Source organism: Semicossyphus pulcher, unplaced genomic scaffold (genome assembly GCF_022749685.1).
Source record: "Semicossyphus pulcher isolate SPU_LCO1_2020_fin unplaced genomic scaffold, fSemPul1.0.p SCAF_20, whole genome shotgun sequence".
In the NCBI taxonomy this organism is placed as follows: Eukaryota; Metazoa; Chordata; class Actinopteri; order Labriformes; family Labridae; genus Semicossyphus; species Semicossyphus pulcher.
The window spans coordinates 3,481,694-3,542,641 of NW_027211694.1; the positions used below are offsets into that span (position 1 = coordinate 3,481,694).

The window sequence follows — 60,948 nt, forward strand, 5'->3', positions numbered from 1 at the left end:
TCCCTTTTAATTCCCACCAAGAACACAGTAAAAAAAGGGAAAAAGGGGGGTGTGTGTGTGGAGAACAGCGGCGAAAGGGAGGGTTGGGGGGCGTACTGAGGGATTTTCCAAAGTGGCACAGTAAAATAACACACTGGAGTGTATATCGGCTTCCGCTCTCCCTCATTTAAATAAGCGCCAACACTGATTTTCTAACAAAAATATGGTACTAGTATAATAACAATGAAATAAGACCCTGTGAAAACTCGCAGCCTGCAGCAAGTATTTAAAATATCATTTAAAAAGGGCTGATCTGTAATTCAGAGCGGATATGGTATCAGACGGCGTGCTTGTCATTCCCGGCTATAATCTCCACTACGCTGAGAAACACACTGTCTGCTGGCAGCGCTGGAGAGAGCGAGGAAGAATAGGGAGGAAGAGGTGGGAGACGGGGAGGAGGGGGGGGGCAGCGGGATTTGACTACTTATTTTTTCTTCTTCCTCTAGGTGCCGTTCGTTTGTCGGATATCGGCGGACGAATCTCCAAAACTATTTTAAGACAATTCAGAGATCGGGGAGGCGCAAAAATGGGAGACAGGAAGTGGAGAAGTTTGAAAATAGAATTATTGATAAAGAGATAAAGCAAAAGAGAGCTGATGATTCAATCAATGAAAATTAATCAACTACTATTCTGATATTCAATTATTCGGTTGTTGTTAAAAACCTTTAAATCTCTCAAGAAATTCCTTTAAAAACCTACAAAATCATTTATGGCTGTCAGGATTGAAAGTACACGTCACACAAGAGGTCCATTGATTACCTGCTCTATAGGGCTGTTAATAATATCACATGATCTTCCTCATCTGGGATTAAGATTTGTACGTTTAAACTTCCATTTTTTGAGCAGTGTTTGGAAACAAGGATGGAAAGATGGATGGAGCTGCCAGTTTTATAACATGACCTTCCTCCTGTAAGATCAGGAGGAGTTTAATAAACAGTTAGGATCAAAGGTTCATTCTTCCATCCATCTGTCCATTATCTATACTGCTTATCCTGTTCAGGGGGGCTGGAGCCTATCCCAGCTGTCATTGGGCGAGAGGCGGGGTTACACCTGGGCCACACCAGTCAGACAGACAACCTTTCACGCTCACACTCACACTCGCAATTCAGAGCCACCAATGAACCTAACAAGCATGTCTTTAGACTGTGGGAGGAAGCTGTAGTACCTGAAGGGAACCCACGCACGCACGAGGAGAACATGCAGACTCCACACAGAAAGGCCCACAATGTCCAAACTGGGAACCTTTAAGCTGTGAGGCGACAGCGCTAACCACTGCACCACCGTACACCCCTAAGGTTCATTCTGGACATTGTGAAGAGGGTTACGAGCAGCTGTACTGGAGCCTTTGACTGTCTCGTGTATACACTGTGTAGTTATTGAAGTAGACAGGAGGGAGGGAGGATAAAGAAGATTCTGCTTATCATGTAATCATTGGAGAATTAAATTCTCGACCTCAGAAACAGCAGTGGAGAAAAAACACCTCCCCCAAGTTCTATTTAGTCGCTGTTGGAGCTTTTGGTCAAATCACACAGTCTTCCTCTGCAGGTGAAGTTTGCACAGTTGTTTATTTTTGAGTACGATCCAGACCTGCTCTGTATTTAAAGTGTCGTGATATAACTGCACTGAACTTATTATGTCCTGGCGCTAAATTAATGAAGATTAATTGATATGAATGTCATTTTTTAAGGACTTCTCTTTCATGTGGGCTCAAAGTAAAGATAAAAGAGGCAAAAAAAACTTCTCTTTAGAAGCTGTTCTGGAGCTTTCCATTGAATCACACAATCTAATAAATTAGTTATTTTTAAAAAGGTCGTTTACAGCTTGGATTATTTTATGGATTAAACAATTGATCAATAATCAGAAAAAGCCACAAAAACATTGATCAGTGCGACTGTGGGCTCTGGGACTCAGGTCTTGTACTGTTGGTCGAATAAGTCAAACATTTTTCTGCATGTAAGGCAAATTTTAGATATTTTCAAGATTAAATTATCAATCAAATACTTGAATTATGAATGACTAAGCCTGTCCTGGACACACACACTCATGAATACACATGCTGGCACACACACACACATACACATAAACACACATTGGGTTTTGGTTAGACGTGTGGTCTGGACAGGAAAGGGCCGGGGCCGCCACACTCAGCAGGACACGGACCTCATGCACACACACACACTGCCAGGCCATCTTTACACACCTATCCTGTTGCAGTGGGGGGTCGGAACTGGCCAGACACACACACACACACGCACACACACTTGATCACAGACATCCTCATATGTTTCACGGAAACTGGCAGTGACATGCTGTCCGGCAGCTCCGGCTCGCGGCGCTGAGGTTGGGCTGAGCCATCTATCATAGAGCTGAAACACAGAAACCAGAGACATGAGTGACAGGACACACACGCGCACACACACACACACACACACACACACAGGAGCAGAAGAAGACACATGTAAGTATTGGGACAAACAAAACTGAAACAAAGCAGACGACGTCTACATTTCCGAAAGACACTAGGTTTCAGAAGAAGACAGTAACGGTCATACAACCTAAATAATTATGACAATTTCTGCTGTAAAATTTTCAGGATCCAGCTTCCCAAATGGGAATATTTCACTCTTCTTCTCGTCTTCATGATCATGATTGATCACTGGATGTGATCTTGGACAGCGTTTGACTTTGGGATAAGATATTTGAAGATGTCACCTCGGACTCTTCATCACGATCTGCTGATAATTCTGGACTGAAAGGTTAATCAGTGTAAAATGCAGCAAAAAAAACAGACGACCAAAATATGCGAAGGTGCAGCCCAAAAATAAACGCAGAACAAGTCTTGTTTCTCCAACACAAGAAAAGATGCACCTTATGTCTGCAACTTGTTGGTGATAAAGATGAGAAGGAGCGGGTTAGCATTAGCATTAGCAAGCAAAAAAGGGTTCATGTGACCTACAGAGGCAGTTGAATGTGTCAGTATAAAGAAGCAAAGTCACATGATGAAAAAATACAGCACTTTATGGGCTTTGTAATGTTAACAAGAAGGTTCAGAGACATTGTAAAGAGAGCAGCTTTAAACATTCTCCATAGAAGAAGAAAAAACAAGACTGAGCATGTGCAGGAACTTACGAAGGCAGAACGACCCCTGGATTCTGACGTAGGTGATTAAAACCTGACGTTGTTGAGTTGAGAGCAGCTCTCGTGAGATTGATACCAACTCCACTCGTGTTTGCAGTATCGTTTTCGTTGCTGACTGATGCACTGCTTGCTTGTACAATCATTTTAGATGCTTAATAGACATATAAGATGTGACTTGAAGATTTCCTGCTGAAATCTGGTCTTCAAACACTTGTTCACAGTTTTAAACATCTTGTCAACTGAAAATTTGCTCACTGTGGTGGCCGTCAGCTTAATCCATTTCACCTCGTTTGTCGGTTTCATACGATAAGCATGCAGAGCGGCCACTACAAGGTCACTTGTAGAAGCAGTTTTTGTGTGTTTATTCTAGTTAATAACATCTTTTCACAGGCTAACACTGCAACTTTTTACACGACAAACTTCTTTGTCACTTCTTTATAGGCTGTGCTTTTTTAGTAGACTAGCTAGTTAAGTGCTAGCTAAATCATGCTAAACCTGTAGGAGCTGTTTGTATTGGATGTTGGAACTAGCTGCCTTAGCCTACTTTCCATTGCTCTGACTGGCCGTAGCAGGAAGAGGCATTTAGGTCTGCAGCTCGGATTTGAGCATTGGGTGATCCCGGGTTATATTTGACCCATAAATATCAACAACTTAATGGCCTTAGAAAAACCTGCACTTTTCTGTCTGGTTAGCATCCCACTTCCACGTTAGCTCACCTCCCAATCAAGCCTTCAGTCTGAGTAAGTGTCCCACTTCATTTGTAAAACACCTCTGTGAATGATGCAGACCGACTCTTCCCGTCTGAATCTCCTCTTCCCTCTCTGCAGGCCTCAACATCTGAGAGCCCAACAGATTGATGGGAGGATGTCCCTCATTTGGACCCGGAGAAAAGTGGCCACTTTAAGAGCTGCTACTGTATTTTAAACGCCACGGGTGTTAAAGAGACTGATGAGGGTGGGAACGAAAGAAGGGAGGAAGTAGGGAGGGAGGGAGGAGGGGAATAAATCTGCGTGGCGGCGGGAATCGATCGTTTCTCTCCTCCCTTCTCTCGCTATCTCATCTGCAGGGGCCGAGAGAGGCAGAGCGGTTTAAACGATCCTGACCTTGTCCGACATAAATAGTCAGAAAAGTCCACGGAGCAGATAGCTTTGTGTGAGGACGGGGGAGGGAGAGGGGGGAGGAAAAAAAAGAGGAAGCATTGAGATAAGGAGAGAAGAGGGGGGGTGAATGAGATAATGCTCCGGCGTTACTACATCAGAGTCCGGCCCGCGCTGTGGGAAACAGCCTCGAATTCACTTCCTGTCTTCCCTCCTTCATCGCTATCTTTACCTCTTTTTCCCGCTTTGATCAGAAGAAAGGTTGAGAGTGACGAGGAAGAAGAAGAAGAGGAGGAGGAAGTCTTAGCTCTCATCTCTCTTCCTGTGATTATGATGGAGACAGATGGAGGGATGGAAGAAGTCAATTGGCTCCCATGAAGACGACGTGAGAGTTTTAACGTAAGAAAAAACCCTTTATTGCTGAAGAGAAGACAAACCAAAGCTAGTAGCTTGTACCCGAGACAAGAAATACAGTACATAGAGTGAGAAGAAGAAGTGGAGAGTTTCCAACAAACGAGTAGAAATAACAAAACAAAGGAATCAAAAGTTACATAAGTATACACATCCTCAAACTAATAACCAGCAACTAAACAAGACAACAAACAGAAGTAGATACTTGGACAGTTTGTTCAGATTTCTGAATCATCGTGATGATGATAAACAAAAACACTGCGGTGCTAGCGGAGAGTTTGTTAGCTAAAGGTACAAAAATGAATGTTTTTCTGCCACTTTTTTCCACACTGGTACACTGTAAAACGTTCTATCTTAATAAAGGAAGAAACTTAGATCAATCATCAAAGAAATGTGACATAACTCATCCCAATTAATTACTGTAGCAGTAACTCAAAACTGTTAGCGCTGCAGTAGCTAGCAGTTGCTGGCAGCCTGCGCTAACGTTGGCGATCATGGCGGTGCGTGTCCGTTAAAAAAAAATGAAAACAAAAACCATAACATTTAACATATAAAATATTAGCAGCAATTATATTTAATGAAATGAGGTGTGTCTTATTTGTCCAAGAGAGTGTTAACATCTGACATTGATTTGAGGACGCTGGGTCACATGACATGGAAGATGTTGACAAAAAACTATAAATGTTTCTATAAATAGATGAAAAAAATGTATTAAAAGTCTTATTTGTTTTGTATTAATGCAGCTTAAAAGGTTGAAGGTAATCGGTTTCCTCAGTTGAAATGAGTCGACACAGGAGAGTTTGAAGTTGAGATAAACTACTGAACTAAGTTCATCTCACTTCATTGATTAGTTCAACACACTGAATGGAATTGATCCTGTTTACTTAATTTATTTAAGTCACCTTAACAATAAATAAAAGAGTTGGTTAAGGAGTTACTCAAATAACGCATGTTCGTTCTAAACACAGAATCTTTTCACATGACTCGACACAGTTACATTCTTTTACTTACTTTTCCAAAGGTCATCGGTTTCCTCTTTTTTTTTTAAAGTAAACTGACCTGAGTGTGTGTGAGTGTATTTCAAGCTAACAGCAAGACAAAGTGTTATAGGATGAGGGAATTAAATCAGTGGTCCAGGGGCTACGCTATCCAATCAATATATTAATACAAAAAAGTCAATAAATTATACCATATGTCACTTTAGATCTTTTCCTGTTTCTATTTGTACTTGCCTTCGTGCTACTTGTCTTGTGCTGTTGCAACAACCGAATTTTCCCTCTGGGGATCAATAAAGTACGATCTTATCTTGTCTTAAATTAATAAATACTAGTGCAAAATAAAAACAGAAAGGATAAAGTAAAATAAACAGTAAAATAAAAAGGAAAAACGTTCAGAGTGAAGGACGAGGAGGAGGAAGTGTAGACATGCAAACAAAGAAAAGTAGGTACTCTGACAGTTTGTTCGGGACCTGTGTGTGTGTGTCAGTTCACGTGTTTCCTTACAAATGAAAAAGAATAGGAGACAAAGCAAAAGAAAGGAAACAGAAAAGGCAACAATGGAGCAAGAAAGCGGGTAAAAGGACGAGGAAATAAATACAAATACAATTTATGAGTGAGAACATTAAACAGGAACTAAAAGAAACAAAATAAGGGAGTGTTTGGGACTTATGTGTGTGTCTGTTTGAGTGTGTCTGTGTGTGTTTCCTTATGAATTTGTTTAAAAAAAGAGATAAGGAAGAAATTAGATCAATAGTGTACACAATATCGATAAATAATCCAGGGGATGACGGGGGAGTATAAACGGTTAAATGAGTGACAGGAAGAGAAAACAGTATAAATAAATAAATGAATACTAAAATAAAAAAGAGAGGGAGAGAAAGATTAAGATAATAAAAAGAGAGGAGCTGAGAGAAGAAGAAGAAGAGAAGGAGGAAGTCTCCCCTCTGAGCTCTCATCTCTCTTCCTGTGATTACGACGGAGACGGATGGAGGGATGGAGGAAAGAGTCAATTGGCTCCCATGAAGAAGACGTGAGTGTTTTAAAGTCAGAAAGAGGCTCTTTTGTGCGCCGCCTTTTCTTCCGAGTGTAACGCTGCTGTACCTGACAGCGGCTCTGCCCCGGGTAAAGGCAGAAATCTCGCCCTCCATTGTCACCTGTTCCTCTAATCATTTTCCGCCCTTCTCGCCACAATGGAGGAGGGCGATAACGATAACGAGGTGAGGCTAATACAGAGCGCCGTCTGGGCCCCCCGAACACAATGTTCAGATGTCTTCACTGGCTCACACACACACACACACACACACTTTTACACACTCTTTAATGCAGTAACGTATGCACACGCTCACACACATTTAGTCTTTTTGTTCAGGCACTCGCGCACAAACGTTTGAGCCGTTTAATTCAGGTGCAAACTGTCGAATCACTCTCTGGTTACACACGTTCACAGTTTCACGGTGAAACATAATAACAGAAGAATGAAAGTGTGTCGTGTTTTTTTCTCGGCTTTGTTGGAGGAAGTCGAGTTAGTGGTTTATAACCGACTGCTGGTTTTATTCTGGTGTTGGGCGGCAAAATGGAAAGACATTGAGACTGTTTCCCCTCTCTACACCCAACATGTCACATAAGTTGGGTCTTATTTTTCCATATTTGACCATCTTTCCTGCGGGTTGTGATTATTCTGTACGTAAAGTTGACTGCAGATTTACCGTTAAACAGCAACATTGCTAAAAAAGAAGTGCAAGAGGTTAAAAAACCCAATCGGAGACGTACGTTAACGCAACTTACCTGATTGATTAAAGCCCCGCCCCTAAAGAACAGGGTCTTTTGGGAGGTGATTTTAAATCCCCGGAACTTGGGGCACCGCTTTAGCTCAGTGGTTAAATCACGCATCCAACGTACAGAGGCTCAGTCCTGGATGCGACGACTCCCACCCTTGACCTCTTTGCTGCGTCTCATTCCTACTCTCCCCTCCCGTTTTCGTCACTAAAAGGCCCTGACATTTTGTTCTGATCCTGCGCCCTGCGGTGGAAGTTCCTTCGAAGGTTCCTTGTTTCTTAGGAAAGTTGTTGCAGTGGAAACGTGACTTTAGAGAATACACAGTTTGATCATAACTAAGTCAATTGATCGCTCATACTTTTACGTTTGTATAACAAAAGAGTTGTCCTTCTAATAGGACATTTAACCCTCTGCTGTTTTTTAGTGCACACAACACGTGTGGTTGCATTAGGTCTCTGTGGGATAATGAAATACATACTTCCATGAGTTACCTCTCAAAAATAAGGACTTGAGACTTTAATATCTGATCAAATGTGAGAATCAAAGACTTTGCTTCAAGTCACGAATTCAATTAATTTCAATTCAGCATTTTGATACAGACTCAAGGTCCAGATAAAAGACGTTATGTACTAAAGCACAATGAGAGTTCATGGTTTAAAATGTAAAATATATTCAAAACAAATACAGACTTATAAGGAGGCATCTGTACCAGTGTCTCCAGAGCTGGGATTGGTAGCCCGGAGAACTGCATCTGATGATTGACAAAACCAACATGATTTCATTCTCTGAGGCATCAAAGGAAAGTATTGACTCGTGCAGCCAAAAACATTTCACTTGCACCACACAATCTTAATTTTGGAAGCTAAGTCTCCTACTTCCTGTCGACACACACAACCTCACGCCGTGTGTGCTGCAGGTGTACCTGCTATAAGTAAACACTCTGTGGACAGTCCTTTTACGTGGCCACAGCCTTAACCAACACCAGGGCGAGGTGTCGCTGATAACGGGAATACATTCACTGAACAGCTGCCTCTTGAAAGCGTAACCTAGCCGACATTGTGTGACGACAGCAGCAGCATCACGTGCTAAAAGTTTACATGCAAGAGACAAAACAGGACGGACTCTGATGCACTGATGAAGAGCTGCACAAAAGTGATATCAGATCGACTCTTCCTGCTGATAAGTCGTGGAAAACCAAAAAAGGCGAGTTTTCTGTTTGTACGGAGAAAGAATAAAGAAGCAGATTGACGTGTTTCACTTAATTTGCCTCCCTATCACAGTCCTGCGAGGTGACTGTTGCACAGGCGCACATCACTATTGCGACGGTTAAACTGTTTATTTACTCCTCTATTCAGCTACAGACGCAAAAGACGGGATGACGTCGAACAAGAGAAGCCAAAAGCTTTCATAGTTGGGACTGTGTACTATCAGCACATCTCAAACTAAAAAACCTTCTCAAAATGAGGTCAAGATCTACGTTATTATTGATTAAGTTATTAACTTGGACCCTTCTAAACCCCAACTTTAAATAATAACTAAAATAAAAAGACTAAAAATGACATTTTAATGGTCAGCATTCGGACCAGAGAGAGCGGCATCCTGACTCGTGCCTCGGACTATAAAGCAGCTCTGATAGCAGGTCGGACACCTTGTTGTGTGACTTCTATTATTGTGCTAAATTGACTGTTTTCCCTGCGTGTATCAAGACAGAGCAGAAAATTATAGCTGCAGAGACACCTTCTCAGGCTTCACACTGTCCTGGAATAAAGCAGAATAAACCTCGGTGCACGGCTCTGATAAGACTTTTCTCCGGACTTCCTGTTTCTCCCTTTCACAGAGACCCTGCTCCGACTTTTCCACAAAACAAACATTAAAAAAAGACAGAAACAAACACACGATCTGCTCCAAGCTTTCATAGTTGTGACCTAGAACTCCTCTTCCTCCTCCTCCTCCTCCTCCTCACCCCTTCCTCACCCTCGTCTACGTGACGTTGAGTTCAGGGCCTCGTCAGCGCGGGGGAGATGAGAAGGCTGCTGCTCTCTGGCTGCGTTTATCGGAGTCTGGCATCGCTGTAATTTCAGTGTTCAGATGCAATCGCGCCCCTCTCCCCTCAGGAGTAAACAATAACAAGCACAAATACAATAGACAAACAAGGCCTGCAGGACATGTATGCACACACACACACGCCGCACACACATCTATATGCACACAGAAGCTCACAAACAATAATAAATGCAAACCACAAACATGCTCTGTCCTGCTTCTGTCTTTATATGTGAGGAATTTACACATGCAGCCTGTGGTCTGCGTTAACGCTGCTCTCAGATCAGATACTGACTCTGAAAAAAAGTGGCTTAATTAACCACAACTAAAGCTTTAGTCACGCTGTTACCCGAGACCATTTTATTTAGCTGTAAGACACTCCTGTGCGCTGCTAAGTTTCACTCACATGCAGCTTGTTGTGCCACTAAAACGCCTCTGATTTCTTATCAGACAGCACAGCCTGGTGGTCGCTTCATGAACTGCAGACTGCAAGCGTCAAATGAGACGTGAGTGATGCTGCTGATATAACTAATGTTTATTGATTGATCTCTATCTTATTCTATGACTTTTCTTTTTGCACAAGTGGGTCAGAGGTCATTGTTAACCGTAAAGACGCTGTAATCTGCTGGATGCTGGATCATATGCCTGGCTTTATCCTTCCTGCAGGAGTTTACTTATATTCCCTTTATAAGATCAAATAATAGACTATTTTGATTGAGCTACAACCCATGATAATATTTAGCTAGCATAAAATGAGTGCCACATTCTATTAAACACAAAGACATCTTTGTGTAGCTCTAACTAGCCATGTCCCTGAGGCCTGTTTTTAGGCTTTATAATAAGGTTCTTAAAGATGCAGCACTTAAAATCTGATGCACAAATTGTTAGTTAGGATTCATCAGACGTTACTTTTGATTTACTCCTACCTTGTAATTCATACTACAACACCATATGGACAACAAAGGTCAGGGGATCAAGTAGGGATGCACTGATCCTACCTTTGCTCTCCTCATACAGATATCAATGCTGTCTTTTCCAAATGTAAAACTTCTATAATAAATCAGGTGTTTCTCTGTAAGTCTAATCTGGATTGGTCACATAAGGGCCGACAAACAAACTACTAAAAAATCTAAATCAGGGTAGATATTTCAAAGATAGTGAAGCGTTAATAATGACAACAATCTTTCCTTCAGAATGTGTGAAATGCATCCAACATTATTAGTTAAAAACAAGACCTCAACCAATTGCTGCAACTTTTCAAATTAAATTTCAATCATCCTACTACTCCTCGAGCGTGAGGTCATTAACGTCACCTGACTTTGATATTCAAAATACTGATTCCTTGAGGTCTGCAATGTTTAAGCAGTATCACATGAGAGGGAGTGTTGTACTGAATATCATCACGGCTGGGCGCAAGGCCGAGGGCCGCAGATAATCACAGTACAACATCACGACCTCGAGTGTGATATTGCTTTTATACAAAAGTTACACAAGCAGCAAATAATAGTAAACAGTAGCAATCAACAACAGATTGTTTTGTGTTCCACAAACTCGACGAGCTCCACAGTTTAACTGAAACTGGACTCTTGTTGCCGAGCAACACAAACATTATCCTGCACTGTGTGTCTACAGGTGACCACAGATCAGCTGTTTTTATCATGTACATTTACGGTTTTTTTTTTAATTTATCATCAACCAGTGAAATAAGAGTCTGCTGTGTGATGATTCAGAGGAACCAGCCTGATCACTGTTAACATACACTATCAGCTGTGATGTTCATTTACAGTATTCAGAACACCTGGCTGAGGCGGAGTGATACACACAGTGAAAAGTTACACTGATGTTGTGCTCTATATCGCCACTCATGGAATGCCTCTTGTCCAATCAGATTTCTTGGTCGGAACTAACTGTTGTATAATATATTTTATTGTGTCAGCGCTGATTTCAGAAAATCATTGCAGTGAGATCCTCTTGTCTTATCATCTTTCACACGAACGCAGCAGCAAAATAATGATTAGAGCAGCGTAAATATAATAAATATTGTGTGAATTATCTTAATTGATAGCATTATATTGCACGTGTGCAGTGAGAAGTTACCATTACATGCCTATTGACTTTGCAGTCATTCAGTTTATTTACATTTTATTTGGAGTCTTAACACTGAAGTTGATCAGAAGTGATGTCAGAGGGCAAACAGCTTGCTCGGCCAATAGATGGCTTTATTGGAGTGTTTGAACCAGTCGCTCACAGTGGATGTGTAAGGTGTTGCACAGACTTTTAGCCCAATCACAGAAAAGGTCCCTGGAGGGACTGGCAAATCTATAGATTATTGCAGGAATAATTTAGGCTGTTCAGTATTGTGATGTATTTCTATTTATTCTAGCCTGTGCAGATAAACAGAGGAATAACTGAGCTACTGTCACTGCTAGCTCAAGACACAATTTCATCTTCTGAGCAGTGTCGTAAAAAATTTCAAAACAGCAGAAAATAAGTCAAATAGTATCTTTTAACGACGGCCATTAAGAGGAGTTACTCTGAATTTATCATGTAGTTACACTTTGGAGGATGAAGTCCGTAAGAGTGAAGCATCAACGTTTATCTTTGAGTCATTTATTGTGAGGAGAGGCAGATACAGGGAGGATGAGGAATCAGTAAGAGGTTTATTTTCTCCATATATTTTACAAATAGAAGCACAAATGTTCACAGACTCTCAACAACATGGGTCTGAAGTTCTTTGAAGAGCTAGAAGCTACGGAAGTGATCACCCGTTTATCTGCAAAGAGAAACACACAATTATTAGATTAACAGGCGTTTAATACACGATGAAAACTTCACTGTTACACCTAAAGAGCATCTTAACCATCTACTGCTATTACTCTCAGATCCTAACATTACAGTCTGCTCTACTGTGTTACCTCCTCTGTTAAAACAAGCTTCAGTTCCTGAGTTCAGCAGAAAGTGAGGAGGAGGAGCAGAATTAGACGTTTTAACAAAAAGACATGCATGGATGAGAGGAGGGGAAAGAGGTCTCAAAGGTCAGAGAAGTTAAGAGGAGTGTAATGAACGAGAGAGCAAAATGTGCAAATGAAGGGGAAGAAAAGTGTTGGAATATAAAGAGAGAGAGAAGCAGACTTACAGAGCAGCAGCTCCGGAGATGATCTCAATGAGCTCCTTGGTGATGACGGCCTGTCTGGTACGGTTGAAAGTGAGGGTCAGCTTGTCAATCATCTCAGCTGGAAGAGAGGGAGAGAGGAACCCGTCAGTCAATGTCAAACGCAGCGAGGGAAATTAAAGAGCAGCGCAGACGTTTCAAATTATCTCATAAGATGTGAAAAGTGATGATACAGGCAAGAGAACACATTTCATAAGTGTAAACGAAAAGTTAATCTATGGACCAGAACTCTTTATTTCATCGTGTTAAACCTGTAGTTAAATTGGTGGGGAGAAAAACTCTTATTAAGCTTCTCAAATGTGAGATTTGTTGCTTTATCTGATTTATAAATCATTTAAAAATTCAAGTATTTTCGGTTTTGACTTTTATTTTGACTAAACAAGCAACTTGAAGACATTATCTCGTGTTCTGGAGAACTTAAGGATGTTTTTCAGCATTTCCTGCCGTCTTTTAGACTCAACTGACTCATCAAAAGTGAAAGTAAATCGATAGTTGCAGCTTTATTTACATCTACTGTCGACCTGCAACCAGCAATTAATCTAATTATGGTAAATTAAATGTCCATCCAAGTTGTCAGAGCTCGACGTGGTGACTTCAGGTTGCTGGTTTTGTCAATAAACTGTCTATATAAGTCAAGTAAGATACCAGGGACGGGCATTTCAAGCAAAAATACTATTCGACATTCACTGGGAACTACTCGACTTTTATTACGTTTTTATTGTTCCTACATTATTCTGCTGTTTCCTTCGAATTTTTAAAAGTGCAGAATTTAAAATATGCGTGCGTGTGAACACGGGAGAATTTGGGAGTTTCCTTTCCGACAGCCAAACGGAAATCAGACACCGAAACCAAATTAAAACATCTGGTTAATTTTCAGAATAAAATACTACGTGTTGACGCCTAGTCGCATTTCACTTAACTACATCAACAAAATTAATCAAGCTCATTTGTTTATGAATGGGTTATTTACCCACGGTAGAAGCTGAACAGAGACAAATTCAAGCAAGTCCACCCTTCTTTAACACGTCGGTGAGTGTCGACGGACAGCACGGAGTCAAACCGCAGCGCAGCTGTCACACAACGGACATGCAACCAGTGGAAGCCCGGGGTCATGCCCTCTTCTTCTCTTGTTATTTAATGGCGGTTAGCAAACAGCTTTCAGATGTGCTACAGCCACCGTCTACCGGTAGTACCGCATTACAACCAGGCGGTGGTAAAAACAATGGAAAAAATATGTTTAAGATAATATTCGCATAAACTCTTCGATTTTTTAAATAAATAAATGACTATTCGAAATCCATGAGCCATCCCTGCTAAATACCGGATCAAAGACACTTCAACCTTGAGATAATCGTGTTGTAGGTGAAGCCGTTTAATAAATTAATCAGGCTGAATGTGAAACGTGTCTGGCAGGAGGTCTTACAGGCGTTCTTGCTGGCACTGTCCATAGCAGTCATCCTGGCGCTCTGCTCGCTGGTGGACGACTCCCTCAGAGCCAGATAGATGATGTTGACCAGAGCGAACTCCTGGTAGTTCCTCAGCACGTCAGCATCGATGTCATCATACACACCCATGCTCTCTGTGAGGGAGGAGGAACAGATGTTCAGGAACTCTGTGGCTTAAAAACCTCAGGATCTGTGCAACACTTTACAAAAACTCTACCTGCGTTAGCAACTGCATCGTTGGAGTACAGAGGCTTCTTGTCCGTCTTGTATGAGATCACAGACCTGCAGCAGAGATTTCCATTAATTTCCAGGCTTATGCAACTCAACACAATGCTTCTACACAAAAACAATAGAAGTAAAAACAGAGGATCGTACCTGAATCTGTTGAAGAACACAGCGCCCTTGTCAAACTCGTATCCAGAGTTGAGCAGCTCAGTGGCGACGATTGAAGCGTCACCGAAGCTGGGGGGCTTACGGCCGATTTCCTTACAGTTCAGCATGATGTGCTTTCCATGAGTTCTGAGGAGGAACAACAGACATTGTTGTTGGAATATAGATAATTATGCAGGTAATGATTCTTTTACGTTCATACATGAGGGTCTGAATCAGGTCGTCTTTAATGTTTTAATTGGAAAGATGTCAGGAAACTCTGAAATAACTGCCCTTTTGCCCTGCAGAGAATACAGTTGTACAAATTACATTTAAAACTAGCAATTTTTTGTCTTTAAAAAACAAACAAACGCATATTTAACCTCCTCTTTTTGCAAACATCTGTATCAAAACTGGCCATTAGTCCAGTCCCCTTCCTACCTGTGCAGCAGGCCTCTCAGCTTGTCTCCCACGTTGATCACCATGACCTCCTTGCCAGCACCGGTCAGGGTAGCGATCTCGCTCTTGATGGCCTTAGCGACACCAGAGTGGATGGCACCGCAGAGTCCACGGTCAGAGGTCACACCGATGATCAGGTGCTTGGCGGGCTTGTCCTCAGGAACTTGGATGTCGGCCTTCTCGTACAGGGCTGGAGAGTGGAGATGAAATGGAGTAGTATTGGTTTAAAGATTAATATCAGAAGTCAAATCCTAAGTGAGATATAACACAGAGCCGAGGTGTACATACCCATAGCACCAGTGCCATAAACTCTGGCGGGCTTCAGCTGCCTCTCAGCGCGGGCATACTTGGCAGCGGCCACCATCTTCATGGACTTGGTAATTTTCTGAATGTTCTTGATGGACTTCAACCTGATGGTGACTAAAGAGAGAGAGGAAATTACTCTGACAGCAGAATGGACAAAGAGAATTTGGTATACACTACACAAGAGCAGCAACGGTAGACTGATCGTCTATCTATCTATCTATAAATCAATCTTGTTATTATTTACTTCAATAACAGACAAATCAGTTGGAATATTATTATTTTTTTGTTTAAAGGAGAGTCTAAAATCTTTAATTCTTTACATTTCATAAACAAAACAACTACCATAACCGAGGAAAAAACAACACATTGGCCCAACAATAAAAAACATTACTGGCAGCCCTGCAGCACACTCAACGATGACATGAAGACATTCATGTCTTGCAAATTGATTATCCTCATTTACTTTTAAAAACAGCCACACTTTGTAAATCACTAAAAAGGCTCTGCAATTAAGCACCACCTATTTTAATATTTGTCTTAAATTATTTGTCCTCCAATGTCCTAAATATTCACCTTCCACCATTAAGAACAGTGAGATGTAGTTTAGATATTTTAAGCTGTACACTAGAAGGAGGCAGCACATGACGGAAAACTTTGCAGAGGATTAATAAAAACATAATAAGACCAATGTTTATGCAGCTTGTGTCAGATGATGCCACGTACAGAACAACTCCTGTATTAAATCTGGGGTAATGTTAGTGTGTGATTATTGCCTGTAATTACTTACAATGCTTTTGTCTTTTAAACTAAAAGAGTAGTACACAAAAGTACTTACTGTCCTTCAGGGTAGCCATGTTCCTGACCTGCCCACTGTGAACAGAAAGAGTCAGTTAGCTTTACCTGCAAGCATTATCAACATGTTATACTATTACAAACAACATTAAGCAATAATAATAGCTTCTACCTACTGTCACGTTGACATAAACTAAATGAAAACTTGTAGGATAGTTACTTACGTTATTGCTTGCTAGTTTTGCAAGCAAGCTAGCATCAGTTAGCTTCGTACTGTGCAGAAAGCTTTGACAGTTGACACTAGCTTAGGATACTTTTGTTACCAATATGTGTTAGCTAATGTAGTAACGTTGCAAATATTCGTCACACTCATTCCTTGTGGACATTTTTACTGTTTTCATTAGCTTTCTTGCGCAATGTCAGAATGATTTAGCTAGTAAAAGTCAGGTTAGCTAACATTAGCTCCTAGCCGGTTGAACTTCACAGTGCAGCACACCGCTGTCATTCATTAGCCGCGGCCTCCACGTTAGCATGTCCTTGCATTCAATAACTGCATGCTATACAGACTAGGTGAAACAATTTATTGTAATCATACGTCTACACATAGTTCATACATATAAAGTAAAATTTAAGATTGTTATAAAAGTACATAAATATGTTTAGCTTTACCATTGTGGGGAGAACACCAACGCGCTGGTCCTGGCGAACATGGTTACTCCTATGAAGGTCAGACACGCAGGACTGCGCAGGCGCAAGTTAAAGGCAAAATGGACGAATGATGCCTTCAGAGACAGCCTGAAATATCGTTAAATTTGTACACATGAACGAACCTACAATAACATCTCCAAAACGAAGATGATAGTGTTCTTTTTCTTCTAATTTCTTGTGACACATTTCAAATCTGTTGCTCAAACATTTCTTAAGTTCAGTTAGTCAAACTAAAAATAAAATGTTCAAATTGTTTCAATAGTTGCAACCCTTCCAGTCCGCCAAGATGGCAGCTGGACGTCACGAAATATATCTCCCTGCACACTTTGTACGTCGTGCCGATGAAAGTTTTATAATATCCATTCAAATATTCATATTCATTCATTTAAGTTATCAAAAACAATGTTTTAGTGACTTCATAAACCATAATGACACACTTAGGGTAAATAACGAGGTTTACGAGGAGTACTTGAAAGCAACTTCAGTTATCGCGTGTTTTAAGCTTTCGCGCGAGATTGTGACGCTTCACAAGCGGAAACTGTTTACCTTCCTCGCCGATCTAGTCCTGCCGTCGTTCGAGCAGATGTTTTTCGCGTAAATCGCTATCGATAGATAAATATCAGGTCCTGTATGTGTTTTGTAGTTTGTAAGGATGGGAAAAGCAGATTTTCTGTCGCCGAAGGCTATAGCCAACCGAATTAAGTCCAAAGGTCTCCAGAAGCTGAGATGGTATTGTCAGATGTGTCAGAAACAATGTCGAGATGAGGTGAGATGTCCGTTAAAACAGTTTTGTTTTGTTTATTTGTTGTTCTTGATGTTATTATAAACGTGTGTGACTTTTCTGTTTGCTGACAGAACGGCTTCAAATGTCACTGCATGTCGGAGTCTCACCAGAGGCAGTTGCTGCTGGCCTCAGAGGACCCAAACAAGTTCATGGACTACTTCTCTGAGTAAGTTTAATGATGGCGGTGTGTGAGGCTGTGATTTAATGAAAAGAAAAGCATGTTATTTCATGTTACTGTTTCTTTCTCCCAGTGAGTTCAAAAGCGACTTCCTGGAGCTGCTTAGCAGACGTTTTGGTGAGTCCTGAATCACATCACAGAAGTTATAGATGTTTCTCTAACAGCAGCTGTTTACTGGAATTAATTTGTGCTTCTATTTTATCTGCAGGCACCAAGCGAGTGCACAACAACATCATCTACAATGAATACATCAGCGACAGAGAGCACGTCCACATGAACTCCACACAGTGGGAGACGCTCACTGACTTCACCAAGTGGCTGGGCAGAGAAGGTAAACAGAGATAGTCCTAATATGTGCTTAATACCCCCTAATCTCCATTTACACACCTCTACCATTCAACATAATGTGGATGGTAAAAAAAAGATTCCTCATGAAATATACCCTTCTAAAGAATGTTTATTTTAAATGCTTTATACTTTTCTTAATTTTCCTGCTAGGTCTCTGTAAGGTTGATGAGACCCCCAAAGGCTGGTACGTCCAGTACATCGACCGCAACCCAGAGACGATCCGCCAACAGGAGGAGCAGGCGAGGAAGAAGAAGCAGGACCTGGACGACGAGGAGAGGAGCGCCAGGTTCATCGAGGAGCAGGTCCGCAGGGGCCGCGACGGAAAGGAGCCGGACGTGAGTACCAGCCGCAGGACAGACTTCAGCCTAACAAATCTAGACCTGATTTTTCATAATAAAGGTTTTTTCTTTTGTATTTTACTCTGTAGGAAACTCCAGTTTACACAGAGCTGAAACGAGAGAGCGAAGAGGAAAAGGGTTAGTTTTTGTCTTGTTTTTATTTATCATCAGTCACTCAAAGATGGTTTAATAGACAAATCATTTTGAATGTTTTTCTCCACAGTTATTAAATCTTTGGGATGTCCTAATAAAATCGGGTATTCTGATAAAAATAACAACCACATTTCTCTCCACTTCCTGTTTTTCTGCAGTTGCTTTCAACCTGGGTGCCTCTTCATCTGTAGCCGGCCCCTCCAAATCGAGGTACAGATGTGCGCATGGCTCATTCTGCTGCCTGATTATCTAACGTGTGTAATTTCATACATTCTGAAGCTGTTTGTGTCTCTCTGTAGTTCTGCCCTCGGTGCCAGTGCTCTCAAATCAGCAGCATCCTCAGCTAAGAGGAAAGACACGTCCTCAGGTTCAGAGTTCAGGGCGGAGAAGAAGAAGAAATCTGCTCTGGAGGAGATTATGGAGGTAAAGAGCCTTTTTTCTGTTTTATTTCTGTTAAATTTAAGTCTGTATTAAAAGTAAATTTTGTTTTTGTACAGTTGGAGGAGAGGAGGAAGATGAAGCAGTCGGTCAGGACAGATTACTGGCTGCAGCCCAACATTGTGGTCAAAGTCGTCACCAAGAGACTGGGAGAGAAGTACCACAAGAAGAAGGCCGTCATCATGGTAACAATGCTTTGTGTGTCTTTTTGGGTGTGCTGCATGCTGGGAAAAGTAATGTCTAATAGCAGTGGATCCTGTTTTTGTAGGAGGTGCGAGACAAATACGGAGCGGTGGTGAAGATGGTCGACTCTGGAGACAAACTGAAACTGGACCAAAACCACGTGGAGACGGTCATACCCGCACCAGGTGAGCCCACAAAACACTTTAACACTCATAACCTGCAAGAAAACATTCAACAGGTTATTAGATACAGTAGTGTCAAACTGATTAATAGCTTAAGGTGAAAGATGTTGTTGCCTCGCTTCCTGCAGGGAAACGTGTTGTGATCCTGAACGGTCCGCACAGAGACACGGAGGCTGTGCTGGAGGGAATAGACGAGAAAAACTTCAGCGCTTCGCTCACACTCGACTCTGTAAGTATTTTATAGGCTTCAGGTTTTTCTCACATCAGCCAAAATGTTTGTTACCTACTGATTAACAGTCTAATCTACATCTGCAAACAGCATATTTAATACAGTTTTCTGCAGCTAAATTGTACATCAGCAAACTTCAGAGATTGTTTTTTATCACGCAGATAGTTTCAGGTTTTGTGATTTCTGCTGGTTTTTGTTTTCAGTCCTTGAAGCATAAAAAAAATGGCCTTTTTGGTGGGATAGAATGTCACATTTCAGCATTAAGATAAAACCGGTTGAACCAACATAAAATCCACAGTCAAAGTCAGCAGTGGTTGAACTCACTGTACTGTTTTCACCACATTAGATGTTAGTTTTCACTTTTTTCTCCTTTGTTTTACTTGAGAAGTGTCTTTTGTGAAAGTGTGATGAGGCGTTCAAAGTCCCAAAAGTAAAACACAAGCTTTGGAATCATCTTGTTGTGTAACAAGAAAATCTCTTACTGTGAAAACTGTAAGAATTGTTTGCACATACTTGCACTGGGTTTAATGCTTTTAATTCCCTCCAATCACTTATTAGCTGCATTCTTTTTATTTCATTGTATCCAGTACCGATGTATAGATGTTTTCTAAATTTGACAGTTATTAATCGTGACGATAATTTTCATGTTAATCGATACTAAAAATTTCAGTTAGTTGTAGCTCTGCCTTCGTTGCTGCTGCAGCCGTCATTAAAGTCTTCTCTCGTCTTCAGGGTCAGCAGAAGGGGAAGAGAGTCGACGTCGCCTACGAGGATTTCTCCAAACTGGCCTGAACCTGCGACCTTCCTTTTTAAACCTCAGGCAGCCGCTCGGCTGAGAGACTCTACTGTGTCAGAGTTTACTCCCCCCCCCCCAATATTCACCTGTACATAAACATTTCCCACAATGCAACTCCAGTGAGTTACCACAGAGAAAACTTAGAGAGCCATGTGTTCAACTTGTTTTTTATTTTGTATCAATGTTCAAGTTGATCTTCAATTTGCAGATGTACATTTTCTCCAAATAAATTCAACAAAAGTGACTTCTGGTGTTCAGAAAATAATTAGGAAAGAAACATTTATTATTATTTTCAAAGAACTGAATTCAGGAAATGTAGATGCACACAGACACCAGCCCCAGTTTTTAACTCTTTAACTCTTGTAGATTAATAGCAGCAAAGGGTACTTGAACGTCTCTCAGAGCTGCTCAGTGCGTCGGCAGGAAGCTGTTGAGATTTGGGACGATGTAGTCGGTGTAGTGGCCGTCGATGAAGCCCTTCCCGCTGTTGTGTATGAACCAGCAGTAGACATTTGAACCGCGCTTCTTATCGACCCTGTAGTCCTTCTGCCAGCCCCTAAAACACACGCACGCATACAAGAGTTAATGATTTAAGTGTGTGACAGAGTTGTTCAGAAATAAGAGTTGAGACGTACCTGGTGACTTGCAGCCTGTTGCCCTTCACATCCATGGTGGCCTCCTTTTTCAGAGGGTCGACTCCTTCATGCATGTTGTACACGCTCAGCTCAGGCTCTCTGTGAAACTGCCCTGAGGGAGGGATCACAACTCTTTAAATCTACCAGTCCTTACCATTCGGAGAAAGCAGACTAACTAGCTAATAATCATTATTTTTATAGCTAGCTATTCGACTAAGTTGAAACCAAAAACTTTGCATTTAAAAGAGTATTCCTCTGTCGCGTAAGAGTCAATTATCTCGTTTGAATTGGCGTGCAAAGAATCTCGAGATACGTTGGAAAATGTTTACTTAGTTATAAATCAACTGATAAGTAGGATAATTTTTTCATAGACTTCTATATAATCAATACTTCTTCGTACAGCCAATGGAATAGCCCACCTGCTGGCTATTTGGAGAAACCGGTTAAAAGCACTGGCTTCAATTTGTACCCAAGAGGCCACATCCACTTCTTTTATACAGTCTATGGGTTTAACCACAGTTAAAGTGCCTTAAGATGTAGTACCACCAACAGCCACTAGGTGCTGAACCCAAAAATTAAACTTTGTCCTTATTAGTCAATAATTTCTTACATTATACAATAAAAAGTCAGTTCAAATTGTGATCTCAGAAGCTAAATGAACTTCTCCTAATGTATGTTTTGATTCCAGTTTTGAGAGTCAGTGTTCCATTCATCGAGTATTTTACAGTCTGAAACATGAAGTCTAATTAATAGTATTTTACTCCACAGAGACGTACCTATGAGTCCATGAACCATAGGTGAGTACTGGTTGTAATTTGGAATGTAGATACCGAGGAAGTCCACATTAACTGGGTGCTTCTTCCACACACGGTGCAGCAACACCATCACCTGGATGTTATTATTTATTTCAATGGAAACGTGGGTGTTCTTCACGATGGAAATCCTCACACTGAAACACAGAAACATGACACAAAATGAGAAATGATTTCAAAGCAGCTTTGTGAAATTAAAGGTGTGACGAGGTTTTACCCATCCTGTGTGATATCAGCCGTGGCCCCCCAGGTGAAGGTGTGGTTGTTCCGGCCGTCAGTCATAGTGATGCCCTCGGTGCTGACGGTCAGGCTGACTCCATCAGGCTGGTAGTAGACTGAGATGGTGCCGAAGTAGGTGCTCAGTTTGCTTTTGGTCATCTTCTTTGAGCCAATCAACTGACCGTTCACCACCACACCTTTGGGACAGAAGAGACGCTTACAAAGGTGGGGCAATGTCACACAGTATGCCACCAATTATCCCCCAATTATCAAGAAACTTTTTCAGCTGTATGATTTTTCTAAAACGAAAGTTAGCATTAGCAGAGTTGTAAAGTTACATCAAATAGACAAGAGACTCGTTACTGGGCATCTTTTGTCATCTGATAGCCATGTTTCAACAGCAGTCCACACGTATTTTTAATTAAAAGTTTACAGTTATACATTTTGGGGGAAATGCCTCTTAACTTTTCTTGCCAAGAGTAAGAGGAGAAGATCGATACCTCACTTGAATATTATTGTTAAGTATGTAGCTACAGCAAGGGGATAGTTAGCTTATAGCTTAGCATAAAGACTGTAAATGGGGGAAAAAGCACATTCTAAACTCATTAATTAATATGTTATATCTCATTTATTTAATCTCTATGAAGAGAGATGTAAAACTGGCATGTTGTCGTTTTAAGTATTCCTTTAAACGTGCTAAACTTTGATGAAATTCAAATATCAGCCAGCGTTATTACTTTTATAGTCCTAGCTTAATAATCGCTAACAAACAAAAGCATGCTGTGGAACGCAGTATGACCTCAAGTATCACGAAACAAATGTGTCAAATGAAATTCAATATAACTTTTCTGGGTTTTCAGGTTTATGGTTCCTCTAACATGGAAGTTAGGATTAGTACTTAATAGCACCTTCTGTCATCTGATAGCTGAGTTTTAACAACAGCCCATACACATATTTTTAATTAAAAGTTCACAGTTATAAATTTGGGAAAATATACCTCTTCACTTTTTTTGCCAAGAGTAAGAGGAGTAGATTGATACCTCACTTGAATATGTCTGTTAAATCTGAAGCTACAGCAAGGGGATAATTAGCTTATAGCTTAGCATAAAGATTGAAAACGGGGAAAAAAGGTGACCAGCACATCCTAAACTCACTAATTAGTATGTTATTTCTCATTTATTTAATCTCTATGAAGACTACGATGTCAAGCTGGCAAGTTGTTGTTTTAAGTATTCTGTTAAATGTGCTAAACTTTGCTAAAATTCAAATATCAGCACATCGTCATTACTTTTGCAGTTAGCATAAAAGCATAGCATTATAATACCTAATAAGCAACCATGCTCGTAGTGTCTACTCAACGGTGATGGTATTGATGCTTACTTAAATTAAAGAACACGTCCCCACTAAATAACGGATACAGTGGGGGATACTTTGATACCTGCAGGCAAAGCTTAAAATTTACCCTCTTATTAACATGTCAACCATCAACCGGTGATAACCTTTGGCATGGGACAAAAACAACAACGTTTTGGACACAGTAAGTTTTGGTATCTGAACAAGACACCTCCTGGAAAAGCTCAAAATGTCTACTTTGGTTTTTCAAGGCCTTTAAAAACATCCAGGAGGAAGTGGAGAATGTGATTCGGGAAAATAACGTCTTTGCTACTTATTTTGTTAAATTGAATAAAATTGCTTAATAACTGATTTGTACATGATTTAATGGAGTGTAGTACCTGTTCCAGGGTCAGAAACCAGGTTGAGAATGTGACCAGGTTTGGAGTCGATGTTGAAGCAGACGTACGTGTCACTTGTGGGCAGGTGGACGATGAAGTGAGGATCGTTATCCACTGAATGAGAAAGTTACACATGGAGTTCTACTCACGTTCAGCTGGAAGAGTTTTCATGTTTCATGCACGTGTTTATGTATCTGTTTTACCTAAGTTGACCCGCTGAGGCACAGCCCACTCCTCAGGCCCCTTCGCAGCCTGACTCGGGGGAGCCGTGGTCGTCATCTGGACCCACGGAGGAGGCTGGTAGACGACACGGACCGGAGCCAGATTAGAGGGCGCCGATCCTCCTCCTAATCCTATTCCTACTTGTCCCAGGAGAAAGTTTAAAGTTAAACAGGTCAAACTTGAGCACATTCAACTTTTTATTCTGTTTTTAAAAAATCCTGATTCCAACTACTATCTAACTACATTCACGATCAAATCTGCTCATATCCTCCAATCAAAATCTCCTGTCGGGCACCTGAGCAGCAGCCGTGTTTTGGGTCTTTGGGGAAGTCGGCCAGCAGCCTCTCTGTGGCGTCATCGTTCTCGACAATCATAGCGGTGAGAGGAGTGACGAACTGATGCTCCACAGCCAGAGCCATGATCCTCTGTGTGATCTTCCTCTTCTTGACAGCTGTGGGAGCCAGAGACCTGCAGGAGAGCCAAACAAAACAGGTCAATTACTAACAAATACTGTTTGATTTAGTTTAAGAGACACTTAAAGCACATTTATATGCATCACCTTTCAGAGATCAGCTGTTTGACCATGATGTAGGCCCACATCTGCCTCGCGAAGCCCGTGAATGAGTGCTGCTGCTTGGCCAGCTCCTGGTCCAGCTCCAAGGTGTCGGTCTCAGTCTCCAGGGTGATGTCCAGACGGGCCTGCAGGACGAGAAGAGACAGGTAAGAACTACTGTACTCTTCTTCGTTAAGGTCTAATGTTTCCTGTGCTAAAGGAGATAAGAAAGGATGCATTGAGGCTCCTTTTATAAGCAATTTGAATATCCAATGAGCTCTTATAGAGGGTGCAACGTGGATACTTTTGAGTCATTTCACTCAGTTCCTAATTTTTACGATCGTGCTCATTTGACTCACGGCAGCTGCGGTGGTGAAGCTGGTCAGGGTGTTGCCATCGGACGGCAGCACCTTCCCGGCCACCACCAGCTCCGAGCCGCTGAAGTATTTATCAAAGCTGTTCTGCGTGACGTCCGACACGGTGTCCTCCGGGAACTGGATGCTGATTCGTCTCAGCAGAGGGGAGGACACCTGGCTGTAGAACGTCTGCAGGGAGAGAGGAGGGAGAGTCAGGAGAAGGCAGAAGATGCTGACCTCCAGGAGAGCTCCAGCATGTCACTTTGGACTATAAAGCTGCGGTACCCGTAGCTGTTCTGCAGCATCGTGGTTGGCGTAGATCCTCTGAGCCATGCCCCTGTTCTCCATGGCGATGCGCTCCAGGAAGTCGTAGTCCACGTCGAAGCCGATGCCGAGAGAGAAGAGAGAGTACTCCTCCCTCATCACACGCTTCACGTTCTTCTGGATGGTGCTGAGCTTGATCTCACCTGCAACACATCAATCTGTTTATCATCTCGCACTCTTGAAACATTTAAGCTTTAAACTTTTAACATAAGTACTTTTATCAAAGATCAAAGATACAATTTATTCGTCTTTTTCCTGACGCTGAATCAGTGAGTCAGTCTTACCCACGGTTGGATCTCCATCAGACACCAGAATGATCATGGAGACAGATCGGGGGTCGATGAGCCCCTGATTGGACGCCTTCACCAGCATCTGCACCGCTCTCATCAGTGCCTCGTTGATGTTGGTACCTAGGGTCAAAGGTCAGTTAAATATAGTCATTCGGGGACAGAAATAAGAAAGATCTAAGCCTTTTAAAAAACTAACAAGAATAATATTTTCTTTACCTCCGTTGGGTTTGATGCTCTGGACGTAGTTTTTGGCGTCTGCGATCTGTATTGAGGATCCGGGGACCAGCTCCTCGCTCCAGCACCGCACGTTGTGGTTGAAGTCAACGATGCTGAAGTGATCATCGATGGTCAGGTCGTCCAGAATAGCCTTCATGGCCTCCACTGTCTGAATGACAAGATTGAAGTTAGCAGGCGTATTTGTGGTCTCCAAACGTAGGAGGCAGAGCGTTCAATTATCGGCTGAAACGGTCAGAGGCAGACACCCTCTCTACCGTTAAAGATTAGGGTTAAAACTTTCCTTAGGCTCAGGCTTGCAGCAGCCACTAGCTATGCTGCCTTCTAGAGATTGACCACAAGGTGGCAGAGTTTTACAAGGGAGGGGTAAAGAAGCAGCAGGGAGCAGGAGGATGGTTGGCAGAGGGGTCAAAGTGCACAAAACTCCATCTGTAAGCAAAAACTTACTTGCTTCATCTTGACTCCCCACATGGATCCACTGACGTCAATCACAAACACGATGTTTTTAGGGAGAGGGGAGAGGTTGGAGGGAGCGAAGAACTGGACAAAATGGCCGTCAGAGACCTGGAAGAAAGAGTTAAGGTCTGAGTCATCATCCTCTAGTCAATACGACGGGCTTAAAGCAGCAGACGTGGAGGAGTGTGTGTGATACCTGTAGCTCTCCGGCGTTGCTGTCCCTGGTCACATCATACTTGATGGTGAAGACGCCGTCTATGGCGCTTTCTGTGCAGTTGTCACACTTTCTCTGCTGCTGTATGTTGGGCTTGAAGACGATATGAGTCTGGGGACACAAAGACAGTCTCTCTCTCATGCATGGGTTGGAATCACTCAGGATTCTCTTCATTCATCCTCTTACAAAGATCCTATATTAAAGGACAGGATGCAGGTTCTCTTAGAAAATTCCACTCTCACCTTTTCTTTGGATGTTGACGTCATTTTGATGAGGTTTCCAAACTGCTCTCCCAGGCTGTTTGATGTTTGTACTGAGTTAATTCCCTTCGGCTCGTAGATGTACACATCCAACTGAAGAGAGACTGAGTCAGGGACGAGTGCAGGAACAAACACGAGCACCCAAAAACACACATTATGTCATGATGTTCCTACCTGGAACTGTGGCACCAGCCTGCCGGGCTGCAGGTACAGCGTGTGCTCGTAGAAACCCAGCTTCCTCTGCATCATCTCCTGGTAGTGGAGCTCAAACTCGATGTGGCTGCCTGGAGGAACGTGCACTTCTGTCTTAAAGGTCTCCAGATCGAGGGAGTTTGCCCTGTGAAGCAGATACATGACAGTATGAATGATGCTTTAACGCTCTATGACGGATTGACATCCAAGAGGCCGGTCTGGTACCTGACGATCCCGGCTGCCTTGCCTCTGGCTCGGGCCTGCGCGTAGAGGTTCCTGGCCACCGTCTTCTCCTTCACTGAGCCTATAAAAGTGATCCCGTTCACGTTCCTGCAACAAAAAGTGCAAAAAGGTTCCAACCAGCTCAAATTAAAAGTGAATTTTGATGTGTGTGATGCTGCTCTCACATGGTGAAGTTGGTGATGAAAGCCCGTTTGGGGATCTGGACATTGAAGCCGATGCTCTGAGCTTTGGAGCCCGAGTTGACCACCGAGCTCCGGACGGTGGTGTGGGCGAAGCGCGACGTGATGCGGCTCTCCACCTTGTGGCTCTTGACGGTGATGTCATCTCCACGGATGGCCTGAGGAGGCAACGACAGAAGAAGTGAGGCAGAAAGTAAGATTACCAAGGACCTCTCTTTTATAGATTTTTTTACTTTTCTGACCGGATCTCTCTTTATTTTATTTTCCTTTTTGGGTTTGGGACCTAACTTAAATCTTGCCATTATTTTCTCCCTTTATATTAATATTTTAGATGTTTCTTTCTTGCATTTCTTTTCTACTTTGCGCCCAAAATAACTTAAGATTTTCTTAAAACGAGCCTTAGATATTCCCTCAGGTCAGTTTAAAGGAAAACTTTTGCAAGACAAGTAAAACTCAGTATGATGACCATTTTTACTCTGCATTAACTTTGTCTTGACATTTCTCTGTTACCATAGGAACAGGGGAAATATCCAAACCCAAGACTATAGACGTAAATGTTCTAGATGCCCTGATTTGTGTTTGTTGTTTTGTATTTCTTACAGTATCTTGAGTACATTTTAAAAGGTCTGACAGTTGGTGCTTTACGGTGTGCAATAGCGTAACTAAAGGAACAGTTTTTGGAGAAGGAATGTGAAAGACGAGAAGATCAATACCACTCTCCCAACATGCATTTAGCCTAGCTTAGCATAAAGACTGGAAACAGGGGGAAACAGCTAGCCTGGCACCTTAAAGTTCCTATAAACATGCTGTTTGATTGGTTATGTCAGAGGCTTACGGGGACTGTTTTTCAGACGGGTGCGGCGACTCTCTGAGGTTTCTGTCTGGCATCGTCACGGTAACAACAAAACTCCAGCCTATTCTTCTTTTTTTGGGGCCGTTTATGCCGTTATTGAGAGAGAGAGGACGGTGGATTGTGTCGGAAAGAGAGAGTGGGGATGACATGCGGAAAAGGGCCGAGGGTGGGAGTCGAACTCGTGACCGCCACATCGAGGACTGGAGCCTCTCCACATGGGATGCACAGTTTAACTGCAGAGCTAAACCTGTGCCTTAACTCCAGCCTATTCTAACACTAATCTTAGTTACACTTCAGTTTGTTCCGGTCTCAGTCTTGAGTTGGTCTTGATTCTCTTTGCACCTGGTTTTACAGCGTGGTTTCTTTGGTAGACAGCGCTCAGTCGCGTTCACCTCTTTGTTAACATGGAGTTAAACTGAAGCCAGAAAGATGTCGTCATAGTTTAGAATTCTCTGAAGAGAAATTTAGGTAGAAAAAGACAGAAAAAAATGGAGGCCGAGCAGAAAAAAGTCAATAACCCGCCAGTCATGGGAATCTCTTCAAACAGCAGCATATTGACTGTTAGATAAGGTTCAACTCTGTCACAGTGGAGAGGCTCCAACAACAAGAGGAGAGGCATACCTCAAAGTCGTCCTGCTCCTCGCTGGTCAATACCGCTCTCTGAAACACACACACACACACATCATGAGCTTCACACTGTCTTCATTTATTCTGAGAGGAGAATTTAAAGCACAAGCTGTTTTTATTACATCACAGTAAAGCCAGTTTACAGTCAGCATGTGAGCAGGTTTGTTTGTAGGTTATTCTTTGTAATCAGTGGGATGCATGCCACAGATCGATGTCTGACGTTATTGCACCACCAAAGCAAACAATTCAATTACAATGCAGCTCTGAATAAGACAATCAGACATGTTGTTTGGAGGACGTTCTCACCTTGTGTCTCTCCCGATGATCGTGAATGTGTGTCTGTCGGAGGAAAGAAGATCATGATGAAACTTGTGAAGTAAAACAGAAATTAATTTCTACAACAAATCACGAAAAATTGTGTTTATTTTCATGTGACGTAACTATAAAACATTACAAAAATTACTTGAGTGAGCTTTAAAGGTCAAAGGTCAGGGTCAAAAGTTAGCGTTAATTCAGAAAGACAAAGTTTGTGAAATAAAGACAAAAAATAGACTTTACCATCAAGCATATTTAGCTCAGTTAGAAGAATAAGATTTTCAATTTACACAACAATTCAGAGAATATTTGCTCGTTGTTGACATAAGATTTGAACCTTGTTCAAAGATAATTCAGATATAGTTAATAGTGGCATAAAATTATGTAATAGGGGAGTTTTTAAGGGAGGTTAAAAGGTCAAAGGTCAGAAAAAAGAGCCAGGTTGCATGTAAAAAATGTCAAATACACAAAGAAACTCTTGAAGGATACAATCGCCTGCTTTTGCAATACATGTGAGATGTCAAAATAAACTTTTACTGCAATAAACATCCCTTTTAAATAGTGTTTCCCCCCAATTTCTCTGAGTTTAATTCCAATAAAAACATAAAAATTAAATAAAAAATGAGTGTTTGAGAAACAGGAAGTCATTAGTCATTAAAGTAGCTCCAATAACATTTAATAAATGCTCATTTGAATGTTTATTTCAGGTTTCCTAGTTTGCTTAAATCACAAATTTGATCCTTACTCCAATTCACAACAAATATCAGTCTCAATATTAGGTTAAATCTGTAAAATAAAAGATTAAATAAACAGCAGAGATATCCCCGTCAGACTCACCGCCTCGTCCTCCCACTCTCCGTCTATAACAAACTCAAAGCAGCGGCCGTGTTGGAGGAGCAGGAGCCCCAGAAGCAGCAGCAGCAGACGCCTCATGTTTCCCGTCCTGTGGGCTCAAACACACACACACACTCCCTCACACACACACAAACATACACAGCTGCAGGGAGACAGACGGTCCTTCTGCAGGGAGCCCGGCTGAAAACTGAAGGTTAAAATCCACTGAACTGATCGACTCCCGGCCCCGGTCAATATTTGTTGTGCTTCATGAGAGGAGAAGGAAACTTTGAAACTTGACCTGCAGTGTGGGCTGGGTAAATAGGACACATCGGACTCATTTGGAGATTAAACACATAACACAGACTGTTTATACATCACAGACTGTCTATACATCACAGACTGTTTATACATCACAGACTCTGATATTAAAGGGAACATTAGGCTGCACATTTAGTCCGATATAATTCTGAGGTGTTTCTGATTTAAAGGAGGCAGCGTTTAAAACACCAGGTTAAATGTAAAGGGGCAGTAATGAACATTTTCATGGCACACATCCCCAGTTTACACGAGCAACATGTAATGCCGCATCATGGCCACAGGATGGCGCCAAAGTAGGCCTAACTGTCTCCTCTCTCCTATTTTGAAAAGTTGATTATTTTACTGTCAATTTAATTTTGACTAAAATTATGATTTTTTTTACATAAAGAGAGGAATTAAATTTAGAGGTTTTGATTACAGAAAAACGATGATGTGATTGCAAAGTGTCCACAAAGAAAAAGAACAATAACAGATGAAAAAAGAGGAAATTAAATTACAACTCACCAACGTCCTTCAAACTAAATCAATTAGGTAAAACTATTATTATCATTATTATTATTATTATTATTATAGGCATGAATGTGTTATTGAGGTAATTTCATATTTAGCTTACAATAACAGTAGTTATAGGTGAAGTTTGCACAATTAAATTATTAGAAATGACAGATTGTCAGATTTCCGGCAGCTGATGGAAGGTCATAGTTAATGTCGGTGGCATGCTGCCTTCAGGTGCTCCTTGTAACCTCCAGCTTCTGTGTTCTGTCCACAGTAGGATATTATGTGTGGCAGCCAAAGACAATAATCTCTTTAATGTAAATAAAATCAAATATAAAGGTTGTATACTAACAATCCTTCTATGCATAAATGATGTAATTAAGCTAGCAAACACACAGAATGTCAAACATGGGGGCCATCGTAATTTTTTGATTAATTAATTGAGCTTCAGGTTGGGAAAATAAGTTCATGGCAGCCACCTAGTGGTGATTTCAGGAAGCCAATATTGAGTAAATTCTCACTTTGAGTCAAAAGTGATAAGTGATGAACATTGTAGAAAATAAACTGATGACAGTTTCTTTAACTTCGAAACATTTTAAATAGAAATCATAGAACAATTACGTTTTAAAAAACCTTTTAAGTAAATAAGTTTTATTAGCATGTTATCCTCTCTTTGCAGATTTTAAGGATATTTTCTGTTATATACTTGTAGTTGAACTCATAACCACAAAAATTCCGACACTCCCTGAAGGCAGCAGCAGCCCAAACTGCCACTCACTCGGGGAGTGGGACTAATCGCTCTGCATCTCTCTCCTCCAGTTTGTGGGCGTATTTCTCTCCCTGCACACCGTGTCCCTCTCTCCTCACCCGGTCACTCTGATCCGGACTCACGGACACTCGGAGACGTCTCGCGCTGGAAATAATGATAATGTCCCATTTATGTTTATGAAGAAGGTCTGAAAGATGCTGCTGTTTGCTTTGCTCGTTTGTTTCAGCGGGAGTGTGCTGGGGCAACTGGAGGAATCCCAGTTTGGAGATGAGACTGATTTCGACCTCACAGACTTTGATTTGGACATTGTAAGATATTTTAAGAATATATTCTACAGTCTTGAGTTTTGATTTCCTTTTCTGACATGTTTTTGTGCACACAGGCGCCACGCAGGGTCCCGCGGCAGGTGAAGACGATAATAACCAAGGTAAAGTCGAATTTATATTGCACAGATATGAGGCTCTTTTAAAAAAAAAATATTGATCTAGTTTGTTGCTGAAATGTAGAGGCAAAATGTGCTTTTAATATATTTTTTATGTAAAGCACAAAAAACATGTTCTTTAAAGTCAAGGAGAAGAAGAAGAAGCGACGATCTATCTTAGCCTGGTGCTAATTTGGCACATTGGATACTGATGCCTTTTAATCTGTCAATAATCTGACTGGTTAGGGGAAGTTTAAAAGCAACTGACATCCCTTGCATTAGGAAAACTTCTTATTTTAACGGACCTATATATTTCTATGAGTGACCTAGAATGCATGACCTAGTTTAAGTTATTTACAAGCGTATTTTGTCATCCTAAACTTGTGCGCTTTGGGCGTGACGCACCGGAGATCAGCCAAGCGCGCAGATGTGCCAGAGTATCTGTAATGCACTGACTGCACTGAGCTCATGGGAAAACATTCCTCTTGCCTGTGTTGGGTTTTTGTTGCTGTGTGGGGAATTGTGTTTTCGTTGGCTCATCAAAAATAAATCGGTGATTTATCAATACGCACCAGCAGGGCTGCGTAAAACCGGTGCCAAACTGGCGCCTTTAAACAAACATCTGGAAGTCCGGGAGATATTCAGGCGCAGGTGGTTCCGCAGTAATGTTGACTTTTTTCGCAGGAGACTAAACCTCACATCCAGGAGCTCTCCATAAAGACCACCATCATCTCCCGCTACGCCTTCACCGCGGTGTACTGCGCCATGCTCAACCGGCACACCGCCGCCACCGAGGGCGTCTTCCAGTTCCAGATCCCCGCTGGAGCCTACGTCTCTAACTTCACCATGTAAGAGTCTCGCAGGTCACATGATTGTGGACCTAAGATGAGAAGAAGACCATCAAAGCATACTTCAGATAAAAGATTGTAATATATGATAAATTAGTGCTGCTTAGAAATCACTCATCTTAATTTTACGCACATTCTCTTTCTACTAATTGAACTTGTCACAACCGTTTGGGTTTGTAATCCTTTAAATGAAGCAGTGCATTCTTATGACCCTTCATCTATGGTTGTTACGACCTCAGTGTTGACATTAGTTGTAGGAAGTTAACTTGAGGAGCATCGTAAAGGGGTAAACAAAAAAAAACATCCAGTATTTCAAAATAAAAGCAGCCAAAACTAAACAAAAGGCCTAAAAATTGACATAAAGGTAGTAACATAAATATTTAAATGCGCTGTTTTACCCCTTTGATCATCTTGTGACCCCTTTGGTTTTATCTCGGGAGCCTTAAAGAGGCCTGACCTCCAGGTTGGGACCCCTCACCCTACAATTACTGTTAAAATGGGTCCTAATAGATGCTAATTGTTATTTGACATGTTTTATTACTTCACTTACAGGCAGTTTTATGTCCTATTGTTCAGAGTTTTTCTTTAAAATAAAGGCAGAGATCAGGTGACACATGCCAGACATATTTATGGAAGCTGGGTGTGAAGTAAAAAGTCGTCTAAGCAAAAGTTTAGCACCAAAATGACCTTACTTAAGAGCTACGACCTCACGTAACACCATCATCCTGTCACTCCGTGTAACAGTCCGTCCACAGAAACCGTTCAATCTAAGCAGATTTACAAGTTTTAGGAGGTATTAAGCAGCTGGCAGGATTTATGATGTCTCTGTTGCTATGGAGACGTTAGCAAGGAGCCAAGAAAGGGTGAAAACTTTTATAGTGCTGTTAACACTCGCACACTGACCCCAGACTTCATTCATGTGCAGGACCACCGCCACGTGAATAGGTAACGACAGGATTTTGTCCGAGAGCGCCGTCCTTTGTGTGACAGAACCCGGTTAAAAAAACGTGACAATAGGTGGTCCTGAATATGAGCGCGGCTTTAATCCTAGACCTTTGACCCCTGTGAACCAGGATCATCGGAGGGCGGGTGTACCAGAGCGAGGTCAGGCCGAAGGAAAAGAGGGTCAAGCAGGAGAGCGGCAGAGCCAAGAACAAAGAGGCAGGTGATGCAAGGTAAGAGGAACCTCAGTGTGTGTGTGAGCACTTTTCTGTGTGTGTGTGTGTGTGTGTGTGTGTGTGTGTGTGTGTGTGTGTGTGTGTGTGTGTGTGTGTGTGTGTGTGTGTGTGCGCTCCTCTGCTCTCCAGTCTCGTCCTAATTACACAGCAGCCCTCCTAACCTCTAATGTTCCTATTTTGCAAACAGAGACTGATAATAACCCGACTTAGAGCTCTTTAAGGCGTCCACAAAGAGCGCCTGTGTGCGCGTGAAATAAGCTCATCTCTCCGGAGAGTTTCATATAAAGTTATGACGCAACATGTGACACATGGAAGAAGTGACCACCACGTTTCCAGCTGTCATGACAGAAGTGACATTTTCATTAAAGGGATGTAGTCATTCAGTCATTCAGTCATTCAGTCACTCGGCTGTGAAGGACAGAGGAGAGGAGGAAGGAGAGGATTGAGGAGGAAGATTAAAAGGAGGCTGCACTTCCTTATTCATTATGTCACCACTTTTGACTGTTCAGCTCACCGCTCCACCTCTGACTGTACTCCTCCTCGTACTCCTCCTATTTCCTCATGGCTCCAGTGTTTGTTTTCTTCTCACATATTATATTTTCTTATGTTTACAGCTGCTGCTCTGTTGATTTCTTTAGCTTTCATTTAACTCCAGAAAAGTAGAAATCTGCCACTGCCAAAAAAGCTGGCCTGTCTGTTTCCTTCAGATTTTTACGTAATGTATGACCTGCAGGAAGATTAAAAAAGACTTTGGACAAAATAAAACAGTCCAGTATTTACTGTACTTATATTTTAAAATATAACACTTCTATATAGTCGTCAACAAATTGAAGAAAGTCATTGAAGAAAGTTTACAAACATATAAACGCATTAAAAGCTCAGTAATTATCTTATACAGTAGTTGCATTTGTTCGGGACTACTTTTACCGGCGGATTAATCCACATTCGGTGCTTTCGTGGGTGTTTCCGACAGCAGACTTGAGCGTGAAGTCGCAGCAAATCTTTTGAAATTGCCGGGGACATAACCCGAATAGGGCTGCATGGTGGTAGGGGAGTTAGCGCTGTTGCCTCTCAGCTAGAAGGCTCCTGGTTTGAACGTAGCGGGTCTTTATGTGTGGATTCTGCATGCTCTCCCCAGCTTCCTCCCACAGTCCAAAGACATGCTCGTTAGGTTCATTGGTGACTCTAAATTGCCCGTAGGTGTGAGTGTGAGCATGAAAGGTTGTCTGTCTCTGTGTGTCAGCCCTGTGATTGACAGGCGATCAGTCCAGGTGTAACCCCGCCTCTCGCCCAATGACAGCTGGGATAGGCTCCAGCCCCCCGTGACCCTGAACAGGATGGATGAATAACCCAAAATAACCTGATCCTATAAACAATCATCAGACATGGTCCATTTTTCACAAAAGCCCCTACCTTCTATCATGTTATCTTCTATATATGTTGAGTATATCTGACAAATTGCCTTCAACTGCCATAAAATTGACCTTCTCTCACCCCTCCCCTACAGTCCTGAGCCGGAGTTGGAGGTGTTCAAGATGGCCGCCAAAATCCCCGGCAGGAACAGGGCCATCTTCCTGCTGACCTACGAGGAGCTCCTGCAGCGTCGTCTGGGACGCTACGAGCACGTGACCAGCCTGCGGCCGATGCAGCTGGTCAGCCGCCTCAGCCTGGACGTCACCATCGTCGACCACTCGCCCGTCACCGACCTCCAGGTGCTGCCGCTCCGCAACGGCAGGAGCAACACTTCGCCAGGTTTACAGATACAACTTATTATATACAGCATGGTGTTCATTTTGTTAACCCTAATAACATTGAGAGTTTAAAAGAGGATAAAGAAGGTTATGCTTTAGTCTCCTTTTTGATTGACCAGCCGCATCGATGTCAATGGATGCATGGCTTCTCCTCCAAATACGGTCACTTGGCAACAGCCAAATTGCCAAACTCATGACTTCAAAAGCATAATCAACGAGCCACAAATCATTGGCGTCATGGTAGCTATGTCCATTTCTTATATTTAGTCCATATCCCAGCTAAAACAGTTAACAGAGGTCCATTTCAGAGCCAACGTACCGCCCTTTTTACTACACTCTTAGGTCACGGTCACTTCACTCTCTGCAGCCGTTTGTTCTCGATCCAGTTAAAACACAAACACACTTCCTGTCTTTGTGCCTCAGCCAAGCCCGGGCCTCCCGTCACCACCGTGATCAAAAAGGAACAGAACGTCTGCAAGGTCACCTTCAGCCCCAACATCGTCCAGCAGGCCAAGATCACCACCAACGGCCTCCTGGGAGACTTCGTGGTCCGCTACGACGTGCAGAGGGACATGGGGATCGGAGACATTCAGGTGATGAAGAAAACAGAGCAGCAGACACTGAGAGAGCATAAAAATAGTTTTCATATTTCGTATGCATGCACACAAATTTCACACACACACACGCTGATCCACCCACCTGTTAGTCATTCATTTCTCTGGCTTCCTGCCTCCACAGCTTCTCCACTGCCAAACTCTTCTCTCTGTCTTCTACTTTGTTTTGCCGATCACGCAAAAATCCATACTGTAACCGATCCCACCGCCCTCTGCAAGTCTGTAAACTTCTTCTTTCTTTCCCAGGTTTTAAACGGACATTTTGTGCACTACTTCGCCCCCAAAGATCTGCCGGTCGTGCCCAAGAACGTGGTGTTTGTGATCGACACCAGCGCCTCCATGCTGGGGAGGAAGATCAGACAGGTACAGCAGCACAGTGGATACCATATGTTATGTTAGAGCTGCAGAAATGTGGACATTTTTGAAGGGGGGACATCAGTGTTTCTACTCCTACACGAGAGAAATGTTGGGATTTAGTTCTGAAAATCTTGTTTACCTGATGTCTCATTGGTCATGGTTCAGGATTTTGACGAATGCATTTTACCTTTTGGGATCTAAATGACTGATAAGTACAAAATGTCTTGTTGTTCCTCGAGCCGAAATCTTCAGCCAGCAGCCGCGAGACGGGCTGTAATGTAATCCTTTGGGGCAACTGCACCTGCTTGTTTCTGGCACTTACAGGCTCAGATCGTTATTTACTGAAAGGATCCGTACAGAGAGAGAACTTTCTGTGACAGATTTGGATCACTTTTTTTTTAAAACATACACAGCTGTTGCATCGCTATCTTCAAAGGCACCAGACTCCATTCACAAAATTGGTAATTTTACCTTGCAGAACACAGGAGTTTCTTGTCTACCGCTGCCTGAGTCAGAATTAACTTTGAGGCTGATATTAGCCTATCAGAGTGATATCGGGCTGGGCGATATGGCCAAAATCCTGTATCACGATAGAGGATTTTTCATATTTCGATAATATCGCGATATAACAAATAATTAGTCTTTATCAAATAACCACATGGTGAAGTCTATTTTTGGATAATCCAGTGTGAATTAAATACTTGACAAATAGTTATTTTCTGCATGTTAATGTTCATGTTGATAAACAGCGCCTCCCTCTAAGGTTCGCTCCAAGTTCACTCCCACACGCAAGAATAAGAACGTCAAGCGTTGACAAAATGATGTAAAAATTGCCGTAAATCAGTTCAGCCACTGGTCTTGTGACATCACCATAGAGACAACAAATGATAGACATTTTCATACTGTTTGAACATGTATTTTCATGCATGATAGTGCAAAGGAAGATGCTTTATTTGATAACGAATGGAACCCTCTGATGCTAAATACTGTGATGAGGAAAAAATGAAAAGGTACACCTCTCCATCGAAAAGACCCTAAAATAAGCGTTTAACGAGCTTAAATTGAGCCTGAAGCTGGACTCTAATTGCCTTAACATTTGTCTAAATATTGGTGTAAAAGTGGCTTTTAATTTGGTGTGGATCTGATTTTACTATGTTGTCTTAAATGGTCTAAAATTGGTGAGAAACAGGCGCCAGTTTGGCTCTGTCGTTGAATCAATGGCCCGTGTGCGGAGGCGATGGTCCTCGATGCAGCGGCCCTGGGTTTGACTCTCGCGCTCGGCCCTTTGCCACGTGTCATCCTCCATTCTCTCTTCCCCTTTCCAACACCTAATGACACTCAAAGAGAGAAAGATGACATTAAATTTGCAATACATGCTTTCCAAGATATCTATCGTATGAGAAAATTAATATCCTAAATGGTCAGTCGCCTCCTGTTGATCTTTTCAGTCTGACTGCGATCTGAGGGACTTTTACATCTGCTGTCAGAAATATTTAGGGTTGATGGGTTTGGAGGATTTCAGGGGTCAGCTTTAAGTTCCACCTAGGGCAACAAATACAGGATATGAACACGTTCTTACTTTTCCCAAGTGTGTCAGAGGAAATCAGATTAATTTCCTTGCATCCCCTGTGAAACGATTTACCCTGTTTTTAAAGCAGAAGTTCAAATGGCTGTATTGGATCAGAAAGCTGACACCCTCCTCCTCACTCCCACACTGGAATATCGATATCAGACCTTTATTTCCTCCATCTGTAACAGCACGGTAATCCCCTCGGCCGGACTCGCAGCTAAACTCTGCAGCTGCCCTGAGCGACGAGAGCACAGAAACAGAAAACTGGAAAACACATTGCCAGTAAGAACGAGACATCGTGCACAAGGCTGAGCTGTGAGGGAGGAAGGTCAGCGTCGATGGGGTAATGGAACGTTCTAGACAACGGCACCCTCGACCCCTTGATCCATCCCCCCACCCATTACCAGCCCCCAGCAGACTGCACGAACAGAACAACAAGTGTGTTTTGATGAGGCTCCACAATAGAGGGTTTCAGCGCAGGTCAATCTGTGGTTCTGACCCCGCTGTATACAGACCTTATAGATGTCTGTAAATCCCACAGAGCCAAATTATATATCACACCCACGCACAGGGCTGCAGAGATGCTGCAGCTTCAGAGGGGGAAATAAGTGACGGAGTCTGAGCACTTTGGAGAGCAGACAAGAGACTATCAAACTTTAACTGATTTATAATACTTCACTACGTAAGGCTCGGTAGTCAAGTTTGACAATTATAGCTAAAAATAGCTGCCACATTAAATACTGATTAGGTATTGCAGCCAAAACCCGACCATATGTATCAAACAAATTAAACCAATGTAGGCTAAAACATTCATCCATTCATCATCTATACCGCTTATCCTGTTCAGCGTCACGGGGGGCTGGCGCCTATCCCAGCTGTCATTGGGCGAGAGGCGGGGTTACACCTGGACTGATCCCCAGTCAATCACAGGGCTGACCGTAGAGACAGACAACCATTCACGCTCACATTCACACCTACAATGTGAGAGTCACCAGTGAACCTTACGAGCGAGTGTGGGAGGAAGCCGGAGTACCCACACATGCACGGGGAGAACAAGCAAGATGCACGCAGAAAGGCCTTCGTCTGAACCGGGGTTCGAACTAGGAACTTTCTAGCTGAGCGGCGACAGCAACAACCACTGCACCACCGTGCAGCCTTAGGCTAAAAGCTAATTTCCTTTAAATCAAATCAAACTTTTTCTCTCCAGAAGTTTCTGATGGATTTTTCCAAGGTTGGGGGATTTGAGTCCTTTGACTTGATTTGACTGGAGTCACACAGGATTAGCAAATTTGAGGGCTTGAAACTTCATAAAGGATTTAAACTTCATGTGTTCAGACACGTGTGTTCTGTTAGAAATGTATAACGCTGGCATATGGAACCACTTCTGAAACTTATTGGATACACTGAAGGATGCATGACCGAGCTCCAGCAATAAAAAGGGTCTTATTAGTTATGACCGGCTTTTAACAGTAAAAGTTCTAGACAACCAAACCTTCATTTTAAGACGTTATTAGCTCAATATTCAGATTAAGTTCCTTTTAGCTCTTTTAAGACATTGTGACACTAGTTTTGAAATCCACTGACACCACCCTCACAGGCTCGATCCATGGGTGTGAGTGTGTTGGACAGAAACACAGCTGGTTGGTGGGCCGGGTGTTTGATTGATGGTTTGTTTTGAATCCTTTGGCTCGAGCATCTTAATACAATCACCAGGGTTAAACCACAGAGACCATGAGCGTGTTGTGCTTCCAGCATTCTGTTTGATTTCTAATGTGTCTGTTGAGATTTTCTTTCACACACATGGTTTTCCTCCTCAGACTAAAGACGCTCTGTTCACCATCCTGAGGGACCTGCGACCCGGCGATCGCTTTAACTTCATCAGCTTCTCCAACAAAATCAAAGTTTGGCAGCCGAATCGTCTCGTACCGGTGACGCCGCTAAATGTCAGAGACGCAAAGAAGTTTATTTTCACTCTGGCAACAACTGGAGGTGAGACATTATCCTTTCCCTCGCCAAATAAAGATTCGTCTGTTGCAGTTCATCACTAATCTGTCATGACTTCTCTCCCCTGCAGGTACAAATATCGACGATGCCATCCAGACGGGCTCCTCTCTCCTCCGTGAGTACCTCTCAGACCCCGACGCCAGCCCGAACAGCGTCTCCCTCATTATTTTCCTGACGGACGGTCGGCCCACAGTCGGGGAGCTTCAGTCCACCGCGATCCTGGGGAACACTCGCTCAGCCGTGCAGGAGAAGTTCTGCATCTTCACCATCGGGCTCGGGAACGACGTGGATTACCGGCTGCTGGAGCGCATGAGTCTGGAGAACTGTGGTATGATGAGACGCATCCACGAGGACGCCGACGCCAGCGCTATGCTCAAAGGGTAAGGATGTTGTCATTATGGCTGCCATCTTGTTTTTCTAACCTGCTATTGTTGGGCCAAGGAATCCCATGGTGCTAATTATGATGAGAAGTATAAAGGATCTCTTGTCTGTCTGAAAATGTATCAAGTTCACCAACTCATCCACTTTGCAAAGAGACTATACTGAAAGCGACCTGGTCATGACGCTATCTTCAAGGGGGTCAAACTGGTCTAAAGCTGGTCTGATCTGAACCTGGTGTACAGCTGATCTAAACTTCCAAAAATGTGTCTAAAAATTCACCTAATCCAGGGCTCTTGTGTAAATCTCTTGTGACATTCGACTGAAAGTGTCCTGACATTGGTGTGAAAGTCTAAAACTAACTGGGTCTAAAACTGGCCTGACACTGGTCTAAACAGTCAGAAGCTGAATCTACAGTTTTACCAAGTTTACCAACACATCCACCAATCTCGGACACGAACAAAGGCGTCACTTCTCCATTGAAAATACCCTAAAACAAGTGTTTAACCAGCTTAAAATAAACCTGAAACCTGCAGTCAATGTAGTCTAAGATTGAGAAGAACAGTCTAGTTGAACAAACTGTTCTAAAATTGACATGAAACTGGACTCTAATTGCCTTAACATTGGTCTAAGCATTGGTGTAAAAGCGGTGTGGAAGTGGTCTGAAACTCGTGTACAGCTGATCTAAAATGTGTGTGCTAAAATTGCCCAAAAAAAATGTCAGAAACTGTGCGTAATCGTGGGCTAAAATTGAAGTGAAACGAGTATGTAACTGATCTTAAACCCCTTTGAAATTAGACAGAAAGTAAGTCTAAGCTAAGATAAGTCTGACACTGGTCTAAAACAGTCAGAAACTGGTTTACCAACACATCCACCAACGGACACGCACTTCTCCACTGAAAATACCCTAAAATAAGTGTTTAACAAGTTTAAATTGAGCCTGAAACTGGAGTCAGTGTAGTTGATTGTAAGATTGAGAGTGGTCTAAAACAGTCTAGAAGTTGTTCTAAAATTGGCATGAAACTGGACTCTAATTGGCCTCACATTGGTCTAAGCATTGGTGTAAAAGTGGCCTTGATTTGGTGTGGAACTGGTCCAAGACTGGTTTTAATCTGTGGTCTTATATATGGTCTAAAATTGGAGAGAAACGGGCGTCGGTTTGCCTCGGTAGATGAATTGGCGGCCCATGTGCGGAGGCTATGGTCCTAGGCCCCGGGTTCGACTCCCGCCCTCTGCCACGTGTCGTCTCCTACACAGTCTTCCCATTTCCAGCGCTCCCCACTGTCCTCTCTAGGAATAAAGGAATAAAATAAACGGTGAGAAAGTTGTCTTGAGGTCATGAAAGCTATGTTTGGATTTCAGCTTGAAATTGATCCGATGGTGGCACGAAACCAGAAGTGCCTTTATTGACTTGTAATATAAAATATGGCGATAAAATTGATTGAGAAGATGTAATTACTCATTACTTAAGTGTTCCCCCTTTACATGTGTATAATCCACCTCTTATTAATCAATTAGCTGTCCTTAATCCCTCTGACACGTCTCTCATCGAGCAGAGAGGGAACGATGACCGCAAATGTGACGGTGCTGACAACAGTCCTCTTTAATCAGCCTCAACATGTGACAGCCACAGACCACAGCAGCCACCCTCTTTCTCTCTAAGACTCCTTTTTCCTCTCCTCGACACACAACCTTCTCCTCTCTCTCTTCCGCACTCGGACACACGTGGTGTTTGTTCAGTTGAGCAGGAATGTGTGCGTGTTGTGAAACCTGCATCTGAGTATGTACGTGGGGTTAACGGATAGACTCCTCAGATAATAGCCCTCGTCCGGCTTGAGCAAACACGCTGGTTAAGAGGTGAGGAGGTTTACTGCGGCGTGACAACAAGGACACACACACATACACAATCTTTCCCTTATACACACTCTTTTATGAATGTGTGCACAAACTCTGAAGTGGGGTTACGGTAGCTTTGAGAGGTTAGACAAGCAGGTTTACGGCCGGAAGGTGGTTTGTTTGACTAAAAGACATCTGATGAAATCTGTAACAAACTGCTTTTTCTACCTCAAAAACTACCGCTGATGTTCCCTTGAGCACAGGCAAACAACATGTGACAGATTGGAGATCAACAGAGAAGAGTTGGTTTGAAACTTGGGCAACATTCAGAACGAATTTAGCGAAAGCAATGGCTCCAAAAATGGAACAAAAAGGTATTCTTGTTCCAGAGAACCAAGATGGTGACGGCCAAACGCCAAACTTCAGGCACCAAACAGTACTCCACAAACCAACTTTCAGTGGCAATGTCTCCTTCTTATATACAGTCAACGAAAAACTAGCACATTGCTAGAAGGGGACACTGTCCTTGATGGAGAATAAGGTACGACCAACAAGGTGTCCCTCTTGTTGTGGTCGTCTGATTGGGATTAACAATGACTTAAAGGTAGAGGTAGCTCAAATGTTTGGCGCTGCAATACATGTTGATGTGTCGGACTTTGACCTGAAAACAGAGGCTTGTTTGGTTTGGCAAAGATGACCAAAGATTAACCATAGAGGTTGCAGGGTATGCTCAAATGAAAAGTACTGACAATCAACGTTGGCCTGCAAAAAGACGGTAGTTCTGGAAGGCAAGATGATTGTGTCTGGTATTGCCACTGATGGGTCAGTTCAAGCTAATTTGAGCTGGGATCTAATTAATGACTGCCTTATCAATGTGTCTCTTTCCTTTCTAGGTTCTACGATGAGATAGGAACTCCTCTGCTCTCTGACATAAGGATCAACTACACCGAGAACTCCGTCCAGTACGTCACTCAGCATCTGTTCACCAACTACTTCAACGGCTCTGAGATCGTCATCGCCGGCAAGCTAACCAACCAAAGCGCAGAGTCGCTGCACGTCCAGGTTACAGCCAGCAACAACGATAAGAGCATCATCCTGGAGACCGACGTTCCTCTGAGGCACCGGCAGATAGAGATGGAGAAACACGTGAAAGCAGCCACAGCAGCAATGGCCGAAGGAGCTAAAGTTTTGGGTTCAGTAACAGAAGACTTTGTTGAACGTGTCTGGGGTTTCCTGAGCGTCAAGGAGGGGCTGCGGTCGAGGCTGCGAAGCCAGACAAGCAAGGAGAGGGAGGAATACATCCAGCAGGCCACCAATCTCTCTCTGACGTACCACTTCCTCTCTCCTGTCACCAACCTGGTGGTGGAGAAGCCCGAGGTCCTGGCAGACAACACCATGGCTCCAGCACCCACCATCGCTCCAGCAGGTAGAGAAGATGTCTCAAACGCCAATGAGCTTCCAGGTGACTCAGAGGACGGAAAGCCACAGGAACCCAACAAGGAGGCTGGCAGCAGGACTTCATCTCTGAGCAACAACATTGGTGAGGTTCAATCTAACATTTGGTTGTACAGAGTGTCTGAAGAGCCATAACAAGTAAACTGACACAGGGATATCAAAGTATTGTTTTAATTGGGATTGAAATCTACAACTACTTAAAAAGATAACTCCACAAAAAGTATGTTTCTAATACTTCATGTGGCTCTGAAAACTTGGTCCTTCCAGGGTGAACCGAAGCTACAGTTAGCTTGGATTCACAACAGAAACAATAGGTTTAAACCGTGAGTAAGTCTAAAGCCAAAAAGAAGTATCATAAATATCAATGTTTTGTCAATATAAAGCATAATAAACTGCTATAGCTAGGATAGCTAGCTGTCAACTACTGTATGCTAGGCTAACGTTCACAAACAACCAGCAGCTAATTGTGCTAACCAAAAACAAGCTGCTTTTTAAGCTACATTTTTAAGAACACAGTCTTAAGTCTCTAAATATTTGTTGCTAGCAAACTTAGCTATTTACATTTGTAGTTCATATAAAACAAAGTAAAGCTCTGTCGACATACATGAGCGGCTAACGCTCGGGTTACACGAAAACATAGCTTTCTTTTGTTGCTAGCATGGCTAGCTGTTCATTGCTTTTAGCTGTTATATGTGTTTGAAAGATGCTGGTGTGCTGATGATAGGGAGGTGCATTTTGCTGCAGGAGAAATTTGAGACGTTTCTAGATAGATTAGCTTTGAAGTTATTGTAATGGATGTGATAACAAGCTTACAAGCTACAGCTAGTCTCCTCTGCAAAGGCACCAACTACACACTTTTCAGAGCTGCATTTCAAACCTAAAGGATGGATAGATGCAACCATGTTGTTGTATTTGCAGCGCGTGTGTTTTGGACTTTTGCATGTGTTTTTAAATTTGCATCATTTCTGAATTTGCAGCCTGTTTCTTCTAATGGAAACCGTTTGGGATGTTGCAGCGCGATTGCCCTCCTCGGCCATCGTATCAGACACCCTGTATCACACCAACAGTTACTGTTACTCATATGGAAGATTTAAAAAGGAAGCACTAAACAATGGCTGCCCTCTGACTCATTGCAGTAAATACATTCTCCCTTCCTTGTAGGTAAAGTTCAGAGGAGACCAGCCAAGAAATCCATCACCGTCTCCAAAACATCAGGTAACTCCACGTTCTCTCTCTCACTCATGTAAACAGTTTAACATTCCCCCCTTGCTTGTTTCATCTGATAGCATCTCAACCCTTTATACAGTAAGCATGTACGCGTTGGGTTAAAAGGCTCCATGAGGAGAGTTGAAAGAAAGAGACGGGGAATGTACAGTAGACTCTCTCTCTCCAACTCTCTGTGTGGGCGGCCTGTAATTTGGGTGCTCGTCAGACAGCGCGACGGGTTCAGGGATGCCTCTGAACATGACCTGAAAAGAGGGAAGAACACACAGGGTCTAATTGAAATACCGACACAAGCAGTACGTGGCACTTTAAACATGCAAGTGCGTGTTCACGAACAGACACACACACACACTGAAGGGAACCGGGGCAGAGAGAAGAGATGGATGTTTGTGCTTGTGTTACAGTGAAGAGAGGGACCCATCAGAGGCAGTTAGTGAGGGTTAATGACCCTGTCATTACTGTTCCTCAATCATCCACTCATCTCATCTCTCCTCTGTTCATCTCAGCTGGTTCTCACCAGGCTGAGGAGACTCCGGCTAAAGATACAAACCATCCTGATAATAGCCACCATGTTTTTTAAAGCTCTGTTATTTTTCTCTCTGCCTCAGCGGACGGTGACCCTCACTTTGTGGTGGAGTTCCCGCTCAGCAAACTGACCGTTTGCTTCAACATCAACGGAGAGCCGGGACACGTCCTGCGCCTCGTCTCTGACCACAAGCACTCTGGTAAGACTCGCATCAAGCAGCAACAAAACCCTTATTCCACATCAAGGCTGGAAGATCTTTATGTTTTGTGTCTTCAGGTGTCACGGTTAACGGTAAGCTAATCGGCGCCCCAGCTCCGCCGGGCAGCCACAAACAGCAGCGCACCTACTTCAGCACCATCACCATCGTGGTGGATCGTCCCAGACGCGCCTACATCGAGGTCACGCCCAAGAAGGTGATCCTGGACGGGCGGGACAGAATGGTGCTGCCCTGCCACTCCACGGTCTCGGTGGACAGCGGCGTTCTGTCCGTGTCCATCGTGGGGAAGTCTAACGTGACGGTGACGGTGGGAGGAAACATCAGCTTCGTGATCCTGCTGCATCAGTACAAGAATCCAGCCCCCTACCAGAGGGACCACCTGGGCTTCTACATCGGGCACAGCAAGGGGCTGTCGCACAACTGCCACGGCCTGCTGGGTATGTGTTAGTCACAGATTGAGCAGATATTCCATACACAAGTCTGAGCCTTAGTTATACTTAGAGTTCTTTAACATTCACCACTTTAAGAGCTAGAAGTGAAGTTTATTTCAACAGTGCGGCAAGATCCAGTCAAGATAAGTGTGTTTAGAAACATGTTTGATTGCATGTGAAAGGGAGTGTGGAGCATCTGTGAACATCTGTGATGTATTTGAGGTTATTTATAGGACGATGACGGGCAGAAAAAAAGGATTCTACCTGTAAACTAGTTTTAAATAGTAGATTAATTAAAAAAAAGTCCACAGGTAAGTTAGACTTGGAGGTTTTGTCGCTCGTGGAGCTTAAAGTTTCATGAAAATCAGTTATTTCTTAAAGCTAAGGGAGCCATCATATTGATTTAAATTCTCTTCATATCATGCAGCAATCAACGAATCAAATGCACGGATAAAGAGAAAAATATGTCGCATCTGTGGCTTTTCCACTGGTTTCACAAAGTGGCCTACCCCAGCTTAAAGTGAGCCTGGTGCTAGAGAAAGGTCAAGAGGTCAAGAGGTACATAAATGTCCACAAAGAAATCCAGACATTCATCCAAATCTTTAAGGTTTCAAACTATGCGTCACTGTAAGGGACAAAAAGACCAACGGAAAGCAGCATCATAACAGTCGAGTCCTTTCTTGGTTCAGACTAGAACTTCCTCGGTTTAAAGTTAAACCTGCAGTGAAACCTGCCCCGCTCTGCTCATTAGGGAGCTCCAAAAACAAATGTTGCAATTAGCGTAAAAAATCAACTGTGGAGAAAATAATTCTCTGCAAAACCTAATTGAAGAATTTAAGAATAAGACAAAGTTTGGTAAGCACACTAGGGGTTGTCCGTGCAACCCCTGGTGCTTCTGTGCTCGTGGATGAAACAGTCACCAAAGCTGGTGCAGCAGCTGAGGCCAAGGCCACCGAAATAACGTGGAGAGTTACATGTGGGTTAATCCTTCATCTATCCAGTGATTTACTACATGATCAACACCTCTGTGAGGCATCTAACTGGGAGCCCTGTGTGATTCTTAAAACACAAATTCAGAATCCTTTTATATTTGCGCAAAACATTAACAGAACAATACACACCTGATGCCTCCAAAGACTCATATCAGTCAAACCTTTGATTCTACCTTCAGGTCAGTTCCTGTACCAGGAAGTGGGCGTGGCTGAGCTTCCCGCAGAGGGAGACATGAAGCCGGCGTCCGTCCTGAAGGTGAAGGACCGCTCGGTGCCGGTGGTCCAGAAGAGCAGGAAGATCTACAGCGGCGCTCAGAGCGTGGACTGCTGGTTCGCGCGCAACAACGCCGCCAAGCTGATAGACGGACAGTACGAGGACTATTTGATGTCGCACATGTTCGACACGGGGGACTGGCCACACGGGACTAACAGAGTGTGAGACTGTCGCTGCTTTTAAATAACTGACTTAACTCGTTTACTCCGTTTTCATATCCAGAAACGTTCCCAAAATTCTCCTCCTACCTACGGCCACTTTTGAATATATTTTTGTACCATTTCTAATAAATATTAAATGTTTTTTATTATATTATGTTTATTATTTTTTACTGTCATTTTGTACTTGTAAATAAAACAAATAAACCCACAATCCAAGGTTGTTTTTTCACGCAATCTTTGGCTTTTTCATCCACCTGACACATATTTCTGGTGTTTTTCTCACACGCCAAATATGTACGTCAACATGTCTTAAACATGGCGACCTTCAAGTTGAAGATCACACCTGGTTACAGCCCCGCTAACTAACCCCTTGCCCCTGCGCCAATGACTACATGCTACACCACGCACACACAGCTCCGCAGTCCCCCCCTGTCATCAGCTGGAGGTCGCAGGGCTGCTGGCCCCGCCCCCACAGGTGTGCTCCGGCCAGGTCCCTGCTCAGATCGTCTGTCATCGCGCTGCCTAGCCCCCGGTCGCCGCAGGAATTCAACACCAACACGCAGGTTCATGTGTCAATCATCTTTATTCAGATTAAAGAGATACATTCGGTAAGTAGCACTGCGGCAGGTAGCAGCCCGATAGTGACACTTCAGGACGTGCTGCGCCGTTTTACACACATGATCATGATTCTGTTTGTAATAAAAAATACATACAAGGTACATAAGAATACAAAATTACACATTACAGACGGAATATGTCGAACTTTAGACCTTTAAAACCGTTAACAGGAGAACGGACGTGTTTGATGATGAATGTAAAGAAACGCACGTCTTTCACAGACTGATTAAGGAGCGCATTTACCACCTTTATTTTACTCACTAAAAACGTTCACTTCCAACATCGTTACCACAGACTGGACCACAATATGTAAAGTCAAGTAAAATATTAAAAGAATAAATAAAGAAATGTGCCATATCAATACACAGCTACTGAGTCTTCCCACTGAAAGAAGAGATTTTGTCAATAAAGTTGAAATATTTTGAGAAACTTTAATTTGCATTCTAGCTGTAGATTCATCCTTATCTCATATTAGTTTGTTATATGAAAAAGGACAGCAAGTAGATGGTTAGCTTAGCTTAGCACAAAGACTAGAAACAGGTGGAAATAGCTAGCCTGTCTGTGTTCAGGCAGTCACTGCTCCCCTCACAGAACTCTTCTTATAACCCCAACATGTCACTGTTACACCTCACATGTTGTGCAGATTAAACACACAACATGTAATGTGCTATTTAGTGAGTTTTAAAGGTGTTTAGTAAGTAGGTAGGTTTTGTTACATTTGAACGGAGTTTCCAGTCTTTATGCTAAGCTAACTAAACTAATCAGATGTTGGCTGTAGCTTCATACTTAATGTACAAACAGTACAAACAAACGCCCCAAATCTTGGAATGAAGAATCGCATTTTCCGAAACTATTCCTTTAAGAGATTTAAGCATAAAAACAATTTACTGACACTTAATTATCTTATTATTCGAGAAACATTCAGGCTCGTTTCACCTAACATATCATGACCTTATTTGTCTTATAAAAGTTTCGACTTATTTTCCTAATATGTCGACTTTTTCCTTCTAAAATTTAAAATTATATTCCAACATTATTCTTTAAATCGCAGGTTGTTTTTCCCTCCAACAGTCTCAATACTCCATTATATACAACAAACACAACGTAGTGTAACCTGGTCCTTAAAACCATAAAACAACTTCCTGCCCGTTTTTTTCTGCTAAGCAAAGAGCTGAAACCTTTTCATGTAACGAAGCTTTCTGCATGTTTGGTCCGTCATGGCTGAAATAAATCAACGTGTGTGCGTCTTTAAAAATTACGACCATTAACCACCTTTCAAACTTAAAATAAGCAGCCAGAGGGCGAACGTGCAGGAACGACTATAATTAGAAATCATAAAGGTGGATAACTGACAGATTGAAATCTTTGAGCACTTGTTTTTGTACTCGCTTGCTGCTCTTTGGAATATGATACACGATCAACGACCCTCTGGGGAGCAACATACCTCCCTAAAAAGCCCCCAGTGAGGAGAGAGGGCAGATTGATTTCAGTCTATTTCATCTCTCTGCACATGCTCAGTTGTGGTTTCTCTTTCTGATGTTCTCTTGCAGCAAGGTGCGAGGAAGAGCTTCTAATTCCCAAAATGCAATTTGATTCACATGCAAACACTGACTCAAGCTCCAGTTGTAACTATTCACACCTTCAGTGCAGAGGAAGGCAGGTAAGGCTGTAGTGTTCACATTCACAGGTTATAAGACCTTAAATTGTGCTTTCGCTTACAAGGAAGCTGATATTTAGACCTTTAATTTGAGGAGATAATGTTGCATGTTTTTGCTCATATTCAGGCTCTCAGGAGGGTTTGGTGTGGACAGAAGATGGATGGGTAGGAGGTCACATCACCTGGGTTCATACCACCACCCAGCTGGGTCTCAGTGGTCCTCCAGAGTACTGCACATGAGGGAGGGGGCCAACATCTTCCTCCCCCTCTGAGGCCTCGTCGGTATCTGTCTCGACGGTCAGCAGGACCTGAGAGAAGACGAAATATTTCAATGAATGCCACAGAAGCACCAACCAGGAAAAAGTGCAGTCAAGTAGGTGAACGCTGTTGTATGTTTGGTTTCAAAGACAGCATATCGAGGCTCTGGGGCAAAAAAAAGAATAATTAAGGATTGAGAGATTAAAAGATTAATGTTCATGATGTTAAAGATTAAAAAAAAGCTGGAGGAGAGGAGTAATATTCCGAGCGTACTGAGATTAAAGTCATACATTTGCAAGAAACAAAAACAAGTAAAATCGTGTTTATAGGAACCTTTTTGAGCCGTGACCCCCCATAAAAGTAGGCGGGGGTTCACGCCCCCTCTTGTTTCTCTGCTGCTCACACAGACGCGTGTCTGGCACGAAGCTCGGCGCACATTTAGCCTATTTTCTCTGCGAACAAGAAGCAGACTTCGTAGCAGAGAGAGACTGAGCGACCCTCTGCTGCCCCCCATGACGGATACTGAAAGTTAACAAACCTGCATTACAGATAAAAAAATATACAAAACTACTTTAAACACAACTATGAACACTAGTTTTCTAGTTTTTGTTTATCGCAAATTAGTAAATTCTTTTTAGTGTCATAAATTTGCTTGTTATTTTCTCACAAATTTTTCATTATTTCGGGCAAAATTACGACTTTAATCTCGTAACTTTCTAGTTTTTAATATTCTAGGAATATTACTGTTTTTGTTTTTTTAACAATGGCCCTAAAACGCCGTCATTAACATTGAAAAATAAAATATTCTCTTAAATTAAAGTGGTAAAATTATAGGAAAAAAACGTGGATATTATACTAGATAAAAGTAAAAGAAGAAGAAGAAAATATCCTGAGGTTATAAAACAAAAATCACACATTTGCGGGAAAAAAACTCTAATTTAATTGACATTAAAGTAACAAATGAGGAAAAAAATGGAATATTCCCTTACTTTTTTTCCCTTGTAAATGTAACAATCTCAGAGATGAAGTTTTTTCTCAAACAATTTTGAGTTTGTATATTTTGCTAGTTTTTTTTCTTTCCCAATGAACTGAACACTTTAATCTCAGAGAAAAGATCCTTCACTTCATGCAACATTGTGCTTTTTTTCTGCCAGACAATATCCATTTATTTCCTCATAAATACGAGACTTACATGTTGGAAATATTACGTTTTTTTGGAATACCATCCACCACATCTTGCCATGTGTTTGTTTTAACTCACAATAGCTCTGACATGCCGTGATTCTGCATCCCTGATTAAAAGCTGGGAAATATCTCAGCTCTGCATTCCCAGCCTCAAGTGGAAAATATCCCCTTTTTAATTGCAGCCTGGAAGACTCTGCAGCAGCAGCAGCGGGGGTTCAAATCCCAAAGGAGCAGAATTGCACAACCATATGACATTTACGGCAATTTAACCTTCCATATGTTGCTTCATGTGAGAGGCGGACATGTGGGAAAGCACACTTTAAAGAGCAGATTCAGATGTTGGGGGAACGACGACAGGCTTCTTTTTGTTGTAAACTTATAATCAGACTTTGGGTTGGATGATCCCCATGTGATACCAGAATCTGATCATCTGTAGCTGCAGCACCGTCCGCAACAACAGCAGCATTGTTGCTATAGCTTCAACCGCCACCCCCGCCGAGACCTCATCCAAGTCAATGCGTCTCTCTCTGTCCTCCTCCTCCTCTTCACTCTGCTTTCCATAACATCAGCGCGTGGAAACGACTGCTGAATGTCACTCTTATTCCCCTGGATGAAGGCTTGATTTATGGCAGCCTGGCAGACGACCAGAAGAAACGGAGAGAGGAGGGAGGGATTTGTCCTGACATCAGTCGGTTAAATCTTTCCTGAGAGAGTAAAAAAGAAAAGATCCGGGCTTCTGTGCTGAGCGGAGGAGGAGGATATTAAACTGTTTCCCCAAACACAACATCAGCCATCGGTCCGGATAAACCAGCACTCAACCTAACACTCACAGTCGCTACTAATGACATGACGGTTTGTGTTTTTGCGGTCGGGTTTTCCAAGGACTCAAAATCAAACAATTTCCAAAAGCAGAACAAAAGTAAACAGAATTCAAAAGGAATTTAAACATTAATATTTCCAGAATGCATCATCCGAACAGTGATGAGGGACCACAGAGAGAGGGACTCTGACTCACTGTTTCTTGGACTGAACTCATCTCATCTCATCGAGTCTAAAGAGAGAAAATCCATCTGGTTTGTCTTCATCCCCCAAAACAACAGGTGCGGTTGACACCCAGTGTGACCACGATCTATAATCAAACATTGGCACCCTTTTTTTTTTCACACACATTAAAGTCTTCTGCTCTTCATCAGCACCCACGAAAATGAAACGCTCACATTCTTGTTTGGGAACTGGCTTTAGCAAACCTTTTCATAACATCAGGAATAATCCCTTCAAACGACGATGAGTCACTTTCAGAGCAGATGCTCGGACGGATTTCTCCAAGTGGTCTGGTAAAACTTCTGATAAACTTTTCTCAGTTTTTATTTCCTCTGTTTTAAAGTAATAATCTCGAAGATTTTCATGTAAATAAATGTCTGTTAAGTCACTATCTATCGCCGAAAGATTGAGCCTATGGTCCACTGACGACAGCTGGGTGTCTGTGGCGCCCAGTTAGTGACACGTTTTCCATCAGCCAGCAGTGGTTGGTCTGCCAAAGAGGGTAGGCGGAGCTAAGCGGCTGCTTTTCCGCTCTCTGCAAGTGTTGTGAGTAAACAGTAAGCTACTATGGCTGAACAAAGAAAAGATGGATGACTACAGATACAACTTCAACAAGAAGTGAAAATCCAAAGAAAAAGAAACAAACTCGACGCTCAGATGAAGCAAACAGTCTGAAAAGGAAAGCGACCGTCAGCCAGGAAAATCAAGAGTTACAACCGGAGCCAACCGTGGACGTCACACGTGCAGCACTGTCTGGATATCTGGAAGTGTGCTCCGCAATTACAGTTTATCACCACAGGTGGCACCAAAGAGAACGAAACTGAGATCTTTGAGATTATAACTTTAACCTCAGTAGACAAACAAAGTAGAATTAGGCTCATTTTCTCATAGACATCTATTCAATCTGACATGTTTTTGTAGCCATTGGAATCGCCCCCTGCTGGTCATTACAACTAATGCCGTTTTAAGACACTTGAATGGATCCACTTTTCTGACCTGGTAAAATAATCATTTATTCTCACCCGTGCTTCGTCGGCATTCGCCCAGGGCAGCGCGTCGGCCTTCTTCACAGTGTCATCAAACGAGTCGTCCAGGCTCTTCATCGTCTTGTACTTCCTCATCATCAGGCTGTCCACCACCCAGAACATGATGGACTACAGGGGGAGCCGGAGAGACACGATTATGAACACTGCAAAGACTTTACAAAATATACAACAAAGTGTGAAAACTACATCACAAAAGCACCGCTCACGTTGACGATGAAGGGCACGATGAGCATGACCAGCACCAGCTCCAGCTGAGGGTTAGCGATGTAGCTTAGCAACACCTCCTGCAGCTGGAACACAGGAAGGAGACGTTTGACGCATGACATCAGGGCAAAAACACAATAAAACTCTGTTGTTTAAATTCAATCCAGGTAGAAAACTATTTTTTTTACTCTGTTTCAATAAAGAGCATTTTAATACCACAAATTTAATGCATGGACAAAAATAAATTCCCATTTTACTGTGATCTTTGGTGTAAAAACACTGGATATATTGGGTCAAACACTCAAGAAACATTTGTGCATTTGTTGTGCATTTCACCAAAACTTTCTAAATTAATTTGCATGACTATAAATACAAATAATCTTGACTGATTTATAACACTAATGTTCATGACAACAATGTATCAAATAGTGTGGCGGTGATCTGTAAACACAGGAAGTCTCCAAACAACTTTACAGAATAAACTCATCAGCTGGAACATAAATAAATAAGAACAGATAAATAAATGAGAAATAAACAAATGAGCCATTTTCTTTTTCCTTAGAAGGACATCTTTTGCTTTGAGAAGAGCTAATTTGAATAAACAGATATGATCCCTAATGTCACGCAAACAAAACATCCTTCAGACTTTCACATTGACTCCGAGTTTCCATTAGTCGTTTTTTATCTTTCACTTGTTTATTCTCTCTCTTCCTAACGACTTTTATCTCTCGACGCCTCCAGAGAATCTCAAACTACAAACCAAACAAAGCAGAAACAGAATAAAGAGAAGATTGTTAAATAAGCAGTTTTTTGCATGGAGTCTGGTTGACCTGGTCAAGAACAAAGGATGTAAAAATATCCTTTTTTTAAAGCATATATTCCTCCTGTGTTTTGGAAGAAAATCTCTGAGAATCTTCCTTTTATATTACACATATTTCCCACAGGCCCTGAAAGCAGCACGAGTAAGCGGTGCAGTCTCCTTACTTTGGACCACCCGGGGACGAGCAGCACCAGGCTGATCACGCCTTTCTCCAGCACCATGATGAGCAGGTAGATGCCACACTGACCGAGCCACGCTGCAGCCTGGGGAGGGTCACCTGGGGGAGGAAAGGGGGTATAACTTCATTATTTAAGACTTATAGCAGCTTATCTCTCTTAGATTTTTCCCTATGCTTTGCAGGGTAACAATGTCATTAGCTTGCAAAGCTAATTTTCAGAAGCAGACAAAAGTAACCTTACATTTAAAGAATGTATTAAATAGTTGGAGAAATAAGAATATATATATGTTTACTATTCTATTCTACTATTTAAGTATTTTGCTATTTTGTCTGATTTAAAACTAATATCAACTTGCAAAGATAAAACTCTGCAGCTTTAGCGTGAATCTATTTTAAAGGAGCAACTTTTTAAACTACCAACAAGATCAAAAAGACATTTTCACGCTCTGTCCTTAGATAAAAATAGTCCTTAAATAGTCCTTCTAACCCTTACCTAAACCTTTCAAAAAGGTGTTTTACACAGGTGTGTCGCCACAACAGACACAAAGGAGGACAAGTCTGTCATTAAGGCAGGAAGAAGGGAGGAGGAAGTCACACAAACAGACGGATGGAGACAAAAAAGAGAAAACACACAGATCTTCACTTCAAGGTGTTTCTGGATTACATAAACTCGCCTTGTGCTTTTTTTTTTATAAAACTGTGTTCTCTTCAGAATAAAAGAAAGAGGAAGTCAAACATGAACTTGACTCTCCAGTTCTCAAGAAAAAGTACAGATCTCTTGCGGGTTGTTAAAGTTAAATTTTCCATCACACAAGGAAGGAAAAACAGCAGCAGAGTGAGCGTAATAACTGGCGTGGAGTTGATCCCTCTCTGAAGCCGCTGGGAATGTTTTCCAGGCGGGGCTGCAGCTGGAGATGCTGGATCCCCTCCCTGTCTATAAACCTCGTGTGGGTCTACAGCACCCTCTAGTGGCTCCTGGGGGAGTTTATGTTACATGACGACAGAAGAAGCTCAAAGCAGATGATGTCTCACCATATTCTCCGAACATGAGCAGCGTCCAGCATTTGTACTCCACCAGTTTGGAGACCAGCTTCACGGCCAGCCAGATGACCAGCATCCCCAGCGTGGCGTCCAGCAGGAAGTTCATCAAATACCTTTATAGAAGACATAAAAGAAGTCACATTCAGACAGCTGATCCTCATTTTACTGTGACTTGTTAAAGCTGATCAATAACTCACAGGGAGCATGGGTCTTCTTTGGTGAGCGTGGAGAGGAAGACGTTGGCAAAGTGGATGAAAAGAGCACCGATGGCCTGCTTGGACGTGTCAAAAAACCTGGAATAAAGATCAAATGGAGGATATTTAATGTCTTTTTTTATGTGTTGGATGTCTAAAAATGTCTTTCTAAACAATTTAATGTCAAGAACAGCATGAAAGTTGAAGAAGAGAAAAGAAGTATTTCTGACCAGATCCTCCACGGTCGTCTGATCCCGACAGGCTCCCGGAACCTCTTCACTGCAGACCAAAAAAAAAAAGTTAATCAATTAATGTTCCAACTTGACTTTGTTTAGTTAACTCGCAGTAAGTTTGACCTCCACATCCTCGTCTCTCTGCAGGGCAGAGGGGGAGCGGGGATGATCACGCATGTCCTCGTTTTCACGCCGCCACAACAACTCCATCTCTCCCCGCCGGGCTCAGGGCGAACAGACGCCCACTGTTCCTCTATCTCTCCATCTCACAAGGTCAGAGAATGTGACTCTGCATGTGAAATCAGGATCGAGGCGTCCTGCAGACGTGTTTTACATCTGTTAACCCCCCCAGTTATCCATCAGTTGTTTTTGGTCTCGCAAAAGTACAAAATATAAATAAATACTAAAATAGCATTGAGGCTACAACTACTAAACAGCAGTTTTTTAGAGCCTTTGCCAGCCGTTAATAATGCCCTATCTCCAAATAATGAACAAGCAAAAACACTCGCTGATTACATGGATTAAAAACACCTTTTCTACGAGGATTGTGCACCAATATTGCACTGATATGACTTTCCAAGTCGCTGATTTCTTACACGAGTAACGTTATTAAAGAATATGTAACTTTATAACATAGACTAAACTAATTCTAGGTCGGACCAGCGTCTGCTCAGCTGTGACGCTCTGCTTCATGTGCTGCAGTCACTGCTGAGAGGATTGTAAAGCATGGAGTCGGAGTGCGTACGATGATATGATGACACTGTTTTTATATCGATGCAAATCCTCAAAAAAACATCATTTTTCATTACTGATACAGTGGCGATTTGGCCTCGTTGACCAACAAGAACTACAAATCAAACCAGCCGATGTGGCACGGGGAGAGCGGATCGTACGCAGATCAGAACAAACTTTCAAGGCAAAAAATCTTTTATATGTATTTAGCAACTTTTACTCACAAGAAAACAATTCTTTCTCTGGTGTGTCCTGGTAAAAAAAAATCACCTTCTCTTGTGCCCCCTACTCTATCTCACCTGCACACATACATATACGTCAAACTACTGATTCAAACAAAAGCCTAAATAAATACTTAAATATATTAATAACACAAATAGAATCAAACTTCAAACGAAATAACAACAAATAAATACATGTAAATAGGGATGCACGATATTATCGGCACGTTATCGGTATCAGCCAACACCATATCGGCTGAAAAATGAACTATCGGATATCAGCCAACACGCCGATAACCGCCGATATAATTAACAGATAAAATAATGGGCTGCTGCATACTTCGACCTCGGCGCAATGTCCCCGGCGCGAGGAAGACCTGCGCGGCGCGGCGCGGCGTGGCGCGGCGCAGCGTGACGACGTCACGTGTGTCTACCTGCAGCATGAGAGAGTTAGAAGCCAAAATGTCGGTGGTGTGGAAGTTTTTCAAAGTGTCTGAAATAGATAGAAAAACTGCTGTTTGCAATGACTGCTCAGCTTCGGTGATGCGAGGAGGAGCCAAGGCAAAGTCTTTCAACACTACAAACTGGATTAACCATCTCAAGACCCGTCACCCCGACTGTTGTAACACATGTGATAAGAGTATCACCATTATACTGTACGCTAATTCCAATACAGAAGAGAGTTGATGATCTCTGCAATTAGGTGTGCAGGGAAAAAATATCGGTATCGGTAATCGGCTAAATGAGTTGTAAAATATCGGCATATCAGATATCGGCAAAAAATCCAATATCGTGCATCCTTATAAAATAATCAACTATGTAAAAAGCTCCAACAACTGATATCGCTATGATATCGGCAAATAATATCGGCCAATGGATAATATCAGTCAGGCTCTACTTTGATTTTTTCACACAAATAACCAACAGATGAACTGATGATGTAAACGATCATGAGTGGCAGTCCTAGATTGCTGACAAATCAAGTATTTTACCAATTTATTTACATTGTGAACACGTATTAAGTAAATTAAAAGTGTGTCACAACAGGAAAAACTGGAGTTTAGTCACACATCAGATCAGAATAAGCTTCCAAATATTTGCTCTGAAAGTTTGCACATAGAAACTGTGCTAGCTGCACGGCGTATTCAGCCCTTATCTGACTTATTTGAGTGCATGAATAATGACAACTCAAAGGAAGGAAACTCCCAGAAATAGCCTTTGAGGAAGAGCGCCCTGACCACAGATCAGCAGAGGGATGCACGGCGCCGGCAGCCTCGGCTGTGCCTTGGCACATCGCCACCGTGATCATAGCTGAAGGGCCCTTAATGCTCCGCTGCACTCAAATAATGTGGTGTAAATATTAACAGATGCATGTGCTCTGACCAAGAACGACACTTGTGCTGAGAGCAGGAAAGGGGGGGGGGGGGGGGAATGAGCGAGGAGTGGGTATCGATTTCTCCTCTAATAAGTAACTGAGTGCAGGTTAGAGCTCATTGATCTCACTCACCCTGAAGGTCTGGCCTGATTCTGCAACACTTCAGTGCTCTGAACGCGGCCGCTTGATTAGCTGATGAAATCAACATGACTGCAGTGACCTTTTAGAACTACACTCTAATTATTAGATCAGACGGCAACACACTCACAAAATACTACACATGAATAACACTCAGGATGCACGGCCATTTCTGTTTATGTTACTTCTGGGTTATCAATTTACCAAATAAAAGAAGTATATTGACCATATAAAGGGCTGTATATTGGCAAGAAACTGGCAATACGATATGTAACGCAATACAGGTTTTATTTAATATAATTTTAGGGAAATTGATTGTATTTGTTTTTATTACAGTCCCTGTAAAATCCAACAAGATGGCACTACTTTTTAGTCCAAGCTAAGGAGCAAACATTTGCCTACATGAGCGAAAAAACATTTGCATATAAACTAATATTTCACTACTAACATACAATGTTACTGGAATATCATTAGACATATGAGGCTGCGTTCACAACACGTTAGATAACTGGATCCAGTTTCCAATGTTCCTATATTAACGCCCTTCAGCTGCCGGTGCTGCAGAAGCACAAAAACATTGTCTGTGAAGCCAAAACTGGTACAATGCCCAACATTCTCCAAATCAGCTGCCACTGATTCACTCGTTTTTTAGTCGTCAATAGTCATTGTGTAGAGTATATTGAGTTTCTGTCTGTAGATAAGGAGCGTTTTGTTTTTCTGTAAAGGTCAAAATCACTAGAACATTGGTGAAATGCTGTTACTAAAACTGCCTGCACTGTGAAACTTCTGCTTACAAGACTGTGTCATATTTAAAAACAGAGAGATAAGTGAAGTTCAAGTTTCTGTAAATCAACCGTAGCACATTCTGAACACACTGAACAGTAGTCAAAGTAGTCAATAAACATATGCAAATACAAGTTAACTCAAGACATGATTTGTGATTATTAACTGCAGCCCTGGGTCAAACACGTGTCATCCTGCCTTAGGGAGAGACAACACTTCCCTTAAAAACATCGTAATTTGGATTCCGCTTTGCTTAAAGGCACACAAACCAGTGATGTAAGATATATCTTCATTATTTATGGTTAATTTGGGTCTTGACAGATAATTCGGTATATAGATATGCCACAATCGATTGTTGAAATTCTGTGTTTACACTTCTCAGTGCAACTGTATATTTGTGAACAATGAATTAAGTAAGGAGTCTTTATCAGGCAAATCATGTTCTAATTATATTCAACTTCGGTATGTCGTCTGTTCGATAAGCAAAGCAACATTAAACTAGCATATTTTCAATGGAGTTTGGTGTCACGCTAATGACCCGATGCAGAATTTGTCCACAAAATAACTGAAATTCCGTCATAATATGTTAACAGCATGTAATTCATGCCGAAAAGGTTACAGAACCCTCAAGAGCCTAGAAATGTTTCAATTATATTCAACCTGGGGGTGTGGTCTCGTAGAAAAGCAAGGCAATATTGAATTTGCATATTTTCAAATGGGGTTTGGTGCTGAGCTAATGAGGCTTTGCAGAGACAAACGTCAACACAACGCCACGTGGACTAGCGCTGCCTTTTAAAAACAATGTTCCGCATTTTGTGTTTAGTGCATACACTCCCTGAATTAACACAAAAACACTGTGATAGTAAAATGTTTTCAGTCACAAGGATAACTCGGGAAAGACGGCTCAGATACTCACACATCAGCGTACTGAAGGCAATTATAGCCAGGAGTCCCTGGATCAAGACGCCGAACCTGTCCGTCAGAGCACCGTTATCGCAGCCCTGAGGATTCGCCTTGTTAATGTCAGACATGTTTGTCACTTCAAATGGGCCATTGTCCAAGAATCTCTTCACCAAGAAGACCCCGCTGTATCCGTACATGTCCATGATGTTGACCCGATTAAAAACAACACAGCCGTTGGAGACAAAAGAAGCTCACCCTCTGTGGGAAAAGAAGGGCTTAACCCCTCTTTACTCGAGGAAAACAAACCGCCAGATTTTGAGTTTCCGGCGATCGATTCACGGTAAAGTTTTCCTTCAAAGTTTCCAGAGACTGCAACTACATCTCACGCTGTTAAAGCAAGACGATAGGATCGATTTTCTGACTCACATCCATGTTTATGTCCACGAAAACACGTACCGTCAAGTATCCAAACGGAAAGTGTAGCTTCCGGTGAAATGTTTCAAAATAAAAGCAGGAGATAACTATAAAGGGATGGACAAAAAGAACTGTCAAGAAATGCTGTTTTA

General features: G+C 42.3%; 5 protein-coding genes across 6 annotated transcripts; 2 read left to right on the forward strand and 3 right to left on the reverse strand.

The window, feature by feature from the left end:
* Nucleotides 1-12,143: 12,143 nt before the first annotated feature.
* On the reverse strand, nt 12,144-16,788 carry atp5f1c (ATP synthase F1 subunit gamma). 2 transcript variants are annotated; one of them, XM_069671030.1, is made up of 9 exons: nt 16,715-16,783; nt 16,089-16,123; nt 15,236-15,367; nt 14,930-15,137; nt 14,495-14,638; nt 14,337-14,401; nt 14,098-14,253; nt 12,639-12,735; nt 12,144-12,275 (listed from the first exon to the last, which is right to left on the reverse strand). In XM_069671030.1, the coding sequence occupies exons 1-9, from the start codon at nt 16,753-16,755 to the stop codon at nt 12,272-12,274; spliced, it is 882 nt and encodes a 293-aa protein (XP_069527131.1). In that variant the 5' UTR covers nt 16,756-16,783; the 3' UTR covers nt 12,144-12,271. The 2 variants fall into 2 exon arrangements, with proteins under 2 accessions (XP_069527131.1, XP_069527132.1); XM_069671031.1 differs by lacking the exon at nt 12,144-12,275 and having other exon boundaries at nt 12,635-12,735; nt 16,715-16,788.
* A 511-nt stretch (nt 16,789-17,299) lies between these two features.
* Nucleotides 17,300-20,620, forward strand: kin (Kin17 DNA and RNA binding protein). The gene is made up of 12 exons (XM_069670845.1): nt 17,300-17,519; nt 17,609-17,703; nt 17,789-17,832; nt 17,924-18,046; nt 18,214-18,398; nt 18,491-18,539; nt 18,713-18,764; nt 18,854-18,977; nt 19,052-19,177; nt 19,261-19,360; nt 19,486-19,586; nt 20,319-20,620. The coding sequence occupies exons 1-12, from the start codon at nt 17,406-17,408 to the stop codon at nt 20,376-20,378; spliced, it is 1,173 nt and encodes a 390-aa protein (XP_069526946.1). The 5' UTR covers nt 17,300-17,405; the 3' UTR covers nt 20,379-20,620.
* On the reverse strand, nt 20,572-30,032 carry itih2 (inter-alpha-trypsin inhibitor heavy chain 2). Its single transcript, XM_069670844.1, has 21 exons — nt 29,937-30,032; nt 29,091-29,123; nt 28,779-28,817; nt 27,290-27,462; nt 27,108-27,212; nt 26,865-27,027; nt 26,673-26,783; nt 26,413-26,541; nt 26,208-26,324; nt 25,743-25,911; nt 25,521-25,646; nt 25,198-25,379; nt 24,916-25,101; nt 24,563-24,702; nt 24,299-24,471; nt 23,985-24,140; nt 23,782-23,895; nt 22,047-22,245; nt 21,794-21,966; nt 21,018-21,129; nt 20,572-20,938 (listed from the first exon to the last, which is right to left on the reverse strand). The coding sequence occupies exons 1-21, from the start codon at nt 30,030-30,032 to the stop codon at nt 20,791-20,793; spliced, it is 2,844 nt and encodes a 947-aa protein (XP_069526945.1). The 3' UTR covers nt 20,572-20,790.
* Nucleotides 30,033-31,643: 1,611 nt separating this feature from the next.
* itih5 (inter-alpha-trypsin inhibitor heavy chain 5) lies at nt 31,644-47,955 on the forward strand. Its single transcript, XM_069671125.1, has 14 exons — nt 31,644-31,826; nt 31,901-31,945; nt 32,624-32,787; nt 33,861-33,962; nt 35,473-35,717; nt 36,140-36,309; nt 36,577-36,693; nt 40,075-40,246; nt 40,332-40,641; nt 43,369-44,015; nt 45,092-45,145; nt 45,763-45,879; nt 45,957-46,334; nt 47,500-47,955. Exons 1-14 carry the CDS (start codon nt 31,713-31,715, stop codon nt 47,757-47,759), a joined length of 2,895 nt encoding a protein of 964 aa, XP_069527226.1. The 5' UTR covers nt 31,644-31,712; the 3' UTR covers nt 47,760-47,955.
* A 1,258-nt stretch (nt 47,956-49,213) lies between these two features.
* On the reverse strand, nt 49,214-60,623 carry tmem110l (transmembrane protein 110, like). Its single transcript, XM_069671401.1, has 8 exons — nt 60,396-60,623; nt 56,228-56,276; nt 56,001-56,096; nt 55,795-55,916; nt 54,749-54,861; nt 53,767-53,850; nt 53,537-53,668; nt 49,214-50,338 (listed from the first exon to the last, which is right to left on the reverse strand). Exons 1-8 carry the CDS (start codon nt 60,583-60,585, stop codon nt 50,219-50,221), a joined length of 906 nt encoding a protein of 301 aa, XP_069527502.1. The 5' UTR covers nt 60,586-60,623; the 3' UTR covers nt 49,214-50,218.
* Between the last annotated feature and the right edge of the window lie 325 nt (nt 60,624-60,948).

What these genes read in the sequence shown, in the direction of transcription:
- itih5 (XM_069671125.1), top strand. Translation starts at nt 31,713, where the DNA reads ATGCTGCTGTTTGCTTTGCTCGTTTGTTTCAGCGGGAGTGTGCTGGGG. An exon ending in CACTCTGGCAACAACTGGAG is followed by an intron (nt 40,247 to 40,331) that starts GTGAGACATTAT and finishes TCTCCCCTGCAG; the next exon opens with GTACAAATATCGACGATGCC. An exon ending in CACCGTCTCCAAAACATCAG is followed by an intron (nt 45,146 to 45,762) that starts GTAACTCCACGT and finishes TCTCTGCCTCAG; the next exon opens with CGGACGGTGACCCTCACTTT.
- itih2 (XM_069670844.1), bottom strand. Translation starts at nt 30,032, where the DNA reads ATGAGGCGTCTGCTGCTGCTGCTTCTGGGGCTCCTGCTCCTCCAACAC. An exon ending in AAGGCAGCCGGGATCGTCAG is followed by an intron (nt 27,028 to 27,107) that starts GTACCAGACCGG and finishes TCTGCTTCACAG; the next exon opens with GGCAAACTCCCTCGATCTGG. An exon ending in GGGGAGTCAAGATGAAGCAA is followed by an intron (nt 25,912 to 26,207) that starts GTAAGTTTTTGC and finishes CTTGTCATTCAG; the next exon opens with ACAGTGGAGGCCATGAAGGC.
- atp5f1c (XM_069671030.1), bottom strand. Translation starts at nt 16,755, where the DNA reads ATGTTCGCCAGGACCAGCGCGTTGGTGTTCTCCCCACAATG. An exon ending in TTGGTGTTCTCCCCACAATG is followed by an intron (nt 16,124 to 16,714) that starts GTAAAGCTAAAC and finishes TTCTGTTCACAG; the next exon opens with TGGGCAGGTCAGGAACATGG. An exon ending in CAGTGCCAGCAAGAACGCCT is followed by an intron (nt 12,736 to 14,097) that starts GTAAGACCTCCT and finishes CCTCTCTTCCAG; the next exon opens with CTGAGATGATTGACAAGCTG.
- kin (XM_069670845.1), top strand. Translation starts at nt 17,406, where the DNA reads ATGGGAAAAGCAGATTTTCTGTCGCCGAAGGCTATAGCCAACCGAATT. An exon ending in CTCTGGAGGAGATTATGGAG is followed by an intron (nt 18,978 to 19,051) that starts GTAAAGAGCCTT and finishes GTTTTTGTACAG; the next exon opens with TTGGAGGAGAGGAGGAAGAT. An exon ending in AGAAGAAGGCCGTCATCATG is followed by an intron (nt 19,178 to 19,260) that starts GTAACAATGCTT and finishes CTGTTTTTGTAG; the next exon opens with GAGGTGCGAGACAAATACGG.
- tmem110l (XM_069671401.1), bottom strand. Translation starts at nt 60,585, where the DNA reads ATGGACATGTACGGATACAGCGGGGTCTTCTTGGTGAAGAGATTCTTG. An exon ending in GCTCATGTTCGGAGAATATG is followed by an intron (nt 54,862 to 55,794) that starts GTGAGACATCAT and finishes TTCCTCCCCCAG; the next exon opens with GTGACCCTCCCCAGGCTGCA. An exon ending in CGAATGCCGACGAAGCACGG is followed by an intron (nt 50,339 to 53,536) that starts GTGAGAATAAAT and finishes GTCTTCTCTCAG; the next exon opens with GTCCTGCTGACCGTCGAGAC.